General features: G+C 46.4%; 4 protein-coding genes and 2 long non-coding RNA genes across 7 annotated transcripts; 3 read left to right on the top strand and 3 right to left on the bottom strand.

The window, feature by feature from the left end:
* Positions 1-31,161: 31,161 nt before the first annotated feature.
* LOC123121791 (uncharacterized) lies at positions 31,162-36,862 on the bottom strand. Of its 2 annotated transcripts, XR_006459853.1 has the most exons (6): positions 36,455-36,862; positions 36,270-36,364; positions 32,964-33,170; positions 32,148-32,423; positions 32,005-32,063; positions 31,162-31,710 (listed from the first exon to the last, which is right to left on the bottom strand). It is a non-coding gene; the product is annotated as an uncharacterized lncRNA (long non-coding RNA). The 2 variants fall into 2 exon arrangements; XR_006459852.1 differs by having other exon boundaries at positions 32,148-33,170.
* A 618-nt stretch (positions 36,863-37,480) lies between these two features.
* Positions 37,481-39,829, bottom strand: LOC123121790 (uncharacterized). Its single transcript, XM_044541844.1, has 6 exons — positions 39,591-39,829; positions 39,422-39,481; positions 39,222-39,335; positions 39,033-39,103; positions 38,435-38,628; positions 37,481-37,847 (listed from the first exon to the last, which is right to left on the bottom strand). The coding sequence occupies exons 1-6, from the start codon at positions 39,773-39,775 to the stop codon at positions 37,734-37,736; spliced, it is 738 nt and encodes a 245-aa protein (XP_044397779.1). The 5' UTR covers positions 39,776-39,829; the 3' UTR covers positions 37,481-37,733.
* A 1,368-nt stretch (positions 39,830-41,197) lies between these two features.
* LOC123124944 (uncharacterized) lies at positions 41,198-43,652 on the bottom strand. The gene is made up of 3 exons (XM_044545492.1): positions 42,180-43,652; positions 41,888-42,094; positions 41,198-41,481 (listed from the first exon to the last, which is right to left on the bottom strand). Exons 1-2 carry the CDS (start codon positions 43,316-43,318, stop codon positions 41,914-41,916), a joined length of 1,320 nt encoding a protein of 439 aa, XP_044401427.1. The 5' UTR covers positions 43,319-43,652; the 3' UTR covers positions 41,198-41,481; positions 41,888-41,913.
* A 210-nt stretch (positions 43,653-43,862) lies between these two features.
* On the top strand, positions 43,863-47,926 carry LOC123124943 (uncharacterized). Its single transcript, XR_006461251.1, has 4 exons — positions 43,863-44,403; positions 46,529-46,635; positions 46,725-47,126; positions 47,437-47,926. It is a non-coding gene; the product is annotated as an uncharacterized lncRNA (long non-coding RNA).
* Positions 47,927-51,097: 3,171 nt separating this feature from the next.
* On the top strand, positions 51,098-52,715 carry LOC123121789 (E3 ubiquitin-protein ligase RING1). Its single transcript, XM_044541843.1, has one exon. It carries the CDS (start codon positions 51,302-51,304, stop codon positions 52,367-52,369), a length of 1,068 nt encoding a protein of 355 aa, XP_044397778.1. The 5' UTR covers positions 51,098-51,301; the 3' UTR covers positions 52,370-52,715.
* A 7,380-nt stretch (positions 52,716-60,095) lies between these two features.
* Positions 60,096-63,013, top strand: LOC123124942 (protein FAR1-RELATED SEQUENCE 11-like). Its single transcript, XM_044545491.1, has 4 exons — positions 60,096-60,148; positions 60,246-60,371; positions 60,452-62,658; positions 62,736-63,013. The coding sequence occupies exons 2-3, from the start codon at positions 60,363-60,365 to the stop codon at positions 61,097-61,099; spliced, it is 657 nt and encodes a 218-aa protein (XP_044401426.1). The 5' UTR covers positions 60,096-60,148; positions 60,246-60,362; the 3' UTR covers positions 61,100-62,658; positions 62,736-63,013.
* Positions 63,014-71,325: the final 8,312 nt, after the last annotated feature.

The raw sequence follows: 71,325 nt of genomic DNA, 5'->3' as shown, positions 1-71,325 counted from the left end.
GCATCTCCATAGCCCGTTGATTAGCCGCGTCAATGTGAGACTTTCTCCTTTTTTGTCTTCTCCACACAACCTCCATCATCATATTCTATTCCACCCATAGTGCTATGTCCATGGCTCGCGCTCATGTATTGCGTGAAAGTTGAAAAAGTTTGAGAATACTAAAGTATGAAACAATTGCTTGGCTTGTCATCGGGGTTGTGCATGATGAGAGCACTTTGTGTGATGAAGATGGAGCATGGCCAAACTATATGATTTTGTAGGGATGAGCTTTCTTTGGCTATGTTATTTTGAGAAAACATAATTGCTTGGTTAGTATGCTTGAAGTATTATTATTTTTATGTCAATATTAAACTTTTGTCTTGAATCTTTCAGATCTGAACATTCATGCCACAATAAATAAAATTACATTGAAAATATGTTAGGTAGCATTCCACATCAAAAATTCTGTTTTTCTCATTTACCTACTTGAGGACGAGCAGGAATTAAGATTGGGGATGCTGATACGTCTCCAACATATCTATAATTTTTTATCGTTCCATGCTAGTATATTATCTGTTTTGGATGTTTAATGGGCTTTAATATGCTCTTTTATATTATTTTTGGGACTAACCTATTAACCGGAGGCCCAATGCCAATTGTTGTTTTTTGCCTATTTCAGTGTTTCGCAGAAAAGGAATATCAAACGAAATCCAAACGGAACGAAACCTTCGCGAGGATCTTTCTTGGAACAAACGCAATCCAGGAGACTTGGAGTGGAAGTCAGAGACGCAACAAGGCGGCCACGAGGCAGGAGGGCATGCCCAGGGGGGTAGGCACGCCCCCCAACCTCGTGGGCCCCTCGTAGCTCCACCGACCTACTTCTTTTGCCTATATATACTCTTATACCCTGAAAACATCCAGAAGAGCCACGAAACCACTTTTCCACCACCGCAACCTTCTGTACCCGTGAGATCCCATCTTGGGGCCTTTTCTAGCGATCTACCGAAGGGGGATTCGATCACAGAGGGCTTCTACATCAACACCATAGCCTCTCCGATGATGTGTGAGTAGTTTACCATAGACCTTCGGGTCCACAGTTATTAGCTAGATGGCTTCTTCTCTCTCTTTGGTTCTCAATACAAAGTTCTCCTCGATGTTCTTGGAGATCTATTCGATGTAATACTTTTTGCGGTGTGTTTGCCGAGATCTGATGAATTGTGGATTTATGATCAAGATTATCTATGAACAATATTTGATTCTTTTCTGAATTCTTATATGCATGATTTGATATCTTTGCAAGTCTCTTCGAATTCTCGGTTTAGTTTGGCCTACTAGATTGATCTTTCTTGCAATGGGAGAAGTGCTTAGCTTTGGGTTCAATCTTGCGGTGTTTGTCGAATTGCGGGTTCCGGCAAAACCCTTAAGGTTCGAACTCTGGGGTGCGCATGAAGATCTCTCTCTCTCCCCCCAGCTCACTCACTCACCACGATCTCAAAGCTCAGCTCGTCGAACTCAAAGAACAAGGGACACAAGAGTTTATACTGGTTCGGGCCACCGATGTGTTTTAATACCCTACTCCAATGTGGTGTGCTGGATTGCCTTGTAGGCTGAGGACGAACAAGTACAAGGGAAGAACAGCCTCCTGAGGGGAGGTGTTCTTGAGCTCAGTGAGCTTGTGCGTGTGAGGGTGGAATGGATCTGATCCCAGGTTCCTCCTCCTCCTATGGTGGTGGCTAGTCCTATTTATAGAGGCCCCGGTCCTCTTCCCAAATATTAGGCGGGAAGGGATCCCACAACGGCCAATTTGAAGGGGGACAGCTAGTACAAGCTATCCTGACAAAAGGTGGTCTCCGCCTGCCAAAGGCTCTGGTGATGACGATGTCGTGGGCTCCGTGGTGACCTCCGTCCTGCAGTCCTGCTGGTCTTGGTCTTGTTGCGCCGATATGGAAACCGTTGCATGATGCCTCGGGACTCTTTGCCTGTGTGTGCTCCTTTAGCACCAAAGAGGAAACGAGTAATCTACGCCCGTTAGCTCCCGCCTGGCCTTGATCGTCATGGCTCACGTCATGGGAACCTCACGAGGTGCTCCTCGCGAGCCAGCCTAGTGAGGCGGCCCCTGAGGAGGTCTTGTGTCGTCTACCTCGCGAGGGTCTTGGGTGTTTGCTGGTGAAGATGGGCCATACCAGGCCGCTAGAGGAGCCACACCATGGGCCGCAGACAGGTAAGTTTGGGGACCCCTGTTCCCAGAACACCAACAGTAGCCCCCGGGCCCAAGGCGCGCTCGGACTTGGCTTCGAGGCGAAGCCAAGCGGCAAGTGTGGAGCGCCGTGGGCCCCAACCGCCCGTGACCTTGATTGACGCGTGGCGACTGACGGGACGTGGGCGTCTCCGCTTCCCCATGCTGCCTCGGCAACTGCCCGACATGACGAGTCCCTGGTGCATGCAGAAAAGCCATAATTATCTGCGATCGTGGGGGTCACCGGTTGGCCTTCTCCTGCTATAAATGGGGAGGGGGCGGAGCCCCCATCGCCCATCTCTTCCCATTCTGCTTGTTTCTTCTTCCTTGCTTCACTGCTAGCAGCGACATCCATGGCACCGATGAAGAGGTTATCTACCGCGGAGAAAGGAAAGGCTCGCCAAGAGGGGCTCGGCTCTCCTCCGCCCAAGAGGGGGCGCGGTCGCCCTCGTAAGCACGCCGCGACCCCTGCTGTGGTTCCCCGCGGGCGAGGGCGAGTCTCTTCTGGGTCCAGTGCCGCTCCGGGCGTCAGGAGCGGCGCTTCTCCTCCTGGTGGAAGCCGCTTGAGGTGCGGCGGCCTTGTTGATGAAGGGAGGCGCACCGCGGTTGCTAGGCCTCCCCGGCCGCGCTTCCACTCGGCGGAGGTGCTGCCGAAGTTCGTTGTGTGGTTGAAGAACCCGACCAGCACCTGGCTCCAGCTTCCATGCTTCATTGCCGGAGAGCTGGCGGCTTCAGTTTCCGGCGGCCTCTGGCTGCAGGCGGACGGCTGCTGCAGCAAGGCCCCGTGGGTCGCGGTGGAGATTTCTGTCGCAGGCAACATAGCCCTGGCCCGCGGCTAGCAGACGTTTGCCCGCGCGCGCGGCCTGGGCAGGCGGTGCACCCTCCACTTTAATTACGACGGTGCCGTGATCCTCTTCCTGAGGGTGTTCGGGGAAGACGGCCGCCGCGCTGGGTGCTGCCCAGAAGACAACGACGGTGGCGAAGTGCTCGGCCTTGGCGACGGCCGCGACAAGGATGAGGGCGAGCTCGCCCTTGGTGATGGCCGCAGCTCGTCCAGCAGCAGCGGCACCTCCTCCAGCGAAGGCTCCATCAGCGGCAGCTACGACCAGCTGCCTCGTCGCCGCGCTCGCTTCGAGGACGGTGGTGGGTCGTCCTGCCGTCGCGCCTCGGTGAAGCGCGACGAGGACTCTGGCTGAGTTGGAGGGAGCGCTGGGGACTAGTTGTCAGGAGTAGCCGGGGGTGTAGGGGCCATCGCGCCTGTTTTTCTTTCTTTTCTTCTTGCATCGCAAGAAACAAGTATGGGGCCCTGCGGGGGCGTATGATGAACCGTAACGCTTTTCCTGCGTTTTGCTATGCTTATCATTTCTGAGTTGTGCCGGGGCATCAGAGCTTTACATAGGTGTGTAAAGATAACTTAGCTTGGTGTGTCTGAAGTAGTTTCCACCTCGTGAGGCGCGCATCTCCAGCACCTGGTGAGACCTCATTGCTGCAGACTCGGGGGGGCATCGAGATACTGCAAAAAATTGTTAAGAAACCCTTATTCTTCCTTGCACAGGGCCCCAAGCGTAGCCGGTCATGACCCAGCGCTCCACATCGCGGTACCGATGGGGCACGGACTTAAGAGAGGGGGGTGCGCCAGTTTGCGAGCTCGAACGAGGGTTTCTCGCGAAGACCAGGGGAAGCGCTTACGCGCGCACCTGTCCAGCCCCCTCGCGAGGCATGCGAGGGAGAGTGCCGGTGAAAACAAAGAACCGAGGGAAGAAACAGAGAGAAAAAAGGAATCGAACCAAGCCAACGAGAAACACCAGAATGCGAATTTCCCTTAAAGAGGGGCAAGCCAACTACGGAAAGCAAATGAACAGCCGCGTCCGGCACCTAGTCTAGTCTTCTCACCAGCACGGAGCTAAGTGCTGCGACTAGGATGTGGGAGGGAGCCCCCGAGGCCCGAGGGCGGCACTCCGGAGACTCCGGGGCGTGTACAGCCCCACTCATTATTACGTGAGAGTGTCGCATTCATGGGTAGAACTTCCGGAGGTGCTGGATGTTCCAGGCGTTCTGGATGGGGACCCCGTCCTGCGTCTCCAGGCGCACGGCACCAGGCCTGGAGACGTGGGCAACCCTAAACGGGCCCTCCCACATGGGCGAGAGCTTATGCAGCCCTTCCCTGGAGAGCACCCGCCTTAGGATGAGGTCGCCCACCTCGAGCGTCCTGGAGCGGACGCTGCGGCAGTGATACTATCGCAGCGCCTGCTGGTATTTTGCCGCTCGGAGCGTGGCTTCACGGCGGCGTTCCTCCCCCAGCACAAGGTCCATCCCCCGCATGGCATCCTGCTGCGTCTCATCAAACGCCAGGACCCGCGTGGAGCGATGCTTGACCTCGTGAGGGAGAACCGCTTCTACTCCATAGACGAGGAAGAACGGGGTCTCGCATGTTGGCTTGGTGGCGGTGGTGCGGATGGACCACAACACAGACTGGAGCTCGTCGTGCCAGCCCCTGCCGCAGGCCTCGAGCTTCTTCTTGAAGGTCCTGGTCTTGAGGCCTCTCAGGACCTCCGCGTTGGCGCGTTCGGCTTGGCCATTGCTCCTGGGGTGCGCCACCGAAGCGTAGCAGATCTGCGTTCCAAGGTTAGCACAATATGTCTTGAAGAGATTGCTAGTGAACTGCGAGCCGTTGTCAGTGATGCTGCGGTTAGGGACCCCGAACCGGCTCACGAGGCCCTTGATGAACTTAACTGCGGACCCGGCCGGGATGGTGTGGACAGGCCACCTCTGCCCATTTGGTGAACTTGTCGATGGCGACGTAGAGGTAGTGGTAGCCCCCAGGCGCTCGAGGGAACGGACCTAGGATATCCAGCCCCCAGACCGTGAATGGCCACGAGAGCGGGATGGTCTAGAGGCCCTGAGCTGACTGATGGATCTGCTTGGCGTGGAATTAGCAGGCCTCGCAGGACCTCACCAGCTCGGTCGCGTCGTTGAGTGCCATAGGCCAGTAGAACCCGCTGCGGAACGCCTTATCGGCCAGGGTACGTGACGACGAGTGGTGCCCGCAGTCTCCGCCGTGTATGTCAGCTAGCAACTCATTCCCCTACTCCCTAGAGATGCATCACAAGGAAACATCATTTGGCCGCTTCCTGTATAGCTCACCGTCCTGGATGCAGTATGCTGTAGCCTGTTGAGCCACGCGCTCAGCGTCCTCCTCTTTCTCCGACAGCGTCCCTCGCGTCAGGTATTCCTTGAACTCCTCGGTCCAGAACCCCTCCCGAGGATCGAGCGCCAGGAGCAGGCGCGCTCCTGTGGTCGGGCCACAGGCGGGGGCTCCCGAGGCCGGTGGTTGAGGGAGTTCCTCCCAAGGCGACGCCAGCCCCGCAGATGGGGGTGCTGCTGATGTCTTGAAAAGCCACTCTTTGAAGGTGCCGGGCTCCTGGGGCAGACGCTTGGATGCCCTTCTGGCAATGTCGTCGGCTTCCTTGCTCGTGTCGCGAGGCACGTGCTGCAGCTCCAGGCCCAAGAACTGCTTCTCCATCTTGTGCACCTCCACGAGGTACGCCTCCATGTGCTCATCCTTCGGCTCGTACACCTTGTTGGAGAAGTTGACGAGGAGCTAGGAATCGCCCTTGATGGTGAGACGTTTTACCCCCAAGGCCATGGCGGCCTTGAGACCGGCGATCAACCCCTCGTACTCCACGATGTTGTTGGAGACCTTCTCGCCCCGCTGGAAGCAGAGCTGCACGGCGTAGTAGAGCTTGTCTTGCGTGGGCGAGATGAGCACGGCTCCAGCCCCCGCGCCTTCGCGTGCGAAGGCGCCGTCGAAATACATGACCCAACCATCTGGTGCTTCACTCCCCGGCGAGAGGGATCGGCCCTCGCTGACCTCGGGTTCTGGGGCGTCGGTCCATTCGGCCACAAAGTCGGCTAGGGCGGCCTCCTTGATGACCCTGGTTGTGCTGAACTCGACCTGAAATGCCTAAAGTTTGATGTTCCATTCGGCGACCCTTCCCGCGGTATTAGGGCTCCGAAGCACCCTCTCCAATGGGTAAGCTGAGACGACTTTAATCGGGTGGCCTTGGAAGTAATGGCGCAGCTTGCGTGAGGCCACCAGGAGCGCGAGCAGGAGCTTATGTGGCATAGGGTACCGTGTCCTCGCATCTCGCAGTACCGTGCTGACGAAGTACACTGGGTGCTCGACAAGGGCGGGAGCGCCGATGGAGCCTGCGTCTGCCAGAGGTTGGGGTGCTCCCCAAGGTGACGAGACCCCAGGAGCCTGGCCACCCATTGGGGTCTCTACAGGCCCGAGAACGTCGTCCTGCTGGACCTAATCATTCGTTGGTGCTGTTTCGGCCCTTGCGGCATCCTCTTGGTGCCGCATCGCCTCGGTTGGGGGTGCGGCATGGTGCGGCGGACTCTTGGCCTGGCGGTACCGCCACTAGCGCCGCACTGGCGGAGTAGGGAGTGGCGGCAAGGTAAAGCACCAGGGGCTCGAGGGGACGAGGCGCCACCATCACCGGAGGGCTAGTCAGGTATCTCTTGAGGTCTTGAAACACCAGGTCGGCCTCCGGGGTCCACTCGAACGGGCCCTTCTTCTTCATCAGCTTGAAGAACGGCAAGGCGTGCTCCCCCAGCTTGGAGATGAAGCGCCCTAGCGAGGTCACGCAGCCCGCAAGCTTCTGCATTTCCTTGAGAGTTTGTGGTGGGCTCATGTCTTCTATCGCCTTGACCTTATCCGGGTTAGCCTCGATCCCCTGTGGGACACGAGGAAGCCCAACAGTTTGTCGGACGGAACACGGAACATGCACTTCTCTGGGTCGAGCCGCAGGTCCACCTGGTGCAGGCTTGTGAAGGTCTCCTCCAGGTCCTGAATCAAAGTTCTCGCCTCCCGAGATTTTACCACGATGTCGTCGACATAGGCTTCAGCGTTTCTCCCAAGCTGCTGACCTAGGGCGATGTGCATCAGCCGTTGGAAGGTCGCCTCTGTGTTGCGCAGCCCGAACGGCATGCAAGTGTAGCAGTACACCCCGCATGGGGTCAGGAAAGTCGTCTTCTCCACATCCTCCACCGCCATCTTGATCTGGTGGTAGCCCGAGAACGCGTCCAGGAAACACAGCAGGTTGCACTCGGTGGTGGAGTCGACAATCTGGTAAATGCATGGAAGCGGGAACGGGTCTTGGGGACAGGCCTTGTTGAGGTTGGTGAAGTCGACACACATGCGCTCCTTCCCTCCTTTCTTTGGCACGACGACAGGGTTCGCCAGCCACTCCGGGTACCGGACCTCGCGAGTGACACCTGCTGGTTCCAGCTTGCGGGTTTCCTGGACGATGAAGGACTGCTTCTCCGCGGACTGCCGCGCCTTCTGCTTCACAGGGCGCACATTGGGGCACACCCTTAGGTGATGCTCGATCACCCCCCTCGGGACCCCTACCAGCTGCTTGGGTTCCCAGGCGAATACCTCCTTGTTCGCGCACAGGAACCTCACCAATGCCTCCTCTTGATCCGGGTCGAGGTTGGCGCCTATGGTGAAGGTGGCTCCTGAGGGTCCACCTTCCTCGAGCGGCACTTGCTTAGTTTCGGCCCGATCTTGAGTGAACAACTGCTTCTTCTTTGCTGGTGCGGCCTCCTTAGCTCTGGGGGTGGCCTCGTCGGCCGGGCGTGCTACCGCGGCGGCTTTGAGGGAAAGCTTGAGCACCACCAGAGCCTCCTTGGTGTCTCCAGCTACAGTGAGGACGCCCTTGCTCCCGGGCATCTTCATGAAGTTGTAGGCTGGATGAGTTGCCGCCATAAACTGAGTCCGGGCGGGGTACCCCAGGATGGCGTTGTATGGGAGGCCAATGCGAGCGATGTCGAAGTCGATCAGCTCGGTGCGATAGTTGTCGCGAGTGCCGAAGGTCACAGGAAGGCGGATCTACCCTAGGGGCTGGTGGAGCCGCCGACGACTCCGGAGAAGGGCTTGGTGGGACAAAGCCGTTCATGCTGCACATGAAGAAAGCCGAAAGCTTCCACGGAGAGCACATTAAGGCCGGCCCCGCCGTCGATGAGGGTCTTGGTGACGGCTATGTTGCAGATGGTGGGCGTGCAAAGCATTGGGAGCATGCCCGAGCTGGTGGTGGTGACGGGGTGATCCCCCGAGTCGAAGGTGAGGTCGTCCTTGGGCACCGCCCAACCTGGGGGAGCTCCTTGCTGCACGGAGGCGGCGCCGATCTGGCGGAAGAACTACTTGGTGTGACGGTCTGAGGGCGGTGCTTGTGAGCCACCAAGGAGGGATGCAACGGCGATGGGCGTCGGTGCCGCAAAGCGTGCGACGAAGAGGCCGCGCAGCTCCTCCCAAGATGCCACTGAGGATCCTGGGAGGGTGAGCAGCCAGGCGCGCGGTGCGCCAGCGAGGGCCATGGGAAACCAGTTGGCCATGACCTTGCCGTCGCCTCCAGCCTCCAGGACGGCCTCTTCGTATGCCAGCAAGGAAGGCCGACAGGTCCGCCGCGTCGTCGTAACGCAGCGGCATCTCCGGCTTGAACATGGGCGGTCACTGTACCCGCCGCAAGGCAGGGGTAAAAGCTCTGAGCCCCCTGGTGCCGTCGTGGGCGTCCGTCGTCCCAGTCGGGGGAGCAACGTCGGCCATGGGGACAAAGCGTGGAGGTGGTGGAGCGTGGATCGGTGGAAGGAAAGCTTCAGCGCACCCCTACCTGGCGCGCCAAATGTCGGATTGCGGGTTCCGGCAAAACCCTTAAGGTTCAAACTCTGGGCTGCGCACGAAGATCTCTCTCTCCCCCCAGCTCACTCACTCATCAGGATCTCAAAGCTCAGCTCGTCGAACTTGAAGAACAAGGGACACAAGAGTTTATACTAGTTCGGGCCACCGATGTGGTGTAATAGCTTACTCCAATGTGGTGTGGTGGATTGCCTTGTAGGCTGAGGATGAACAAGTACAAGGGAAGAACAGCCTCCTGAGGGGAGGTGTTCTTGAGCTCGGTGAGCTTGTGCGTGTGAGGGTGGAATGGATCTAATCCTAGGTTCCTCCTCCTCCTATGGTGCTGGCTAGTCCTATTTATAGAAGCCCCGGTCCTCTTCCCAAATATTAGGCGGGAAGGGATCCCACAACGGCCAATTTGAAGGGCGACAACTAGTACAAGCTATCCTGACAAAAGGTGGTCTCTGACTGCCAAAGGCTCTGGTGATGACGACGTCGTGGGCTCCGTGGTGACCCCCTTCCTGCCAGCCTGCTGGTCTTGGTCTTGTTGCACCGATATGGAAACATTTGCCTGATGCCTCGGGACTCTTCGTCCGTGCGTGCTCCTTTAGCACCAAAGAGGAAACAAGTACTCTGCGCCCGCTGGCGCCCGCCTGGCCTTGGTCGTCATGGATCATGTCACGGGAACCTCACGAGGTGCCCCTCGCCTTGATCTCTCCGCTCCTCGCGAGCCAGCCTAGTGAGGCGGCCCCTGAGGAGGTCTTGTGTCATCTGCCTCGCGAGGCTTGGCCCCTCGCGAGTGTCTTGAGTGTTTGCTGGTGAAGATGGGCCGTACCAGGCTGCTAGAGGAGCCACGCCGTGAGCTGCAGGCTGGCAAGTATGGGGACCCCCGTTCCCAGAATGCCGACAGTGTCCTTTCCCAGTGACAGTAGGGGCAGCAAGGCACGTATTGTATTGTTGCCATCGAGGATAAAAAGATGGGTTTATATCATATTGCTTGAGTTTATCCCTCTACATCATGTCATCTTGCCTAATGTGTTACTCTGTTCTTATGAACTTAATACTCTAGATGCATGCTGGATAGCGGTCGATGTGTGGAGTAATAGTAGTAGATGCAGAATCGTTTCGGTCTACTTGACACGAACGTGATGCCTATGTTCATGATCATGCCTAGATATTCTCATAACTATGCGCTTTTCTATCAATTGCTCGGCAGTAATTTGTTCACCCACCATAATATATGCTATCTTGAGAGAAGCCACTAGTGAAACCTATTGCCCCCGGGTCTATTTTACATCATATTAGTTTTCCATAAACTTGCCAATTTCTGTCTCCGTTTATTTTGCAATCTTTACTTTCCAATCTATACAACAAAAACACCAAAAATATTTATCTTATTATCTTTATCAGATCTCACTATTCAAGTGGCCGTGAAGGGATTGACCCTTTATCGCGTTGGTTGCAAGGTTCTTGATTGTTTGTGCAGGTACTAGGTGACTTGCGTGTAGTCTCCTACTGGATTGATACCTTGGTTCTCAAAAACTGAGGGAAATACTTACGCTACTTTGTTGCATCACCCTTTCCTCTTCAAGGGAAAACCAACATATGTTCAAGAGGTAGCAGGCACCGCACACGGCTAAGAACAATTGATGTTCTTTGGGGTGCCCTCCTACCCCCGTAAATAAAGGGGGAGGGGAGGAGTCCGGCCCTAGGGGCGCGCCCAAGTGGGGGGAAACCAACTAGGACTCCCAATCCTAGTCGCCCCCTCCCCCTTTCCTTTCTTTCGGAGGGGGAAAAGGGAAGGAGAAGGAGAGGGAGAGCGAAAGGGGGCCACGCCTCCTCCCCCTTGTCCAATTCGGACTCCATTGGGGGGGCGCGCCACCCCTTGCGAGCTCCCCTCTCTCTCCCCTATGGCCCATGTAGGCCCAATACTTCCCCGAGGGTTCCGGTAACCCCTCGGTACTCCGAACAATACCCGAACCACTCTGAAACCATTCCGGTGTCCGAATACCATCTTCCAATATATCAATCTTTACCTCTCGGCCATTTCGAGACTCCTCATCATGTATGTGATCTCATCCGGGACTCCGAACAATCTTCGGTCACCAAAACAGATAACTCATAATACAAATCGTCATCGAACGTTAAGCGTGCGGACCCTACGGGTTCGAGAACTATGTAGACATGACCGAGACACATCTCTGATCAATAACCAACAGCGGAACCTGGATGCTCATATTGGTTCCAACATATTCTACGTAGATCTTTATCGATCAAACCGCAATGACAACATACGTAATTCCCTTTGTCATCGGCATGTTACTTGCCTGAGATTCGATCGTCGGTATCATCATACCTAGTTCAATCTCATTGCTGGCAAGTCTCTTTACTCATTCTGTAATGCATCATCCGTAACTAACTCATTAGTCACAATGCTTGCAAGGCTTATCATGATGTGCATTACCGAGAGGGCCCAGACATACCTCTCCGATACTTGGAGTGACAAATCCTAATCTCGATCTATGCCAACCTGGCAAACACCTTCGGAGACACCTGTAGAGCATCTTTATAATCACCCAGTTACGTTGTGACGTTTGATAGCACACAAGGTGTTCCTCCGATATTCGGGAGTTGTATAATCTCATAGTCAGATGAATATGTATAAGTCATGAAGAAAGCAATAGCAATAAAACTTAACGATCATTATGCTAAGCTAACGGATGGGTCTTGTCCATCACATCATTCTCTAATGATGTGATCCCGTTCATCAAATGACAACACATGTCTATGGTTAGGAAACTTAACCATATTTGATTAATGAGCTAGTCAAGTAGAGGCATACTAGGGACACTCTGTTTTGTCTATGTATCCACACATGCATCAAGTTTCCGGTTAATGCAATTCTAGCATGAATAATAAACATTTATCATGATATAAGGAAATATAAATAACAACTATATTATTGCCTCTAGGGCATATTTCCTTTCACTCTCCCACTTGCACTAGAGTCAATAATCTAGATTACATAGTAATGATCTAACACCCATGCAGTCTTGGTGCTGATCATGTTTTGCTCGTGGAAGAGGTTTGGTCAATGGTCTGCAACATTCAGATCCGTATGTATTTTGCAAATCTCCATGTCTCCCTCCTTGACTTGATCGCGGATGGAGTTGAAGCGTCTCTTGATGTGTTTGGTTCTCTCATGAAATATGTATTCCTTCGCTAAGGCAATTGCTCCAGTATTGTCACAAAAGATTTTTATTGGACCCGATGCACTAGGTATTACACCTAGATTGGATATGAACTCCTTCATCCAGACTCCTTAATTTGCTACTTCCGAAGCAGCTATGTACTCCGCTTCACACGTAGATCCCGCCACGACGCTCTACTTGGAACTGCACCAACTGACAGCTCCACCATTCAATATAAATATCTATCCGGTTTGTGACTTAGAGTCATCCGGATCAGTGTCAAAACTAGCATCGATGTAATCATTTACGACAAGCTCTTTGTCACCTCCATAAACGAGAAATATATCCTTAGTCCTTTTCAGGTATTTCAGGATGTTCTTGACCGCTGTCCAGTGATCCACTCCTGGATTACTTTGGTACCTCCCTGCTAAACTTATAGCAAGGCACACATCAGGTCTGGTAAACAACATTGCATACCTAATAGAACCTATGGCTGAGGCACAGGGAATGACCTTCATTTTCTCTCTATCTTCTGCAGTGGTCGGGCATTGAGTCTGACTCAATTTCACACCTTGTAACACAGGCAAGAACGCTTTGTTTGACTGATCCATTTTGAACTTATTCAAAACTTTATCAAGGTATGTGCTTTGTGAAAGTCCAATTAAGCGTCTTGATCTATCTCTATAGATCTTGCTGCCCAATATATAAGCAGCTTCACCGAGGTCTTTCATTGAAAAATTCTTATTCAAGTATCCTTTTATGCTATCCAGAAATTCTATATCATTTCCAGTCAACAATATGTATCCACATATAATATTAGAAATTCTACAGAGCTCCCACTCACTTTCTTGTAAATACAGGCTTCTCCAAAAGTATGTATAAAACCATATGCTTTGATCACACTATCAAAGCGTATATTCCAACTCTGAGAGGCTTGCACCAGTCCATAAATGGATCGTTGGACTTGCACACTTTTTTAGCACCTTTAGTATCGACAAAACCTTCTGGTTGCATCATATACAACTCTTCTTTAAGAAATCCATTAAGGAATGCAGTTTTGATGTCCATTTGCCAAATTTCATAATCATAAAATGTGGCAATTGCTAACATGATTCGGACAGACTTAAGCATCGCTACGCGTGAGAAGGTCTCATCGTAGTCAACTCCTTGAACTTGTCAAAAACCTTTCACAACAAGTCGAGCTTTGAAGACAGTAACATTACTGCCGGCGTCAGTCTTCTTCTTGAAGATCCATTTATTTTCTATGGCTTGCCGATCATTGGGCAAGTCAACCAAAGTCCATACTTTGTTTTCATACATAGATCCCATCTCAGATTTCATGGCCTCAAGCCATTTTGCGGAATCTAGGCTCATCATCGCTTCCTCATAGTTCGTAGGTTCGTCATGGTCTAGTAACATGACTTCCAGAACAGGATTACCATACCACTCTGGCGCGGAACATACTCTGGTTGACCTACGAGGTTCGGTAGTAACTTGATCTGAAGTTTCATGATCATCATCATTAGCTTCCTCACTAATTGGTGTAGGCATCACTGGAACTGATTTCTGTGATGAACCACTTTCCAATTCGAGAGAAGGTACAACTACCTCATCAAGTTCTACTTTCCTCCCACTCACTTCTTTCAAGAGAAACTCCTTCTCTAGAAAGGATCCATTCTTAGCAACAAAAATATTGCCTTCGGATCTGTGATAGAAGGTGTACCCAACAGTTTCTTTTGGGTATCCTATTAAGATGCATTTCTCTGATTTGGGTTCGAGTTTATCAGGTTGAAGCTTTTTCACACAAGCATCGCAACCCCAAACTTTAAGAAACGACAGTTTAGGTTTCTTGCCAAACCATAGTTCATATGGTGTCGTCTCAACGGATTTAGATAGTGCCCTATTTAACGTGAATGCAGTCGTCTCTAAAGCATAACCCCAAAATGATAGTGGTAAATCGGTAAGAGACATCATAGATCGCACCATATCTAATAAAGTACGGTTACGACGTTCCGACACACCATTACGCTGTGGTGTTCCAGGTGGCGTGAGTTGCGAAACTATTCCACACTGTTTCAAATGAAGACCAAACTCGTAACTCAAATATTCGCCTCCGCGATTGGATCGTAGAAACTTTATTTTCTTGTTACGATGATTTTCCACTTGACTCTAAAATTCTTTGAACTTTTCAAATGTTTCAGACTTGTGTTTCATTAAGTAGATATACCCATATCTTCTCAAATCATCTGTGAAGGTCGGAAAATAACGATACCCGCCGCGAGCCTCAACACTCATCGGACCGCATACATCAGTATGTATTATTTCCAATAAGTCAGTGGCTCGCTCCATTGTTCCAGAGAATAGAGTCTTAGTCATCTTGCCAATGAGGCATGGTTCGCAAGCATCAAGTGATTCATAATCAAGTGATTCCAAAAGCCCATCAGCATGGAGTTTCTTCATGCACTTTACACCAATATGACCTAAACGGTAGTGCCACAAATAAGTTGCACTATCATTATTAACTTTGCATCTTTTGGCTTCAATATTATGAATATGTGTATCACTATGATTGAGATTCAACAAAAATAGACCACTCATCAAGGGTGCATGACCATAAAAGATATTACTCATATAAATAGAACAACCATTATTCTCTGATTTAAATGAATAACCGTCTCGCATCAAACAAGATCCAGATATAATGTTCATGCTCAACGCTGGCACCAAATAACAATTATTCAGGTCTAAAACTAATCCCGAAGGTAGATGTAGAGGTAGTGTGCCGACGGCGATCACATCGACCTTGGAACCATTACCGACGCGCATCGTCACCTCGTCCTTAGCCAATCTTCGTTTAATCTGTAGCCCCTGTATCGAGTTGCAAATATGAGCAACAGAACCCGTATCAAATACCCAGGCGCTACTACGAGCATTAGTAAGGTACACATCAATAACATGTATATCAAATATACCTTTCACTTTGCCATCCTTCTTATCCGCCAAATACTTGGGGCAGTTCCGCTTCCAGTGACCAATCCCTTTGCAGTAGAAGCACTCAGTTTCAGGCTTAGGTCCAGACTTGGGCTTCTTCCCGGGAGTAGCAACTTGCTTGCTATTCTTCTTGAAGTTCCCCTTCTTACCTTTGCCCTTTTTCTTGAAACTAGTGGTCTTGTTAACCATCAACACTTGATGCTCCTTCTTGATTTCTACCTTCGTAGCCTTAAGCATTGCAAAGAGCTCGGGAATTTTCTTTTCCATCCCTTGCATATTATAGTTCATCACGAAGCCTTTATAGCTTGGTGGCAGTGATTGAAGAACTCTGTCAATGACACTATCATCCGGAAGATTAACTCCCAGCTAAGTCAAGTGGTTATGATCCCAGACATTTTGAGTATATGTTCACTGACAGAACTGTTCTCCTCCACCTTGCAGCTATAGAACTTGTTGGAGACTTCATATCTCTCAACTCGGGCATTTGCTTGAAATATTAACTTCAACTCCTGGAATATCTCATATGCTCCATGACGTTCAAACGTCTTTGAAGTCCCAATTCTAAGCCGTAAAGCATGGGACACCGAAATATTGAGTAGTCATCAGATTTAGCTAGCCAGACGTTCATAACGTCCGGAGTTGCTCCTTCAGCAGGCCTTGCACCCAGCGGTGCTTCAAGGACGTAATTCTTCTGTGCAGCAATGACGATAATCCTCAAGTTACGGACCCAGTCCACGTAGTTGCTACCATCATCTTTCAACTTAGCTTTCTCTAGGAACGCATTAAAATTCAAGGGAATGGTAGCACGGGCCATTGATCTACAACAACATAGATATGCAAAAACTATCAGGACTAAGTTCACATAAAATTAAGTTCAATTAATCATATTACTAAAGAACTCCCACTTAGATTGACATCCCTCGAGTCATCTAAATGATCACGTGATCCATATCAACTAAACCATTTCCGATCATCACGTGAGATGGAGTAGTTTTCAATGGTGAACATCTCTATGTTGATCATATCTACTATATGATTCAGGTTCGACCTTTCGGTCTTAGTCTTCCGAGGCCATCACTACTGCAGGATGCTGCTAACGCGACCCTACGATCAGAGACCCTTCGACGAAACTGTGTGCGATGCAATAAACGCAAACGGTGGTGTAAAAGAACCGTCAAAAAGGTGCAAAACGTTTGTGATGGCGGATCAATCAAACACGATTCAGATTTTAGTTGCGTGTGCCATCCAGGGCATACGGTTCAGTCCAATGAACTGTTTGTGATGAGGCGGAACAAAAGAAACGGGCAGCCTGATAAAGGCGTGTGCGATATAGAGCATATGGTTCACTCGGATGAACTGTTTGTGATTAGGCAACACAAAAGAAACGGGCAGCCAGATGAAGGTGTGTGCGATATACAGCATATGGTTCACTTGGATGAACTGTTTGTGATTAGGCAACACAAAAGAAACGGTCAGCCAGATCAAGGTGTGTGTGATTGAGGGTATACGCTTTAGAAGGATTAACTGTTTGCGATTAGGCAACAGAATAGAAACGGGTAAGCCAGATCAAAGTGTCTGCGATTGATGGCATACACTTCACATGGATGAACTGGTTGCGATTAGCCACAACAAACTGAAATAGTAGATAGATCAACGTGTGTGCGCTAGACATGCACACCCATTCTAATTAAAAGAAGTGTGCACGATGATAATAACGAGTGCGCACGGTTGTTGGAACAAGACGTGTGCTAACATTGCCTATTGCGGTGCACCCTATGGTGCAAACGCCACGTACGCGGCCGAGAAGGCGTACGTGCCCACGTTACGCCTTCTGGGAATAGTGCCGCACTTATAACCGTCAGTAAATTTTGAGCATGCGTCCCGTCACAATTTTTTTTAGAAGAACAGGGAGGTCGCGTCCCGTCACATTCCAAATTGCAAACCTGTTCACACCGATCAAAACCTAAACGGTTTCCCACTTAGGAGTGTATTACTATGCGGTTATAAATACTACTACTCCAGGATGACTGCACATTCCTCCTCAACTCCTCATCCACAAAAAATCAAAAACAAACAAGTCATTCATCATCGTTCCATTGCGTCCGCCATGGCCAGTGTGGGTTCTGGGTCGAGAGATTGCCACCAGGGAGAGGCGAGACTGGAAGCGGAAGCACGAGAGATGTCTCACCTCGCCGCGAAAGCAGCCAACATGTCCCGCCGCACGGCCGTAGCAGCAGAGAGGTCCCGCCGCGCCGCTGAAGCAGCACAGAGGTCTCGATGCAGCAGACTGGTCCGGCCGCGCCACAGAAGCAGAAGAGATGTCCCGCCGCACCGTGAATGCAATAGAGATGTCCTCCCGCGCCGCGGCAGCCTGGGAAAATGTCTCGCGGGCAGGCAAGGACTCTTACAGGCGCATGCGTGCCCTCGTCCTTAGGCAGATGGATCAGATCTCCAGGTGGGCAAGGTTGCAGGATGACCTGAAAGCCTCGTTTGAACAGTCTACCAACATCATCCGGCAACTAAATGAGAGCAATGCGAAGCTCCGGGCCGAGCGCGACCTCCTGAGGGCGAAGATCGTTAGAAGTGCAGAGCAGCAGGAACAGACCACTGCCTTGTTGAAGAGGACCGGCGTCATCATCGGGAAACTTATGGACGAGAATGACATGATGCGCATCGAGCGCAGAAGGCTGGTGGAGGAATCCATGGATGCTCTCAAGCAGCATCTTGAGGACAAGAAAGAGCTCGTCGCCGCTCGCCGCGGAGACTAGTTCCCGCGGTCTGCAGCAATGCATCAAGAAAGTAGAGATCAGCGAGCCAGATCGTTGTCTTCCTTCTTCTTTTGCCCTTGTGTATTTCGGGCGTTGCCGCATGTGGCTTTTTTAATTATGTTTCTAAATATATAAGACAATTATTATCCACTGTCATCGTCCTTATATTCATCATGCTTGCTATAAGTCGCAGTCGATGCTATATAGGTCCAACGGATCCTACATCCAGATCCGTGGAAAATTTTCTTTTCAGATTTTCATTTTCTCTCTTAAATCTCAGTCCAGTGAGACATATAGCCACGCCGTAGAACAGGTGCTCGGGCGCCATTAATGGAGACGTTGGGAGGGAGGTGCGCGGCGCGTAGCGGTCAAAGGGCTCTCCTCCAAATGAGAACGTGCAGGGGTCTGATCGCACGCCTCCCGTACTCAAATAGCTACCCCGCACGGCACCTCCTAGCCAATAAAAAAAGGGGACGCGTGGCAGCACGTAATTGGTAAGTCGAACGCCCACGGTTTCAATAATACTTGTGTTTCCGATTTGTAACGTGACAACACTTGTTCCAAAATGACTATTTTGATTGTTAATGTGTGCGCCTTCGCAAATCTGACAGAAAAATTAACACAACATTTTGGTGCCATGTCATGAGACCATGCCAAGTTTCATGATTTTCAGGCGTGTTTAGGAATTACATGAATTAAAAAACCAAGTTTCTCAATCTTTCCGGCCGCGCCACGACGCCCAGATGTTTGAATTTCACTCCCATCTCTTGCATGGGACCTAGAAATTCACCCAAGGACACACATGTGATTTTTCAAACAACTTTGGTGCACTGGAGCCTGTGCTTGTAGTTCAAATTTGAATTATGCACATTAAATGTCCAGAAACTCAATTAATGTATAAAAAAGGCCAAACGAACCCGGAATAATTCCAAAATTTAGCATGATACTTCTATCTGGTCTAATCTGGCTGTGTAAAAAAATTAGGGCGGGAGAATGCAGTGTAGTATGTCGTTTCGCACACGGGGATGACACGTTCCCTCTCGGAACCACGAGCCTTCTTGAGGGAAGCTCCGGTTTGTAAGAAGCTTACACCAAAGCTTGTCCCAGTTCGGCCAAAAAAATTACCGTACCATGTTCATGCCATGTCATGACACCATGCCAAGTTTCATGATTTTCAGGCATGTTCGGAATTACAGGAATTAAAAAACCAAGTTTCTCAATCTTTCCGGCCAAGCCACGATGCCTAGATGTTTGAATTTCACTCACATCTCTTGCATGGGACCTAGAAATTCATCCAAAGACACACATGTGATTTTTCAAACAACTTTGGTACACTGGAGCCTGTGCTTGTAGTTCAAATTTGAATTTTGCACATTAAATGCCCAGAAACTCCATTAATGTATAAAAAAGGCCAAACGAACCCGGAATAATTCCAAAATTTAGCACGCTACTTCTATTTGGTCTAATCTGGATGTGTAAAAAAATTAAGGCGGGAGAAGGCAGTGTACGTATGTCGTTTCGCACACGGAGGTGACACGTTCCCTCTCGAAACCACGAACCTTCTTGAGGGAAGCTCCGGTTTGCAAGAAGCTTACACCAAAGCTTTTCCCAATTTGGCCAAAAAAATTACCGCAGCATGTTCGTGTCATGCCATGACACCATGCCAAGTTTCATGATTTTCAGGCGTGTTTTGGAATTACAGGAATTAAAAAACTAAGTTTATCAATCTTTCCGGCCGAGCCACGACGCCCAGATGTTTGAATTTCACTCCCATCTCTTGCATGGGACCTAGAAATTCACCCAAGGACACACATGTGATTTTTCAAACAACTTTGGTGCACTAGAGCCTGTGCTTGTAGTTCAAATTTAAATTATGCACATTAAATGCTCAGAAACTCAATTAATGTATAAAAAAGGCCAAACGAACCCGGAATAATTCTAAAATTTAGTACTGTACTTCTATTTGGTCTAATCTGGCTGTGTAAAAAAATTAAGGCGGGAGAAGGCAGTGTATGTATGTCGTTTCGCACACGGAGGTGACGCATTCCCTCTCGGAACCACGAGCCTTCTTGAGGGAAGCTCCGGTTTGCAAGAAGCTTACATCAAAGCTTTTCCCAATTCGGCCAAAAAAATTACCGCAGCATGTTCGTGCCATGTCATGACACCATGTCAAGTTTCATGATTTTCAGGCGTGTTTTGGAATTACAGGAATTAAAAAACTAAGTTTCTCAATCTTTCCGGCCGAGCCACGACGCCCAGATGTTTGAATTTCACTCCCATCTCTTGCATGGGACCTAGAAATTCACCCAAGGACACACATGTGATTTTTCAAACAACTTTGGTGCACTGGAGCACATGCTTGTAGTTCAAATTTGAATTATGCACATTAAATGCCTAGAAACTCAATTAGTGTATAAAAAAGGCCAAACGAACCCGGAATAATTCCAAAATTTAGCACGGTACTTCTATTTGGTCTAATCTGTCAGTGTAAAAAAATTAAGGCGGGAGAAGGCAGTGTACGTATGTCGTTTCACACACGGAGGTGACACGTTCCCTCTCGGAACCACGAGCCTTCTTGAGGGTAGCTCCGGTTTGCAAGAAGCTTACACCAAAGCGTGTCCCAATTCGTCCAAAGAAATTACCGCAACATGTTGGTGCCATGTCATGACACCATGTCAAATTTCATGATTTTCAGGCCTGTTTTGGAATTACAGGAATTAAAAAACCAAGTTTCTCAATCTTTCCGGCCGAGCCACGATGCCCAGATGTTTAAATTTCACTCCCATCTCTTGCATGGGACCTAGAAATTCACCCAAGGACACACATGTGATTTTTCAAACAACTTTGGTGCACTGGAGCACATGCTTGTAGTTCACATTTGAATTATGCACATTAAATGCGCAGACACTCAATTAATGTATAAAAAAGGCCAAACGAACATGTAATAATTCCAAATTTTAGCACGGTACTTCTATTTGGTCTAATCTGCCTGTGTAAAAAAATTAGGGCGGGAGAAGGCAGTGTACGTATGTCGTTTCGCACACGCTCCCTCTCGGAACGACGAGCCTTCTTGAGGGAAGCTCCGGTTTGCAAGAAGCTTACACCAAAGCTTGTCCCAATTCGGCCAAAGAAATAACTGCAGCATGTTGGTGCCATGTCATGACACCATGCCAAGTTTCATGATTTTCAGGCGTGTTTTGGATTTACAAGAATTAAAAAACCAAGTTTCTCAATCATTCCGGCCGAGCCACGACGCCCAAATGTTTGAATTTCACTCCCATCTCTTGCATGGCACATAGAAATTCACCCAAGGACACAAATGTGATTTTTCAAACAACTTTGTTGCACTGGAGCATGCGCTCGTAGTTCAAATTTGAATTATGCACATTAGATGCCCAGAAACTCAATTAATATATAAAAAAGGCCAAACGAACCCTGAATAATTCCAAAATTTAGCACGATACTTCTATCTGGTCTAATTTGACTGTGTAAAAAAATTAAGGCGGGAGAAGGCAGTGTAGTATGTCGTTTCGTACACGGAGGTGACACGTTCCTCTCGGAACCACGAGCCTTCTTGAGGGAAGCTCCGGTTTGTAAGAAGCTTACACCAAAGCTTGTCCCAGTTCGGCCAAAAAAATTACCGGAGCATGTTCGTGCCATGTCATGACACCATGCCAAGTTTCATGATTTTCTGGCATGTTTTGGAATTACAGGAATTAAAAAACCAAGTTTCTCAATCTTTCCGGCCAAGCCACGATGCCCAGATGTCTGAATTTCACTCCCATCTCTTGCATGGGACCTAGAAATTCACCCAAGGACACACATCTGATTTTTGAAACAACTTTGGTACACTGGAGCCTGTGCTTGTAGTTCAAATTTGAATTATGCACATTAAATGCCCAGAAACTCAATTAATGCATAAAAATGCCAAACGAACCCGGAATAATTCCAAATTTAAACACGACACTCATGTACTAGTTGCAAGTTCATTGTACGTAAATGTTCTAGCAATTCAAACACCATCCATTCCCTCCGTAACACCATTTTGTATTTCAAAACATAATGAAAAAAATCAGGTATACCACAAATATTTTACTAGAAAGAACCGTGTGGGATGCGATATAAAATATCTTGGCGCACCGTCTTGTCTGGCTTACGCAGGAAGCTTCGTTGTCTACAGTTCACCGCCCCTGCTTGAACCACACTTGCGCGCCAGTTTCTCGCGGCACCGAGCGAACTTTTTTTGCCACCGCGGAAATATCTATATCCCCACCCCCTCCCTCCTACCAAAAGCCACATTTCCACTGTTCCTCCTTGCTTTCCAAGTTCAAACCTTCACTGCTGCTTACTGGCAGCTCAGCCTCCTCACCGATGACCCTTCTTCTTGCAGCGTCGCCTCCTCGCCGGCGACCCTTCTTCTTACTGCACGGCCTCCTCGCCGCCGACCCTTCTTCTTGCTGTGTGGCCTCGTCGATATGGTCAGGTAATCCACACCCCACCCACACCATCCTCCTCCTTTCCCGTCCCACATGCCCCGACTGATGGAGCGACACCTTCCACCAAAATCACTGCCGCCCTCCTCCAATTAAGCCGCCCACAGCCATTTTACACGAAATATAACGTGGAGCTGAGTAGAATGCGGCCGCACGCGCGAACGAGCTCGCTATGGCTGCCATGTGTGTCGACCGCCAGATCTTGGAGGAGCACCTCGTCTTTGAGGCCACCGTCGACACCGCCACGCGGTTTTCTGCTTTAAAATACAGTTCGTGATGTTTTCTCGAGGTCACCGCCAGTGCCTTCTAGTGATTTGTGCTCTATAATGTTAATATGCAATCTGATGTTCAGTTAACAGTTTGGTCCTCTGAAATGTAATGTTCAGTTAACACTTTGGTCCAACAATTGCTACATTTCGTAGTACTATTCTCAAGCATTCTTTGTTTTGTTAACTGTCTTATCTTCTAGTACATGTTTCTATTCTGCAATGTCGTGCTTAGTTAACTATTTTGGTTCAGTTCTGCAATTTGATTTTCATTTATTGTGGGTACAATTTTGTATTGTTATGCATGTGACACCAATCGAATTTGGCTGTACTCAATACATATTCTACTGATAGTATGACAACTCTCAGTTAACCTGATCAAGATCTTCCTTATGTGTGTTGCAGGGGAACAATGGGAGACACTGTGGTTTACCATCGAGGTTTGTTCAAGCAGGGTCCTTTGGCTAATAGCACATTATTGTGAAGTTGCAGGAATCATTCCAATATTTAGGTTTCTTACAATTTGGTCTTGCACATGTAGGTCCTGTTGTCAGAGGCTTAGACCCACTGTTCGACCCATTTTGCATATGGGGAAATGAGATGTCCATGAATATCAGTCAAGTCAAGAAACCCGGAAAGATTGTTAGGATGAAGAAACTTGTGATGAATAACAACAAGATCTTTGTTTGCACAATGAAGAAGACATCAGTCAACTATAGGATGGTACCAACTCTTTTACCTTGTTTTTAACCCTTGTGCCATTTCAAAATTTACAACAGCGATTTATGCATAGCTTTGTTTTTAGTACTTTTCAAAGCAGTTCACCGATGATTACCTCTCAAACCACCTGCATGGTCAAGAGGACAGGAAGGTATTCATTCAACACCCACAGTACAATATTGAAGTCTTGCTAAAAAGGACGAAGGATGGGCGGGCAATTATCCATGGCCACTGGCCTAAAGTTGCAAGGACATTCAACATCACTGAGGGCTCAATATTTGCCTTCTGCTTCTGCAGTTTCCCAGATGAGATTCATCTGTCTATTTACCGTGTATGATGCTACTTTCCAAAGGTTTTTGATGCTGCATGTGAAACTTGGTGCTGTTGTGTAATGGCGTAAATGAGTGCCGAAGCTATCTGATGTAATTCGATTATGAAATCATGGTTGCTTTTATACGGATATGAAATATCTGGCGTGTTTTATAAGAAATATCAGTTTGATTAGTACATGGATTATCAATAATAGGCTTTACCCTGCTTGGGGTTTTCTATTGCAAACGGTTACTCAGACAGCACCGTGGGCAATGAACTCAAACAACGCGCACGGTTTCTAGAAAGTAGGCTGTTCGATCAACTAACAATCACACATGGCTTCCGGCGGCGAACTGGTTGTGTTAGGCCACCTTGCGCAAACGTTTCCACACAAAGAACTTGTGTGATATACATACCTACGGAAATGTTTTTCTAGGATTCACCGTGTGGGATGTACATACCTACGGAAATGATTTTCTGGGATTCACCGTGTGGGATGTACATACCTACGGAAATGATTTTCTGGGATTCACCGTGTGGGATGTACATACCTACGGAAATGATTTTCTCGGATTACCGTGTGGGATATACATACCTAAGGAAATGATTGGGTTTTGATGCCTCGCCCGATCGTACACTGCCCCAGCCTGGGTCCCAGGAGGGCTTATCCCCGATGATTTCTGGGTCGTGTGGGAAGGACACCCTATCGCACACACTCACTTGGCGACAGTTCCAAATGTCGTCGCGGAAAGGGGTTAAAACCGTTTGTTTAGCACGTCGTTGTACCAGTGCATGTCTGCACATGCTAGGCTCGTCAAGTTTAACCCGAGTATTCTGCACGTGCAAAACTGTCTTGCACCCGTTATATGTGAATGTAGAGCTTATCACACCCGATCATCACGTGGTGTCTCGGCACGACGAACTGTCGCAATGGTGCATACTCAGGGAGAACACTTATACCTTGAAATTTAGTGAGGGGTCATCTTATAATGCTACCACCGTACTAAGCAAAATAAGATGCATAAAAGATAAACATCACATGCAATCAAAATATGTGACATGATATGACCATCATCATCTTGTGCCTTTGATCTCCATCTCCAAAGCACCGTCACGATCTCCATCGTCACCGGCTTGACACCTTGATCTCCATCGTAGCGTCGTTGTCGTCTTGCCAACTATTGCTTCTACAACTATCGCTACCACATAGTGATAAAGTAAAGCAATTACTTGGTGATTGCATTTCATACAATAAAGCGACAACCATAAGGCTCCTGCCAGTTGCCGATAACTTTTACAAAACATGATCATCTCATACAATAACTTATATCACATCATGTCTTGACCATATCACATCACAACGTGCCCTGCAAAAACAAGTTAGACGTCCTATACTTTGTTGTTGCAAGTTTTACGTGGCTGCTACGGGCTTCTAGCAAGAACCGTTCTTACCTACGCATCAAAACCACAACGATTTTTTATCAAGTGTGCAGTTTTAACCTTCAACAAGGACCGGCCGTACTCAAATTTCATTCAACTAAAGTTGGAGAAACAGACATCCGCCAGCCACCTTTATGCAAAACAAGTTGCATGTCTGTCGGTGGAACCGGTCTCATGAACGTGGTCATGTAAGGTTGGTCCGGGCTGCTTCATCCAACAATACCGCCGAATCAAAATAAGACGTTGGTGGTAAGCAGTATGACTATTATCGTCCACAACTCTTTGTGTTCTACTCGTGCATATCATCTACGCATAGACCTGGCTCGGATGCCACTGTTGGGGAACGTAGCATGCAATTTCAAAAAAATCCTATGATCACGCAAGATCTATCTAGGAGATGCATAGCAACGAGAGGAGTGTGTCCACATACCCTCGTAGACCGAAAGAGGAAGCGTTAGGTTAACGCGGTTGATGTAGTCGAACGTCTTCGCGATCCAACCGATCAAGTACCGAACGTACGGCACCTTCGAGTTCAGCACACGTTCAACTCGATGGCGTCCCTCGAACTCTTGATCCAGCAAAGTGTCGAGGGAGAGTTTCGTCAGCATGACCGCGTGGTGACGGTGATGGTGATGTGATCCACGTAGGGCTTCGCCTAAGCACTACGACGCTATGACCGGAGGAGTAAACTGTGGAGGGGGGCACCTCACACGGCTAAGAACAATTGATGTTCTTTGGGGTGCCCCTGCCCCCGTATATAAAGGAGGAGGGGAGGAGGCCGGCCCTCGGGGCGCGCCCAAGTGGGGGAAACTGACTAGGACTCCCTATCCAAGTCGCCCCCCCCCCCTTTCCTTTCTTTCGGAGGGGAAAAGGGAAGGAGAGGGGGAGGAAGAGGGAAAGGGGGCCGCGCCCCCTCCCCCTTGTCCAATTCGGACTCCCTTGGAGGGGTCCACCCCTTGCGGGCTCCCGTCTCTCTCCCCTATGGCCCATGTAGGCCCAATACTTCCCCGGGGGGTTCCAGTAACCCCTCGGTACTTCGAAAAATACCCGAACCACTCCGAAACCATTCCGGTGTCCGAATACCATCTTCCAATATATCAATCTTTACCTCTCGGTCATTGCGAGACTCCTCGTCATGTCTGTGATCTCATCCGGGACTCCGAACAATCTTCGGTCACCAAAACACATAACTCATAATACAAATCGTCATCGAACGTTAAGCGTGCGGACCCTACGGGTTCGAGAACTATGTAGACATGACCGAGACACATCTCCGATCAATAACCAACAGCGGAACCTGGATGCTCATATTGGTTCCTACATATTATACGAAGATCTTTATCGGTCAAACCGCAATGAGAACATACGTAATTCCCTTTGTCATCGGTATGTTACTTGCCTGAGATTCGATCGTCGGTATCATCATACCTAGTTCAATCTCGTTACCGGCAAATCTCTTTACTCGTTCCGTAACGCATCATCCCGTAACTAACTCATTAGTCACATTGCTTGCAAGGCTTATCATGATGTGCATTACCGAGAGGGCCCAGAGATACCTCTCCGATACTCGGAGTGACAAATCCTAATCTCGATCTATGCCAACCCAACAAACACCTTCGGAGACACCTGTAGAGCATCTTTATAATCACCCAGTTACGTTGTGACGTTTGATAGCACACAAGGTGTTCCTCCGGTATTCGGGAGTTGCATAATCTCATAGTTAGATGAATATGTATAAGTCATGAAGAAAGCAATAGCAATAAAACTTAATGATCATTATGCTAAGCTAACGGATGGTTCTTGTCCATCACATCATTCTCTAATGATGTGATCCCGTTCATCAAATGACAACACATATCTATGGTTAGGAAACTTAACCATCTTTGATTAACGAGCTAGTCAAGTAGAGGCATTCTAGGGACACTCTGTTTTGTCTATGTATCCACACATGCATCAAGTTTTCGGTTAATGCAATTCTAGCATGAATAATAAAAATTTATCATGATATAAGGAAATATAAATAACAACTTTATTATTGCCTCTAGGGCATATTTCCTTTCAGGATCGCGGGTAACAGGAACAGGGAGACAGTCTTTACCTAGGTTCGGGCCCTCTTGATGGAGGTAAAACCCTACGTCCTGCTCTTGTTTATATTGACGAAGATGTATCGAGTACAGAGTTGATCTACAGGCTAGCAGAATGAGATTGTGTTGAAGTCCCCTCTACGGGCTAAACCCCTTGGCTTATATACACGCGAGGTAGGGCTCTAGGGTTAGAAGGTCGGTATCTAGGCGTGGAGGCGGCAGGAGAGATCTTGGAGTGTACGTCAAGTCTTTGGTAGATGCGGTCTTGATATCGCCTCCAACGTGCGGCTTCCGGAGTCCATCTTGGGGAGAATGAGGGCCCACTGTCCTGGCCCGAGGAAAATGGGCCGACTAGGTTAGCACCCCCTAGTCTAGGACACCGTCAGGGGCCATGTCAAAGCTTGCACTGTCATACTCGAGGCCGTGGCTTCACAAAATCTCTGGATTTGGCACTCTTTCTTCGGCACGGCCACACAACGATATCAACGCGCTCCAGCGCTCTCTTCTGTTTGCAAGTCTTGCAGAAGGCAACTGCCCGGAGGTCAATGTTGAGATCAATGGTGGCCACCACTAGAACAAAGGATACTACCTAGCTGATGGTATCTATCATCAGTGGACTACTCTTGTGAAGACAATCTACAACCCTGTAGGAGAGAAGAGGAAGATATTTGCCCAAGAGCAAGGGAGTGCTAGGAAGAATGTGGAGCGTGCCTTCGGTGTTCTTCAATCCCGATGGGGCATCGTTCGGTATCCTGCTAGAACTTGGAGCACTAAGAAGTTATGGGAGATGATGACTGCTTATGTGATCATACACAACATGATCATAGAGGATGGGCGTCCGGATGAAATCTAGGACCAAGGATTTCAATTTCAGGGTGACAATGTTGTGCCTGAGCATGAGCAGCGTTTCGTTATTAGATGCGTGATTGGCAAATTCACATTCAACTGCAAGATGCTTTGGTTGAGCATATGTGGGCTCACGGTAGCAACCAATAGATGTATCTGCTATCTCTTATTTCAAATGTATTTGTGACAATTTATTTTTTATCTGGCTTATAAACTACTTCCTCCGTCCCATAATATAAGAGCGTTTTTACACTATACTAGTGTCAAAAATGCTCTTATATCACTAGTGTCAAAGATGCTCTTATATTATGGCACGGAGGGAGTACGAGATATTTATTTGGTTGCCAAACCATGAGATATTTATATTTTGTTTGAATTATGTTAAATTGAGCCAAATTCTATGGATATGTCGCAAAAAGAGAAAATAATGGCCGCAAACCGGCCTCGAGGACGAAAATGGGTCCGCGTGTTGGGCGCATGGCCGACCCAAACACGGAAAGGGGCGGACGAGCCGACCCAAAAGGACGAAAAGCGGACAAAACGCGCGTCCATTTGGGTCTGCACGTTGGAGTTGCTCTAAGGTTGCTAGTAATAAGAAAGGATGGACATTCCTCTGGCGAGCACTCTCTCTAAGGATGGACATTCCTCAGGCCAGCAGTCTGAAGCCAACCAACAAGGCACAGGCCTACGTAGCACAGAGGTCTGCCATACAATTAGTACCATCCCTCGGAACACTGCACCTGAGTAGGTGCACCTGCCATACAATTGTGACTAGTAGAAAGCCCGTGCGTTGCCACATGCCTTTTCTATATAAGACTCGGTGAATTTTGTCCCCTTCCAACGACATTGCCTCGGAACTCTGGTAGATGTTACACCTTTTGTATTATCGTGTGCAACAAATATACAAAGAAAAACAATTATTTGTATGCATCTCATCTGGTTGTGTAAAACTTGATGAGGTTCTAGTTCAGTTCATCATAGTTACGTCAGTGGCTTTGTTAGTCAACATTTCAAAGTATCATCCGAAGACTTTAGTTTTATCTATGATCCACAAAAGTGAAAATATAAACATATAATAAATGAAAAACTCATATACAATATATATTCATTGGTCAGCTGCTATATGCGAGCATGTGACCTTTTTAACCAGAGTGATTGGCATCACACTTTTTAGTAGAGTAGTTCACATCTAAGTTTCAATAAAGTGTAGGCTCACCTGTAAATCATTTGTTGGTAACTATTATCAAGAAATGACTTGTTAGTGTATGTAATATTATTTGCTATAAAAAAAGTATGTCATATTTCTCTAATAGCAAATAATCGCCTTTACCTAAAAAAGCAAACAACATCTCCATTTTTTTCTTGATTAAAAAAGCTATTACTCTCTCACCCCATGACACATTGCTCACACTCACATCTCTTCCCCGGCCTACTCTCCCCGCCACGGCCTAGCCGCCGCATCTCTCCCCACCATGGCTTCTCACCACCTACGTATTTCCATGGAATAGTGGAATAACAAAGTGACGAAATAATTTAGAATGTGCGTTCAATATGCGACATATATTTTTTCATTCACCTAGCATCAACTAATTTTCTCTCTCATTCATGATTCATTTTCAACTTGGTAATCATCGTGTCTACTTAGCCGCCCTTTCATTGTAGGAATACAAAAGTGACATCTATCTCTTTACCCCCTCCATCCCCTCCACCTTCATTCTTGCCACCGTGCCCAAGGACGAGAACGTTTGACTCTCGGATGTAATTACACCCGAATTTAAAAAAATAGTTGTTTGTAAGAAAATCGAAAAACTCTGAAACTTTTTTGCGAACAAAGTACATTTGTTGTTGCACTCGTATAAAATCTTTCGCAAAGAAATGACTTCCATGTTGTTGTGGATGAAAAAACAAATTTGTCACTATACACGAGGTACTGTTCATGCTATTGTCAGAGAATATTTGTCATTTTTGTCAAAGAGTATTTCATTACAGAATATTTTTGTACAACAGAAACGACAACTCAAGTTTTTTTTAAATGATTGACTTTTCTGAATTGTTTAAAAATAAAATCAGGTATCAGGTATAGTTACCACCATGTTCCAAAGGGTATTTTCCCGTGCCCAATCACTATTTTCAAAATCTTGTACTTCCACAAATTATACACTTTTAACAATTCTTTTGATCTCTTTTTTTGGTGTTTAGTCAGTTGAGCATTCCCTCTTTTCATATTTTATTGTTCAATTTAGTAGTCGTTTTCATCAGCAACCCTTGCTCTAGTGTTATTGTCAGTTCAAAGTCCGTCGTCTCACCTTTCAAAAGTCCGTCATCTCACCAGACCATTGCGGACCCCTTTTTTCAACCGTTATTAGACTGCGACAAACATAACATTTCTCTAACAAGAAAAGAGTATTGGAAAATTAATAATGCCTCCGTTCGAAACTACGAGGTGTAATTTGCCATATAATTAATCAAATAATGTGCACGAGTAGTTTATATTACATAATATAGACATAGCTACTTCCTCCGTTCCTAAGTATAAGTCTTTTTAGAGATTTTAGTAAGGACTACGTAAGGATGTATATAGACATATTTTAAAGTATACATTCACTCATTTTGCTCCGTGTAGTCTGCATTGGAATCTCTAAAAAGACTTATATTTAGAAACGGAGGGAGTAGATTTCTATTCAAGCTCGCTTTCATATGATTATGTTTTGTAACCACCGACTAATTGTTTTAAGAAAAATTATAGGCAAAGTATAAATTTAGAAAAGCTAAGTACTCCCTCCGTTCCTAAATATAAGTCTTTTTAGACATTTCAAATGGGCTACAACATACGGATGTATGTAAACATGTTTTAGAGTGTAGATTCACTTATTTTGCTCCTCACTTGTTGGAATCTCTAGAAAAACTTATATTTAGGAACGGAGGGAGTACAACTTGTATTTTGAAAATGGGGGGAGTACAGTATATCCACGCAAATCAAACTTAGTACCCCCCCCCCCCTTCATGGTACACTTCATAAGCACCAATCAGATGTATGTCACACCTTCATCATAATTTATGAAATTTTGATCATAAATTACATGCATGATCCATAGTTATTAACTTACATATAAAATGAGTAAATTTTACCAAAAAGTTTGAAGTCACAAAATACTATTAACAGTTAAATCATATCGAAATAAATGCCTGCTCTATCACAAAAAATTCAAAATAACAAATAATAAGATACTTTAACATTGTTATCTATCTTGCTACTGCTGCTCATCTCACTCGAAAAGAGTATTCACAAATGATAATACTTCTGCTCATATCTCTTCTAAGCAACATGATCAATATTGTAATCAATGAGACATCCTTGGTGCTCAAAATGTGAAGTTCTCCTAATACTTCACTCCTTGTTTGCTTTAATGATTGGCACATAATCAAATCAAGGACTGCCAATCTCTTGGGCATATATCAGATCAAACAAGAGGGCATTCTACACAATTGTTTCCCTCTTACTGAAACTGAAGGTAATGGCCTTCGAGTGCTTTTTTGCACACTTTGTCTGCTACCAACATGTGCCTACAGTGGAAACATATTTGGGCCCCTTGTCTAGCTTGCAGCACCCGTTCCGCACCACCCACTTCGGCTTCTTCGGCTGCGAGGCTACTGGAAATATCTCGAGGAACGCCCGCACCTGGCTCCTTCAGTTCAATGGTAGTACTGTTTTTCATGAAAATACTTGTATTAAGATTGAGTTAATGCTGATCTTTGTTTGGCTTTGTGCTATTTTTTTGTCGAACCTTCATCCATAGCACAAGAAAGGTTGTAATTCTTAGCTAATGCCCTTCTCTAACTGAAAAGCTATGTATAAAATTGACTGGTCCTAAGGTACTCCTGTTATCATTCATCCCATCAAAACACGACTAAATTGCTCCAGCTAGTTTTATGATAATTACACATGAATAAGAAGGTGTAAATGTAATAAAATGGTATGAGCATAGATGGTATATATACCTCGTTGTGGTCATCGTCCTTCTTGAGGCGAGTGGATCCCATCCTTAGATTATGTCCATCTTCGATTAGTAGAGAAGCAATATCAATATCTCAATAAGCTTTTAGAATCTTTCAGACTTGATATTCAGTTAAGAGTGGCGTACATGGCTGAGACGACAACATGGGCGGCGTTCATCTCACCGTTTACTACATTACTTGAGCATTAGAGAAGCACTATCAATAGTCTCGATAAGCTTTTTCTGGATATTTTATACATAATAGTTCACAAAGAAGGGCATGGCCAAGGTGACATCACAGTCGGGTACATGTCCCTGACTATTACCACACTCCAGCTTTGTTTGTTTCTCTGACCATCAATGCCACATGAAGATAACCACAAGTGTCACATCTTCACTGTGACCACGAGGCAGTCCAGGAGCCTAACCAAAATATCCTCAAGCATGAGTACAAGCCATGACCGCTGCACTTTCTTATACCTCGTATTATTAAAACAAGAAAATTGTAGTTTTGTGCAGCTAGGATAGATAACATTGGTACTTTAGTACTTTCCAGTTAACATGAGAACTGCACAAATATATAGAACAGAAGAACCTTTGGCAGGAACAAAATAGGATAGCGGAAAATCAGTTGATAGGCAAATATTATATAGTTAAAACATAAACAAAGGTTTGCACCCACTAAAGGAAACAGAGTAGGACGGATGCGGTAGCACCATTTGATATGGATTGCCAATAGGTGATTTCAGAGTGCTAGGATCTGAACGCCATGTATAAAACATCTTCACAAAAGAAATTTGGAATAATAATAGCTTTCAGTCTGGAAACAAAAGGATTATAACCTTCAAACTGTAGCTAATACGGTACACATCTTGCTAGCAGGAGCAGGACCAAATTTCTAGCTAATATAAAACTATGCTGTAAAACTAATGATGGAATAAAAAACAGGTGTCAGGATGGTACCTTTATGCATCTTGCTCGCAAGTTCAGGATCATACTGTAACTCTTCGCAGAGATTTTGGAGGCTTTGTTAGGAGCAACAGCCAAATCAGTACTAAAGATTTTTGCAAGCCTATTTCTATATGCTTGAGATTCGATATCTGAGATGATTGCTTGTGCTTCATGCTTCCCTGATCCAAATATATTTCTCAGATCATTCAAAGGAAAAAGCTGCAATTTTTTATCACAAAAATATTTATGTTAAGATACTAACGTATAAGAACACTTCGATGGATAGTAATATAAATTTTGGAAGACAATGCATCATGTATTTAGAGTCACACAATCAACCCATCTTATGAACTCTTAAAATAATAGGGCAACTCACAACTCATGTCCCGTTGAAAAACAGATGACAATTTGTGGTGATAGACATCTGCACTATGGTAGCAACAATCAAAAGAATCGACCAGCCCTAAGAAAACATTTTATGCAAACATTGCAGGTGCTCGTAAGAAAATGTCATTAATCTTCACATACTCATCCAATTTAAACATGAACTGCAGCTCCATCTGAATTTTATTATCTTTGTAAGAGTCAATTGCAAGAAACTACCACATTTGCGGCTAGGTTTGCAGAAAACCACCAAGTCACTAATCCGATGCAAAAAACACCGTAAAATCTCTAATCTTATTGCAAAAAGCACTGATCGGGTGATTTGGTCCCTTTGATCGCTTTCTGACAAGTGGGGCCCGGCTGTCAAGAGCTGACTTGGCAAACAAATGTCATACACACCCCTGGATCTCAAAATAAAAAGCAATCAACCCCCTTGCTCTCAATCCCCTTGCTCTCGATCCTGCCGGCTCCCGTCGCCGTCGATGTCCTGAGCCGCCGTGCCCAGATGATGGCCTCGTCTGCGCGCAGCCGCCGCGACGTCATGCTCACTAGAGAAGGGCAGCAGCGGCACCCTCAGCTCGTGGCGACGGGAGTGCTCGGCCCCGTGGCTGCTCGACGTCGTGCAAGCAGCGGCAGCAGCTCGACGCCGCTCCTCCCTGGCTCGACGCCGTGCCCAAAGCAACAACTCAGAGCAGTTGGGGACGCCGTGCAGTGCACCACCACCAGGGGCTGGGCGTGGCTCTCTTGGACGGGGGCTCCACGACGGCATCCTCCTCCTCCTCGTGGTGGACGCGCCGCCGCTCTGCGCCGCGCAGAGCCCCATCTCGCAGCCCCCGTCGCCCGGCGCGCCCACCGCGTCCCCGCTCCTCCGCCCCGACGAGGACAAGGCGCCGGAGGCGTCCCCTCCCGCACCGAGACGTCGCCGCTCCCTTCCCCCGCCGTGGCCCCCTCCTCCACGCACTCGCCGACGCCGTCTCACCCATGCACTCCGCCGCCGCGCCCGCCCCCGCCCCTACCGCCGACAAGGAAGTAGACGACGACGACGCCGATTACAGCAACAAGAAGGGCCAGGCCCCAACAGGTTAGGGCGGCGCTGACGGGTTAGGTGAGGTGGCCGGAGCCGGAGCCGGCGCCGGAGGAACATCAGTCGCGCAGGGGAGATGAGTCACGAGCGCAAGGGAGCGGGAGGGATGGGTGGGGGTTCTGATTGCTTTTCTATTTTAGATCCAGGGACGTGTATGTTAATTTTTTGCCATGTCAGCACCTTACAATTGGGCCCCACTTGTCAGAAAGCGATCAAAGGGACCAAATCACCCGATCAGTGCTTTTTGCAATAAGATTAAAGATTTTACGGTGTTTTTTGCATCGGATTAGTGACTTGGTGGTTTTCTGCAAACCTAGCCGCAAATGTGGTAGTTTCTTGCAATTGACTCTCTTTGTAAACAGGCAGTCTTCATGCCTTAAACCTGTCCTTGAATGGATAAATTGAGTATACAGGCGTTTGCTTTTTATCATTATATATCGTAATCAACAATCATCTGAACGGTAAGGGTCAATATGGATATGATGGATGACACAGTGATATGACGGAGGTATTTTTTAGCTGTATCTCCTTCGTACCCTCCCCCCTCTCAATTCGCTCTCTCAAAAGCAGGAAGCGCAACAGAACAATTCACTCTCTCAATCTCTCCCTATCCCTGTCTCTCCCATTCTCTTTTCATTCTCAGTCTCAAAATTACTCTCAATCCAACTGAATCAGCAGCCTGCTCAGTAGCCGCAACCCTCATCTGTCCCTCCTCTCTCATTTCTACCAACAACAGAACCATCCGCAATCAGTAGCCACTCTGTAACACTAACAGCAAAGTTAGCTCAGCGACAACAGCTAGCACGAGTGGATCACACCCCATCGTCTCTGCCACCGTGGGGCTTGCCACCTCTCCTCATCTTCGCTTGTCGCGTCTCCCTCACCTGTCCCGCGAAAAACTGTGTGGCAGCCCCGCTACAAGGCTTGGCACACATCCCACACCCACCAAATCGGGCGGCCATTTGCGACCTCCACTTCCTCGTGCTCCAAAAATAACATTGGGCTCCAACTGAGCTTGAAATATTTAAAAATATGCTTGATTGGCTCAAACTGGCTCTCAAAACTATTAACATCCACATGGATTGTTGACATAGAATACAACATGTGATATCAATGTTAAAAGGGATATGCACGTACATAAGGCAGAAGGTTTACCTACCATGAACTTGAGTTATATCATGCTATTGTTCACTCGTATATGAGTGCATGTTTATTGAACTGATTAGTGTTCTACTTCATAGCATAGATGTTACTTCTACTGCTTCCACGAAATGGCACGAGATGATTGTGCCATTTCTCATTACTGGAATATATGCTGACTAACTGCTAGTGAGTAAGATGTATGTAACAGGTAGCAAACCCCCTAAAATGTACATTCCTTCTTCTTTATATCATCACACTACAAAAATATCACTGCAAAAAAGTATGTGACATATGAAATCTATGTAACAAATTGGATGGCGTCCGCAACTATTCTTGTAAGTTAGCAAGAAAGTATGTGACATATCATGTTATATATTTTCTTCAAGCCCACAGAACATGTTGTATATTGCCCCAAGTCTTCCGGTAGGAATATTGCCTATCTAAAAAGTGCCGAAAACCATCTTTGTTCTGTCAAAATAACTACTAATGACATGAATCAAGAGGTCATCAAAACCATGAATGAACGTCTCCGAAAATAAATTTTCATCAGATAGTACATCAGAAAATATTGCTTCCAAGTATAGAATGTGTTCTAGGTAGCATATGATTCTTCATGTTCATTAGGATGTCACAAATCAGCGGGGAAAAAAATTGTTGGATGAGAAAGGATAATGCACATTTTTTTAAACGCTCAAAAGATATCTCACCATGTGTTGGATGCTTCAGTGCAGTGCGGAGCTTGCACACGAGGAGAACATTATCGGCGGCCGTCCTCGATCTTGCTCGGCCATATAGGACAGGTCTGAGCAGAGCAATGACAAGAGATTAGACATGTACATCACCATGGCAACACAAATCAAGAGAAGAACATGAGGCCATGGCCGGCTCGCACCTGATCTAGATGCATCCGTCCAATGCTCAATCCTCAACCGCCGGCTTCCACATGGCCCCTGCGACGCTACCGCCGCTTGGCCGCAGCCCATGTGCCCAAGCGCTTCATGAGTCGCTGCTAGTCATGGCCGAGCGCGTGGCCAAGGCCGAGGCACACCGTGCTTGGGCTGCATCGGACGACCTCGACGAAGGCGAGCGAGGCGTGGCGTCGTGTCGTGCGTGCATGGTGCCGGAATCAGCGTCGGCATTGGGCGGGGCGGGGCGGGGCGAGGCGAGGTCCTGTGGCCGCGGCGACGGGGGTGAGTGGGGGCGTGGCGGCACATGGAGGGCCGGGCCGAAGCAGAGGAGCTGCCGTAGGGAGGGCAGCAGGCAGGGAAGGAAAGAGGCGAGGATAGGGGTGCGGAGGGGGAGGACGTGCTTAGGTTTCAGCGTGGGTCTGTTTGGTTTTCTCTCCAGCGGTTTATGTATTATGTGTGTGGGGACGTGGTGGGGAGGTGTGGAGGGGTGGTGGTGGTAGTGGGAGGTAAGACGGGAAAAAACCAGACGAAAAAAAGCATGACGAAAAAAGTCCGTAAAACGGAGACTACCAACTCCTCCGTTGGGAGTAGAGATTTTCATAAAATTGGTTATTTGTTTCCTAATTAATGTGATTGAGCAATTTTTTTTAAAATCAATTATTTGTTTTCTAGTTAATGTGATTGAGCGATTTAAGGTAAGGTTAATTAATTTGGATTTAATCTTTAGAGACTGATCGTGATTGATTCTACATTATTAAATAACTTGCGCCGGCATGGAAAGTTCTGATCCATTCAGATTTCTTTCGTTGTGTGAGAGGGTGACGCGAAAATAAACCAATGAAGTGAAGGAGGGGACGAAAAAACCCAGCGAAAGTGGGAGGTGGGACGAAAAAAACCCCGAAACAAAGACTATCAACTGCTCCATTAAGAGTAGAGATGTGTGCCCTCAGTGTACTATATAGAATACACTACTAGCTAGGCACGTAACCGCAGAATGTACTGGGTGGAAATATAGTGCACGCAGATACATATCCATTCTTCAGATGCAGTGTTCTTACTATTATCAGGATTACAGGGTGCTTCAGATCCGGGCACCAAGCACACCACCACCATTTCTTACTGTAACCATGGGGTCCTTCTAGTTCGTAGGGCACAACGAACATATTCACAAGTTGGCACTTAGAAAGAAGGAAAGAAAAAACAGCAACATATGTACAACAGGGGACACTTTGGGCAGTGTTTTCCTCCAATTTATGTGAACGGTCATTTCTGGGCGTCTGATCCAGCGTGGGATGCTGGGTTTGGCTTGAACTCCTCCTCGAGATTTTCGATGACAGGCTCCACCGCGGCGTCGATCTTGTCGCTGAGCGCTTCAATCTGCAACACTTGAGGGTCAGCAGGGAAATTTCGTAATGCATGGTACTAGGGACGGTAGAGAAGAAACAGTCTTTAACAGGATGGAAGGACAGTACAATTAGATTTTAGCTGCATGACTGCAGAATATATGAAATTGTGCTATCAAAAGCGTATTTGGAGAGAAACCATAGAAACAGTCTATTTTCACTACCAAATAAAGTAATCACATGCTTTCCCCATCCCAAAGTCTTCCAATGCTTCTATTTGCAGTAGCCGCAGAACTGCAGAAATGTTATTGAATAATTCCTTTGGTTCCTTACAAGCAACAGCTAACTTAAAGCCAGGAATAGACTGAATTGCTCGGAAATTGCTATTGTATAATTTCATACATGATACTCCTATGAGTAGCTTTCACTAAAATTCAATGTTCACACATGTATACTTGTTTTTTTTTTTTTTTTGAATGTGCATTCTTGTTTATTATCCTTCAAATGTATGTATACAATGTAAGCAAGAACATCATGTATATTTATTTATTATCCTTAAAATGTGTATATAACGTAAGCAAGGACATCATCAAGTAGGAACATGAATAAGTCACCACGAACCTTCTTAATCATGACTTCAGCCTTCTGTGCATCCTTATCGACTTCCTCCGCAATGTACTCAAGCTCCTCGGCCAACTTGTGCAGGGACCCATCCTCCGGTAGGGAATTGGCCACATTAGCAGCAAACTTCTCCGTCACCTCAGAGGCCCGCTCCAAAACGTCCAAAGCAGTTTCCACGTTTTCGATCGCCTTGTCTAATATTACAAATCAATGATTTCAGCAAGAGCTTGATTTCAAATGTCAATGCCAAAAAAATCTATTCATGAACTCATGGACTTTGCAAGATTATTATCAGGACTCTGAAAGTCTGAACCTTCTGTCGACTCAAGAATATGACTTTGCAGGATTAATATCAGGTGTAATCTAGCTTAGAACCCTAGCTACTTTGCAGAATTAGTTCGATCCCAAGAACTTGTATCCAGATTGGTGAGTTGGTATCTGAAATCCATCCCTCTTTCAGTACCTATCTATATCATTCTTGTGTTGCGAATCCATGGAGGTTCTGTCAATTAATTCGTAAGCTGTCTGCGGGATTGGTAGTTGTACTGCGTGGATCAAAATCGAGACGAAATAGCAGTATTGTAGTGTATGTATGTACCTTCGATCTGCCTGGCCCTCATGTAGAACGGCACGGCCGTGTAGACGACGCCTCCGAGCACCATCTGTACCCTGAGAAAAAGAGCATGGGAGAAGGGATGATCAGCCGCGAACTCGCGATTCATCTCACAGGAGCCGTACAGATTACAGAGGTAGTACAATATGTGGCACTGAGCCCGTAAATCCCCACCAGATAGGCAACATCGGCAGCGGCGAGAAGCCGAGGCGCCGGCGGCCCGCGGCGTCGACGGCGGCCGCGGCCTGGTCCGCCGGAACCACATCAGATTTCCCGAGGAAAACCCACCTATAAACAGAGATCAACCGAACCATCTTACACAAAATCCACGGGTTGACTTGAGCCCAGCGCGCAAAATAACCGAAGAGACGTACCCGGAGTCGATATCGCTCGGATCCGCGGCAGAGTCGTCGGCAGATGGCTTCTCGCTCGTGCTGCACCGGATGAGGAACATCGCACAAATCAGGAAAAAAGGGGCACCAAATCGCATCCCCGAATCAACCTTTGACTGAGAAGAATCAGAGAGAAAGAAGGCGGCCGTACCGTGGGTCTTCCTGGGCGGGCAGGGTGGCGGCGGTAGGCGGCAGGGCGAGCGTCGCCATGGATTGGAGGATCAAGCGGGTGGACGGAGGGGAAGAAAGGAACCAGAAGACGATGGATTTGCGCGTGAGAAATGTAGTGTGGTTGGTAGCTGCTGTGCTTAATCGTGTGAGGGTCCGAGTCAGCATTAAATTGCTAGCGTGGGACCAACACAACAGTGTGAGTAGAGACGAATCTTATCTTTTTTTGACGCGAAAATAAATCTTATCTATTGTACACGTGTTGTGATTAGTCCTTATCTACTACGTACACGTGTGTTGGGATTAGTTCTACTTCTACTATACTACAGTCTCCTTTGAATCAAAGCCCTACCGGGTGGGAGCTCCTGTTTAGCTTATGCGGAGTTTCTGCAAAATAATGCAAAAGTACCCGAAAAAAACACTAAATTACCAAGAAAAATAAAATTTGTTCAAAATAATCTGAGTTGTTTGTGACAAACATTGACGACTTTTTCGACTGCATGTAAAGTTTTGTGAAGAAAAAACATTTGTAATGCTTGGGACAAAGAAAAATCTATACTTAAAAAATACTATTATTATTTAAAACATTTTAAGCACTGGCTTTTTTTTCTTGGACCTTCACGAATGTCATTCTATCATGAAAATTTATTTGCCTAAAAAACAGTTTTTTTTCTTTTTTAAAGATAGTTTTTTTGAATTTTGCTGTTCATCCCGGGTCCATATGGACCTGAGAGTTGAATTATACTTTCGGTATAACGCGCGCTTGTGCCAAGCTCAACTATCCATGTGGCTCGGATATGGCGATGTTTCTTTGCATTGTTACCTTGTTGAAGATATTGCTTGGATATGCTCTGATTAATTCTTCAGGCCGAAAAACGACGACAGTGCTTGAGCGTTGCTCCCATTATGAACGCGGTGTCGTTGAAGAACCTCGTTATCCATGTGATGTCATGAAATGGTTGTTATGGATATGGTTGTCGTTGAAGAACCTCGTTATCCATGTGATGTCATGAAATTGTTGTTATGGATATGGTTATTGTTGTAGTTTGTCGATCGCGGATCTGGCCGCTTGGGGTTTTAATTTTATTTTCTTCACCTAGACATGACTTTAGTCTTATATGACTTTACTATTTGGCGTCGTGTTTTTATGTGTGTGCGCGTGTTGATGTTGGTTGTGTGCATCTTGTCTATGCAGGGAGCGGATGCATGTTCATTGTATTTGTATATCTTGATGCTCCATTAAAAGCCAATAAAATTCACCCTTATTAGAAAAAGTATCCATATGCTGCTCTATTGAGAAAATACTAGGCATTGAAGGAAAAAAAACAGGGGGAAAGCAACTGCTCCTGGCTCCCAAAAAAACGGCTACCGGTATTTTATTTATAGATATGAAAAATATTATTAAAAACATGTTCAGATAACTATGAAGATGTATAAACTTGAAGCAAGCGTTGTCTACTGAGTTAACATGAAAACTCATGGGTAAAATTAAGGTCTCTAGAAATGACGAGAGAATCCATTTCTAAGTGTATTGTTTCTAGGACAACATCCACTCTAATGAGCACATCCAAATGTATATGATCTTTCCTTACTTGTTACTTCAAAGTATCACAACATCTATGGTCATAAACTGTGGCAACCAATCTTATCTTAATTAACAAGCTTACTCAGTTCCTGTCTTTCCAAGAAAATAGAAGTTTCAAAACATTCCAACTGCGACATACAAAGATATACTGATTTGTGCGAGGACAGGCCAGTAAGAGATCTCCTTCAATGAATTGCTAGCTACAGAGTACAAATAAGGCACCTCCAAGACTCTGTAATTAAAATAAACCTTAAAAACCAGCAAACCATCTTGGAGCTTCGGATTGAACCTGGAAAAACAGAAAAGAGTAGTATTTCGTATCAAATCCGCAGGTTATGAAATGCATACAAATTCCAAAATCATTTGTGGTTTCGCACAACAGGATTTAGGTCAAGCCTAGCATAAATTAATTACTCATGAAATAGCCCAGTAGGTTCTCCTGTTTGCCGAACTCTGAAGCTTCTTATAAGCTCTTCAAGTCAAGTTGATTTAGAGATGCGTAAGTAGAAATGTAAAAACATTATATGATAGATTTCTTCTACACAAAGGGGACGGTACGTATAGACATATAGAAGAGCTAAGGCAAGTGTGCAATGACAAACGGCATGGATAGAAGTGGTGAAAGAACCGATAGGTACTAGTGTGTGGAGAAATGAATTTCAAGATCCTAATGGGCGGTCGGTGTTTACCCTTACCTCTTGCCATGGTTCTCTCAGCGGTGCTAAGCACAGAGGGGCTGGTTCTTCTTCACAACAGCACGAACACGCTTGGTCTTAGCCTTTTTGCCAACGTCCCCTATATACGGGAACCTGATATCAGATTCGTGTGCGTGTATTTTCTCTCGCAGATCACTCAGATATGAAGGAATGGCAGCATATTCATGAAGCATCAGCCCCCTTGTCCTACAGCAAGAAAGAAAGATAACATTAGGCAATCATGTTGCACAGTGGTTGGGACAGTGGAAGTTAGGGTACCGGTGATGCTTACCATTGAAGATTATGACAGTATGTCATAAGATGATCTGGGAGCGTGAAAGGCCGCACGGATGGACGAACCATCTCATTCGAATAATGCACCCTCGTGTACATCGTTGTCTGCTCGGAAGAACCACCGCCCAGAGAATGCAACACAACGGGATCCTTGTTTGATACATATGAGTAAACGGAGTTGCGGCTGATGCAAGGGAGGTTCGTGGCGGAGATCGACAGGCAGCGGTCTTTCCCTAGGAACACGGCCTCGTCGCCAAGGCCGTTCACCGGAATGAGCTCCCCGCCATGCAGGTTCACCTGAAACAGCGTGACGGTGAAGTGTCGCCACCACTCCATCTCAGGGCGAATGGCATGGCCCCTTCGATGATGCTGCACGGCCAGCAGCATGCGCCCGCCGGACTCCACGAGGAAGTAGGAGGATCTGAATATGTGGACCAACTCGTGCGGGACATGAGCGACGACTGCCCCGCATGGATTTGGCGGGTAGAGCTGAACGAGCTGCTCTGACGCCGGTGTGGTGCCGTACAGCCGGCCTTGGAAGGGCAGGGTGTTGTGGAGCGTGATGTCTCGATGGTTCACCGCCCAGCTAGGGCGGCCTTGGCGCGCACTCATAACCATCTTTGCGCTGGTTAACCATGCCACGACGGCGATCGATGTGTCGGCGCGGCAGACAGCGGCGCCCATCGACAGCAGCGAGGTGAAGTTGTTGATCTCAGTGTGGAATATGGTGGCAAGGGGAGGGAGCTCGACAGTGACGCGCGTGAAGGGGTGGAGCACGCGCACCACGGAGCTGTCCTTGTCCAGCGTGACGATGAGGCCGTCAGTGACGCCGACAATCTTTTGGCGGTGGAGCTCCGGCAGGCGGACGGCGAGGCGCTGGCCGGTGGATGTGTGGAAGAAGGTGATCTTGCACGCGGCTGTCACCGGCACCCCGTCGACGTCGCAGAGCGCGACCCATCCGCGCGGGCTGAAGCGCCTGTCCAACAGGGTCGCGTCTCGTGGGCTGGCCGTTGACGATCGCCACGGCGAGCACACGGCGCGGAATCTGATGTATTCTGTCACGTCCTCTGCGAGCAGCCGCAGGGAGATGAGGTCGGCGATGTCCCCGGGGAGGGACGCCCAGCCGCTCGTCGTCATGGAGGTCAGCGGTCAGCCGTCGCTTGCGGCTGCCGGCGGGAAGCATGCGGAAGGATCCCCTTTTACGGTTATCTCCTAAGCGCGCCATTGATATCGCCAGTGGGAAGAATTGGCGCCGAGATATAAGGAGGCGGACACAAACAGAGGAGAGAGGACCTTATTTATTGTCCCGCTCCAGGTGATTCCACTTCTTCAATCGTATATATGGCGCTACGAAATCGGAATCTGTGTTCGTTTCTGGCCCCAACTCGGATACTTCAATGGAAGAGGCAAGTCTGAACAGGAACGAGATAAGCGGCAATTTGTGGATTCGAAGAAGGCTTTCTTTCCCGGATATCAGCTTCTTCAGTGGAAAGAAAGAAGAACTACTCCCTCCGTCGGTAAACTTTTTCCGACACTACACTAATATATAAATATAAAAAAAGATTTACATTAGGAAAACGCTTGGGAACGGCGCACTGGCCGAACCATTGCGCCGGACGCGTGCAACGCGTTGGATGAATAGGTAAGATGCGGTCCGATTTTCTACAGGAGAGGACTAGAATGCCACATGCCCCACACATTAACCACACACAGCCTTATCGCTTTATCCCTTCGTCCTCTTCCTACTTTTTCCCCAATTCACTCCACCGAATCTCTCCAGTCGCATGGACCACCGCTCTAAGCCAAGCCATGGTAGCCACAAGAAGGAATGTTAGCTTCAGTTTTAGCGCCGCCGCTGCAGGTGCAAGGCTTGCCCGCGGGGCATGCCGATGCTGCGACTAACCTGTCGCATCCGGCGAGGCGACCATGCGGGCTGCGCTGCGGGGCATCCCGATGTTGCGGCCAACCCGTCGTATCCGGCGACGGCGACCACGCGAGTTGCGATGCAGCGGGGGCAAATTGCTGCATCCTAGTATGGCAGTGCTGGAACCGGCGTCCAGTTTTGCTACAACCGGCAAAGAGAATACTGCGGCCGTGGCGTGCTGCGTCCGGCAGCACCAGATGCTGGGACCGGCTATGAGGAATGCTACATCCATGGTTTGGAGATGCTGGAACCGACGACTCACGGTGATTCAATCAGCCGACCGACGGCGGAGGCGGCGGTAATTTTGCTGGAACCATGGATTTTTTTTGCTGGAACTAGCCCCATTTTTTGCTACCACCGTCTGGTTGTTTTTACTGTAAATAATGCCCAGCTTGGAGCTACATAAAGACCACCGTCCATTTTTTGCTACATCCGTCTTTGTTTTTGTTGGAACCAATGTCCATTGTTGCTACATCCGTCTTGGGTTTACCAGAACTAGCGTCTAATTATTTTGCTACCACCATTTGATTTTTGTTGGAACCAACATCCTTTTTTTGCTTCCATCATCTTTGGAATTTGCTGGAGCCAGTGTTCTGTTTTGCTACAACCGTCCTTCAGATTTGCTGGAACCAGTGTCGGTGAATCAAATGGGCTTTTTGGTTTGTGATTGACGAAGGCGAGCAAACCGGCGGCGAGCATCGACGGCGAGCAACAGGGGCAGCCGACCTGGCCACCTACATGAGGGAGGGAACGCGTGCTGCGCGACACGATGGGAGAGTGGGCGGCCGCCATGGTTTCTTTTTATGTGATCTTTTAGGATGCTGATGCAAGAGTGAAAAAGACAATGAAAAGACGCCATCGAACGACTACGCGTGAGGCTATCCAAGGGCTGCGCGTCGACCGGCCGAACTTGGGCCGGTCGACCGGCGCCTATCACTGCCCTTTACATTATGAGACGGAAGAAGTAATGAACTAAACAGAAAGAACATACTTTTCTTTACTTTGTATATATAGATATAAATGATGAATCGGACGCTCCTCTGGATCTTCTATCTTTTTTTAGGCGATCTGGATCTTCTATCTTTTCTTTGAGGGGATCTGGATCTATCTAGCCTTTCATCGGTGAAACAACGAGTCTGTCAAGTTTAGTGTGTCAAACTAACACTACTAGAAAAATGTTTATATATAGAAGTTTAATAGTAGTGTTTGTTTGAGCCCCCACGTTACAGATAATTTGCAATAGTGCCGGTTACAAAGCGCGCTACTATATAGCTTAGTAGTAGCGTTGGTTAGCATGGGCCGCGCTGCTGTTACGTGGGCTGCAGGGCCAAAAGGAAAGCCCACTTAGCTGTAGCGTGGCCTGTCCATCAACGCTACAGCTAGTGGGCTTAGCAGTAGCGTCGGCCCGTATGCAGCGCTACTACTATACCACAAGAAAACCCCGCGTGCCCCCGCCCACACCCCTCACTTCCAATCGATACCGGCCCGACGCCGCCGCGGTTAGGGTTCCGCCCGACGCCGCCACCGCGTGCCACCTCCCGTCGCCGCAGGTAATGCTCCTCCCCCCTCTCGCCGCCCGATCTGTCGCCGGCCGCCTACCCACTCCCCCTGCTACCCCCCCCCCCCCAAATCCGCTGCCGCCCCCACTCCGCCCGGCTCGGGTCCTCACTGTCCGATGACGAGAGAGACGTTGAGAGCCCCGCTGCTCTAGTGTAGTATAGTGTAGGCTACCGATGCTCACTGTAGTTCAAGAGGAACCCTAACCGCGAAAGACAACGATGAGGCCGATGGTTTAGAAGTTTGTTGACCGATGCTCTGCTTTGGTTGTGGTTTTTGTGTTCCTCACAGTAGTTGTTTTTTGATGCTATATTGAAGTTGGTGTACCACTGTTTTTTGATTGGGTTAATTCTAGCATCTCTAGATCCTACTGTTAGTATCACATATAAACCTGAATATATTCAGTTTGGCTTGGGTTGAGATATCTTGTGGTTCAGTTTAGGTTAGGTGGCATAACACATTTGTAGATGAAGAAACTCTAGATTGTTATATGTTATATTGTTATATGTTATATTCCGAAAATTTCTCCATCTATGCGGAATCTTGTTATATGTTATATTGTCCTCTATATGATTTGAAATTGTCCATCTATGTTATGCAGAATCTAATAAGTTTTGAAATTTTGTTTTTTTATATGCACAAGATAAACAACAAAGATTGAAAACAGTAGCATGGAAGTTCTTTTTATATGTAATGTCTCACACTGCAGTTCTCGTTAGCCTTTGTGACTAGATATTCTGTTAATTTCTCACACTACGGAAGCATGTGCATGCTGTTAATTTTAGTTACTAAACCTAAATATTTCGTTTTCCGGTTAAAATCGATGCATTGAGAACTTTATGTTACTGTTTTTCTTTCTTGTGAAGTGGATCGTTCATCCTTGCTCATACTGTGCAAGTCAAGGTGCGCCAGCAGCCTTGCAACTAGCACGCTGTTCGGCATCTACTTCCAACCGAGTTTTCTTCATGCGACGGTAACAAATGATATGAAACTTGTAACAACTATTTTGTTTTTAGTGTTATTGGCATTAATGGATTGTGTCATTTTGCTTTTTTGACACAGATCGTCCCATGCAATGTGAGGTTGAAATTCAATAAGCTGACCGGAGACACTGTGACCTTTGAGGCTCCGGGGGACCCTACACTATGGAGGTCGAGAAAGGACGCAATATGTCGCAGATTGGAGGAGATGGATGGGCCCGTTTCCTCGCCCACATGGGTATTACTGGGGGTGAGTTGATTAGCTTCTCCTTTAGAGCAGAAAGACCCAAGCTGGCTGTCATTTATGTCAACACGGAGGAAGATGATGAGGACCCACTTGATGAAGCCATCTATGCTCAAAGAATGAGGCTGAGCGAGGAGGAGGTGTGCAACCTTTGGGACATAATTCTGCCCACGTGCTAACTTTGTCGGGGTGCCATTTGTGACCCGCCTGACAAGTACCATGGTTGATCGGCTTGTCATGGTATGTTATACTTACTGTAGTAATTTGATGATATGCTTTATTGTTATACTTACAAATGCAAATTATCCGATGATATGCTTAGTGAATCCGATGATATGCTTAGTGTAGAGTCCAATGATATGCTGTGTGGAAGCTAGCCGGTGATATGCTTTAGTGTAGAGTCCGATGACATGCTTATTAGTGTAGAATCCATGAAACTGTTAATAGTGTAGATAATCCATACTTATTAGTAGAATTCATGCTTAGTAGAAATATATTTGCAAGAATATGTGCGAGGCTACTTATTAATTGATATGTTTTTCTTATTCAGAAATTGCCAAAGAGCCTATCTGTGAGTTGTGGTATCGAGCCTAATGAAGAAGGCTCAGCTGGAATATGCCTTACTGCAAGGGGCCCGTCACCACCTGTGCGTACGGTGTGGACACGGGCGGTCGCACACACTTAAGCTCAGTTGGGTGGAAGAGCTTCCTTGTTGGCAAGAATCTTCGTGTTGGACAGGCCATCCTAATTATTATCAAGAATACCCACCGCCAAGGCTTGAGGATGATGGTCGTCGTCGATATCATCTAGAACTATATATGTGTGTGGTTGTATGACTATCTAGTATTGCTTATCATATACTCCCTCTGTTCGGAATTACTTGTCGCAGAAATAGATGTATCTAGACGTATTTTAATTCTAGATACATCCATTTTCGCGACAAATAATTCCGAACAGAGGGAGTATGCTACTGTATGAACCATATATGTGTGTGAGGATGCATGTTGACTATATATGAGTACCTATAATGCTTAATGATATTGTATGACTACGGCATGACTATAAATGAGCATCTGGTATTGTGGTTAATGATATTATTATCTAGTATATGTGAAATTGCAGTTGAAACTGGTACTGTTCTGCACCAATAGAAAGCAGGAAAAATGTTGAAAGATACGGCAGCAGCGCGGGGACAGGAAAAACGCTATAGCTACTTAATAGTAGCACGCGACAGAACTAGTCGTAGCGCTAGTTTAGACCGCGCTACTACTACCAATTAGCTGTAACGCCGTAGTAGTAGCACGGCCACCCGCGCTACTGTTAGCATTAAAACCCGCGCCACTACTAGGGTTTTTTCTAGTAGTGTAAGGCTCCGTATGTTTGGGATTTTACTTATGCTTTTGCAACTTTTTCACTTTGATAAAATAAACTACAAAAGCTCCTAGAAAGGGCCTTTTTACTTCGGCTTTTGGCTTATGAATCAATATTGTTATATGATGGTATAAGCCAAAAGCCGAAGTAAAAAACACATATTTATGAGTTATTTTTTTCAAAGTGAAAAAGTTGCAATAGAAGAAGCAAAAGCCCAAATAAACAGCACCTAAAGAGTGACTGTGCTTTTCTTCCCGTGTAGTGAATGTTCTTTAATGAAGAGAATTGAAGCTAACTACTTTTCCTCCGTTTCTTTTTACTCCGCATATAAGTTTTATCCTAAGTCAAATTTCATAAGTTTGACCAAAATTACAGAAAAAGTATGAGGCGTGCAACGTGCTACATGTCGGCCGTCTGGTATTTTAAATAGATTGGCCGGGTCGCGAGTCGTCCGATGTGTGACGCGTGTGATCATTTGTTTCCCTCAATGCAACAAGGTCGAACCTTGTTGCAACCTTGTTGCAATTGCAATAAAACCCTTGTTGCATAAGCATGCGTTGGCGCGTCGGCGCGGGCCTGCGATGGCGCATCATCGCGAGCAGAGGAGGCGGAGATGCGCATCGACTGGCTGGAGCGGGGAAGCGGGGCAGGGGATGAGGTGGAGCTGTGGTTGCTCGCCCTCTCCTGAATCTTCAGTCTGCCAACTTTTACAGGAAGACTATTTCCTCGTAAGCGTCAGGGGATGAAAAGGATTATAGTAATCCCGTAAAAAATTGGGTTTTGGGGAGCTGTTGAAGCCTTTTTTGCCTCAAATTCTTGTAGATGATAGGCTTTTTTAATAGGAAAATGCTTCATGCCAGCGCGTCGGCCGAAGCTTCGGCTGGTCGCGTCGCGCACGTTCGTTTACGACCGATACAACGCCCCGCGTTGCAAGTTTGACCAGTCGCCCATGCAACCTCGTCAGCCCACGTGTGTCTAGGCCCACCACACCCTTTCTTCTTCATCTCGCTCCTTTCTTTCTCTTTCATGCGGACAAGCACGGGAGGCGACCACTGCCACCACACTCCGATCGCACTGCATGGCAAAATGTTGCAACCAATAAGCAGCGGAGCTGGAATGGCACCCCCGTAGAGTTGCAACCGTGAGCCGAAGAAGTTGGGAGCCCACCGAACGTCTTTTTTTGCTGCAACCATCCGCGACATTTGCTGGAACCGGCTTCGAGATTTGCTACAACTGGCACCTTGAATTTCTAGAACCGGGCCACCATGTTTGCTGGAAGCATTGTCGTAGTGCTGCGTTTTTGCTTCAACCAGACGCGATATTTGTTGAAACCGGCACACAAAATTGCTAGAACGGGCTTTTAGTCTTCTTTTTCAATGGTGACCATGGCGACCACGGCGGGGTGACGATGTTTGCTTTTTATTTTTGCTGCAATCACACATCACAGAGCTGCGACCGGCGTAGTGCCGTGCTGGAACGGTGGTTTTTCATATCTAAGTCCCGTGCTACAAGCTACCATCGCTTCAACCGTTTGTGGGAAAAGCTTCAACCGGCTGTGGAAAAGCTTCATCCGAAGCTTCAAAGTGGCATGAGGAAAAATCTTCCACCGCGGAAAAAAAGCTTCAGTGGTGGAAAAAGCTTCAACCGGCGGGAGGAAAAGCTACAAGCGGCAATTGACGAAAAAGCTTCCACATGTGAAAAAGCTTCAACCAGGGTAATGCCGATGGTACGAGCGCGACGGGGGCGAGCGCTGCGGCCGGCAGCACGGTGGTGCCGTGACGGACGCGCTACGGCGACGGGGTGGCGGGGATAGGTTCTCCAACTAAGAGATGCCTGATCGTCTTTTTGCGTTGTTTTTGCTACGAGGGGCGACGACGTCCCGTTGGAGCCGGGTGACGAGGTGGAGGGCGGCCAACTGTAATCTGCCCGGGGCGAGGCGTGACTTGCTGCGAGGTCTGCAGCTGGCGGGGGCGGCCAGAGGTGTGGGAAACGACACAGAGAGGGAGGATTTTCGAGGGATCTTGCAGTGGAAGACGGAGATGACGAGGGGCACGGGCCAGCTGGCAAATCGGGCGTCACGGGGCGCTAAATCGTAGGGATGCGGTGCACCGGTGCCTATCAATGCCCTTTTTTATACGAAAAGCTATTGGAGTTTCTCTAAAAGCAGACTACAGTCTACATGATTGCTCTTACAATATTGCCCATGTTAGTATAACTATCTTGCCACAGCGAACATAGCGATCTTCTCCGTTGGGAACCAGCACTGCACAGCAAGACCGCACCCGAACCATTAGGCCTTGTATAATGAAAGATGTTTAGGGAGATGCTTAGAAAAATAAACTAAATTTTTCTGAAGCACCGGTGCCTATTTCTAAGCGTCTATCCTGTACAAATAAGCACCGATGCTTAAGGAAAGACTGGTTTATTTCTCTAAGCACCTCCCCTAAGCACCTTGCATTGTACAAGGCCTTAGCAAATCCATTCGCCTCTCTCGCAGCTATATCTCGACCGTTGAGTCACGAATAGACGGTTAGGATACCGCGCCAGGAAGCTGTGACGTGCTACAGGCATCGGGCAGCATGGAGTCCAGACGTACATGCACGACCGAGTATTTTGTTCCACATATTTTACAACCGTTCTTGACTTTGCGTACACCAATTCCAACCCCAGTGCTGCGATACGCGCACAAAGGGCCGCCGCGACAAAATCACCCACCACACCGGCACGTGGGCCAGAATCACTACGTCGGTCTCCTCGGCCCACCTGTCAGCGACAGACACCGCTTTATGCCTGTGCGCTTCAAGTGTTCCCACTCGCTGTCTGTGCTCTCCAGCTCCACCCCAAGTTGAACTGAACCGGTGCCAAACTTCACCAAACCCAACGACGACCAATCCACTCCACGTCTCCATCTCCACACACACCACTGCCCGCCCGCCCGCGCACGCGGGCCATTTCATCTCCCCCGCCCCGCCGATGCGCGCCGCCGATCCCGCGCAGCAGCCGCCGCCGCCGCCGATCGATCCGCGCTCCGCGGTGGCCTAGCCATGTCCCCCCACACGTCGTGGAGCCCCCCGCTCCCGGGCGTCGTCACGCTCAACTGCACGGACAGCGCGTACGAGTGCCTCCCGCTCTGCCCCGGCGCCGACTGCCCCGACTACGCCGCGCCCCCGCCGCCGCCGCTCCCGCTCGCCCCGGTCGCCGTCGACCGCCGCCTGCCCGTACGCCTCCTCCTCACCGTCTCCCTCCTCTCCGCCTTCCTCTTCCTCTCGCTCGGGCTCGCCACGCTCCTCCTCTACCGCCGCCGCCGCGCCCTGCGCCGCCGCCGCCGGGCTGCCACCGCCCAGCTGCCTCAAAGCGAGGGGTTCGGCGACGGCGGGGACGAGGAGGGAGGCGGAGGCGGAGGAGGGGTGGTGCACCACGTCTGGTACATCCGCACGGTGGGGCTCGACGAGGCCACCATCGCGTCCATAGCCACCAAGGAGTACCGCGGCGTGGGGGCCGGCGGGGACTGCGCGGTTTGCCTCGGCGAGTTCAGCGACGGCGAGCTCGTCCGCCTCCTCCCGCGCTGCTCGCACCCGTTCCACGCGCCCTGCATCGACACCTGGCTCCGCGCCCACGTCAGCTGCCCGATTTGCCGTTCCGTCGTCGTCGTGCCATCCAGCCTCCCGGCTGCGGCGACTGATGCCGAGGCAGAGGGCGGCGAAGTGGAAGAGCACCAGGTGTTTGACGAAATGTCCCCGTCGGAACCACTGCCCGAGGGTTCCGAGGATTCCGATGCCTCGTCGGACACTCAAAGTGAGGACACCGAAGTTGTAGCAGAGGAGAATGGAAGTGTGACGCCCAAGCCAATACGGCGCTCTGCCTCCATGGACTCGCCGCTGTTCCTTGTGGTTGTGCCTGAAGGTCAGGGTGGTGCTCTGCCGGCTAATCGCAAATTGCCGACTGGTCGACAGATGAGCATCTTCAAGGCGAAGGAGAAGGAGGCAGCAGGGACATCTTCATCCTCTTGTCAAGCAGGCGGGTTCAGGATTGGCAGGTCCATGTCAAGCAGTGGTCGGGGATTGTTCTTCTCACGGAATGGGCGCTCCACTGGCAACGTGCTGCCACTTTGAGTTGGTGTAATGTTACTGTCAAGAGGATACAGCCTCAGCAAAGCCGGGAGCTGGTAGTGTATCAGTGTCTGTTGATAGGAAGTGTATACCGGATACCTGCAGTGGCTCGGAGAGAAAGTCTCATTCTCATCTGAAATCTGTGAGTTGACCAGAGTAATTATTGTGTGATAAGTATTTCTCGAGTGGATGTGCTCGTGTTAACTTGCATGCCTAAGTTTCCTTTATCACAATGTCCACTTCAAGCTCTGCTCAAGTGAATTTTGGGGAAGAAGCTGAAGGTTGGCTTCTTCATGTAATATTTATGTATAGCAATCTTGCAAAGAGTGGACCAGTGCCTGCTTCAATATTTATTGTTTCCAGAAGGGGGTGGTGCAAATATAAGAATTCGTCCTTTGGGGAGGAGGGGCTGCCCTCATTCTGTATATGTAACAGTGGATATCATTGAGCACATACCAAATAAGACCTTGCACTAGTAACTGAATGTCTTAAGAAATAACTACTTTGCATCATTGTTATTTGGGTGTCTAGTGAACTAATGTATACCAGCTTTCTGTGCGAGTTCTTCATGTTGGCAGGATATGCGTGAACTTGAAAACACAAGGCTGTTGTTTGCTCCTGTGGTCAAGGAGGGAAGGTGCACCAGATTGAGGTACCTGATTTCTCTTGTCAGCCCTTTCACTTTTATGTGTTGGTATTACTTGTTTTTTGCTCGAAAACTTGCCAAAAAGTGTGAAATTATTTATTAGAAGAACACTTATCATGCTGATGCTAATAGTAGACTGCAAGAGGAAACCATATGAAGCAGCCCTTGCTGATGCTACTGAAATGGCAAGAAATACCTCGAATGCATTACTTTGTAGTTTGGGGAAGCAACCCTTGCTGATGCTATTGGTAGGCATGTATTCAGCGTGGAACAGTGGAGATGATCGAGCTCGTATAAAATAAGAACTACGTCCATGTTTATTATTTCCAAAAGGGGATGGTGCGAATGTAATAAAATCAAGAATCCGTAGTTTGGGGAGACTAACACTTGCTGAAATAGGCAGTGTTCAGCATGGAACAGTGGAGATGATCGAGCTTGTATAAAATAAGACCACGCCAATGTTTTATTGTTTCCAAAAGCGGATGGTGCTAATGTAATAAAATCAAGAAACTATAGTTTGTGGAGACCAACACCTGCTGATGGTTGGATAAGGGGGGACCAACACTTGCATTGGTAGGCATGTGCTTGGCATGGAACAATGTAGATCATCGAGCTTGTATCATACAAGAACCTGCACTAGTAATTAAACATTTGGACATTCGGTAGGCTGTAGGCTTATTTATCATATGGTTGTTTCGGTGTGAACTACTTTTGTTGGCAGCATATACATGGACTCAAAAATGCAATACTCCCTCCATTTCTAAATAGATGGCTTATAAATTCAGTTAAAAAGTTAACTATTTCTAAGTTTGACCAAATGTATGGAAGAAACTATTAATAACTACTCCCTCCGTTTCTAAATATAGGTCTTTCTAGAGATCTCAACAAGTGACTACATACGGAGCAAAATGAATGAATCTACACTTCAAAATATGTCTACATACATCCGTATGTGGTAGTCCATTTGAAATCTCTAAAAAGACTTATATTTAGAAACGGAGGGAGTACAATATTTAATAAATACACTATGAAATATCTGACGGTGGATATATTGATATTGATTTGGTATTCTTTATACAGGATAGCTGCAGTGGCTCGGAGAGAAAATCCCATTCCCATCTGAAATCTGTGAGTTGACCAGAGTAATTATTGCATGATAAGTATTTCTTGAGTGGATGTGCTCGTGTTAACTTGCATGCTCAAGTTTCCTTTATCACAATGTCAACTTCAAGCTATGGTCAAGTGAATTTTGGGGAAGAAGCTGAAGGTTGGCTTCTTCATGTAATATTTATGTAGCAATCTTGCAAAGAGTGGACCAGTGCCTGCTTCAATGTTTATTGTTTCCAGAAGGGGGTGGTGCAAATATAAGAATTTGTCCTTTGGGGAGGAGGGGCTGCCCTTATTCAGTCTGTAACAGTGGATATCATTGAGCACATACCAAATACTCCCTCCGTCCCAAAATTCTTGTCTTAGATTTGTCTAAATACGGATGTATCAAGTCACGTTTTAGTATTAGATACATCCGTATCTAGACAAATCTAAGACAAGAATTTTGGGACGGAGGGAGTAAGACCTTGCACTAGTAACTGAGTATCTTAAGAAATAACAACTACTCCCTCCGTGTCAAAATATAAGACGTTTTTTGACACTGATACAGAGGGAGTACTTTGCATCATTGCTATTTGGATGTCTAGTGAACTAATGTATACCAGCTTTTGTGTGCGAGTTCTTCTTGTTAGCAGGATATGCATGAACTTGAAAAAACAATGCTGTTGTTTCCTCCTGTGGTTAAGGAGGGAAGGTGCACCAGATTGAGGTACCTGATTTCTCTTGTCAGCCCTTTCACTTTTATGTGTTGATATTGCTTGTTTTTTGCTCAAACACGTGCCAGGAAGTGTGATTCTTTTTTTTATTAGAAGAAGAACACCAAGAAATTGGAAAAGCTTACAAGGTGAAACCTCCTAAGCAAGGGAACCAAAATCCTGAGCTAGCCAAGAGCATAAAAGCTAAAAAAAGACATGTTGGTATTTCTTTGAACTTGTGAAAACCTCCGTACAGTTTATTAAGTCCATATGCATTTTAAATATAATGTGTATTGAATACTATTGCAACATTTTGTCCTATTGCTTACGACCATGTTTTTTATCCAACACCTGCTGTTGCGCGCGCGCGGGGGGGGGGGGGGGGGTCAATAATCTGTAGTTTGGGGAAGCAACCCTTGCTGATGCTATTGGTAGGCATATGTTCAGCATGTAACGGTGGAGATGATCGAGCTCGTATAAAATAAGAACTACGTCCATGTTTATTATTTCCAAAAGGGGATGGTGCGAATGTAATAAAATCAACAATCTGTAGTTTGGGGAGACCAACACTTGCTGATGCTTTGGGGGGATCAACAATCTGTAGTTTGGGGAAGCAACACTTGCCGATGCTATTGGTAGGCATGTGTTCAGCATGGAACAGTGGAGATGATCGAGCTTGTATAAAATAAGACTACGCCAATGTTTTATTATTTCCAAAAGGGGATGGTGCTAATGTAATAAAATCAAGAAACTGTAGTTTGTGTAGGCCAACACCTGCTGATGCTTGGATAGGTGGGGGGAGGGGACCAACACTTGCTGATGATATTGGTAGGCATGTGCTTGTCATGGAACAATGTATATCATCGAGCTCGTATCATACAAGAACTTGCACTATAGTAATAAAACATTTGGACATTCATTAGGCTGTAGGCTTATCTATCATATGGTTGTTTCGGTGTGAACTACTTCTGTTGGCAGCATATACATGAATTTGAAAATGCAATACTCCCTCCAGCCCTAAATAGATGGCATATACTCCCTCCGTCCGGAAATACTTGTCGGAGGAATGAATGTATCTAGATGTATTTTAGTTCTAGATACATCCATTTTTATGCATTTCTCCGAGAAGAATTTCTGGACGGAGGGAGTACTATATATTCAGTTAAAAAGTCAGCTATTTCTAAGTTTGATCAAATATATAGAGGAAACTGTTAACAACTACTCCCTCCGTAAACTAATATAAGAGTGTTTAGATAACTACTTTAGTGATCTAAATGCTCTTATATTAGTTTACAGAGGGAGTACAATATTGAATAGATACATAATGAAGATATATCTGACGGTGGATATATTGATATTGGTTTGGTATTTTTTATCTTCATATTTTTGTATATATGCTTGATCAAACTTAGAAAGCATTGACTTTTTGACTCAGTTTATGTGCCACCTATTTGGGGACGGAGGGAGTACTGTTGTGTGCTCCTGTGGTTAAGGAGGAAAGATGCACCAGATTGAGAGACATCACTTCTCTTTTGTGTTGGTATTTCTTTGAACATGTGAAAACTTCCCTATAGTTTACAAAGTTCATGTACATGGTAACATAATGCATATTGGATAACTATTAAAACATTTAGGGCTTTTTTGGATAGGGTTGATTTAATCCAAATTAGAACTAAGTAACAACTAACAAAAAATGTCTATGCAATCCACCTCATCTGAAGACCCCCTTGGGCACCTAATAGTAAGCATCCCTAAGATTCGCAATGGTTTAGTCTTTTTAGTTTATGACTAGTTGGATATATGCCATTCAATGTTACTTTGATTAAAACTCGAATTTGGTTGCTAATAAATTCATATTTTGCTAAGGTATGGAAAAAAATTTAGAAAGTAATGAATGGACAAAACCATTGACTAGAATTACTGTAAGCTATAATTGAACTTGATGGTTTTATTTCCTTGGCTGAACTAAAATTTGTACTTGTGCCATTTATTTTTCCGTTAGAGCCAACTCATGTGTGCCATTTTCTCTAAACAATCCTAATAACGGAAAATGCTAATTAAACTAGTTCCATGCGGCCACGCCCTTCTTCAACTACCAGGGACAATCCTTACTCTGTTATCAAGTTTTTAATGGTTTCTGGAATAAATATGGAAATAAGCAAACATAACACGAGACCTCCAATTTCTGTTTTTTTTATTACAACCATTTTTGTGCTGATGAAGGTGCTAGGTGCGTGTTTATTTTCTATATCTATGCTCTTTTTCCTAGCAGTAATCTCTCTCCTGTTGAAGTGGTGTAGCCAGCAATCTGGCAAGGTATGGTTTGTGCCATACCTAAAATTTGCCATGTATACCTAGTATATATAGTACATGTTTGAAGATTTGAGCTGAGCTGCATATAATAGGTACCTCCGCCACACCTTAAAATTGTTCCTGCCTCCGCCAGGCCTACTGGTCATCGCATTATATGGTAGGTGCACAGTAAGGAACAAGTTTCCACATGCTTAAACGAGTTGAAAACATGCTATTCCCTCTGATCCAAATTAATTAAAGTTGTACTAAAGCTGCGTCAATTATTTTGGATTGGAGCGAGTATTTTTTTCTTCTTGAATTTGGTAGGTAAAATATATTTAGTGTCATCTTGATTATGACAAAGCATGAGTCTGCTGCATCAAAAGTCTTCTCTATGTCTTTGCTCTCCAAGCTATATTGCACATTTACACCAGAGAACTTGTGAATATCAATGGTGAAATAAATATGCCCATCTGTTCACCTCAGTATCTGTAACTTTATCAGTTATACAGAACTCAAGAATTCATAATTATCTTCTCGAAATTACACATTATAGTTCACTTGCATTGCGTGCACCTCAACATTCATACATATTGTTTGAGAAAGCAGGCTAAGCTCTGGTTATCAAACATCTAAGGATATTTTGTAAAAAGAAAACTACAACACTTGAGATTTTACCATGTGCTCCGTTTACTATTAAATCTCACTATATTGAAGCCTCAGCAATAAATTTCAGAGTTATGATTCACCATTCATGTACCTAAAAGTTCCTTTCTTGATAGACGTAGCAAAACACATCATTGTTGTTCTGGAGCTAAAGCACAGAGGAAGTTGTCTTGCATGATAAAATATCACACCAACCGACAGTGGATTTTAGATTTTAAGTTGTCTTTTTTTTGTGATGCTGCTGCTGGTTCATCTTTTGTTCCCATTGGCAACTTGCCAACTTCTGGAAAAATCTGCTTATGCTTTACTTTATGCCCCCTTATTCATCCTCTTTCTCCATCATTGTCTCCCCTTTTCCAATCCTAGTCTCTTTCTTCAAGTGGAATTATTTATTAAGAGCCCAGACAAATGAAATTGCGTATCTGTTAAGTTGTCTATTTGTTGTTTGCTTTTATTTGATGGGGGTCGCAGCTGCTGATCTCCAGTTGTCCACAGGCTACACTTTGGTTGATGGTAACCTATGCACTTTTAAACTGTAACATGTGTACATTTCGGTTGGCATGGGTCGTGCTTGTACCTCATATTTCAATGTTTTTAATTGCATTAGTGTTCTCACCTTTCTCTTCCAACATGTTTTGATATGTATGATCCCTTTTCATTACATGAAAGTCGAGATAAAAAGGTTTCCATGCATGTATAACTCAAATACCCAATACACAGTAGATCTGATAGAGGCAAAGCCATGGAAGCTGTTGTTGCTGTGTATCCTTCAGTGATTTGTGAACGTGGCGTTTGCTTCCTCTAGTGATTCCTTTCAGGCTTGAGTTTATTCTCAAAGATCAATAGAGTGGTGGAATATGCAAGTCAAGCATATCTCATCCAATGTCTTAAGGTAAACCGCTATCATTCTTGTTTTGATTAGGAGCTTTAGTGATGAGGCTGTGAGCTTAGAAGTGTTGGATAAACTGGTAGTTACGTGCGAAAAGTTTCCAACAGCCTGAAGACATGGTTACATGTAGTTGTTTTTCCAAATGTTTTCAGATGTAAAATCATTGCATATTTATCTTATGAGTAGTCAGTTTGAAAAGAAAGCCGTGAGGCTTGCTCCGGTGCACCCCCCTAACTCAATTTCCTAGGGGTATTCTTGAACCCCGCCATCTATTTTTTCTCCGGTCCGCCGCTGCCCATATCCAAGCCCCGTAGCCCATATCCAAGCCCCGTATAACCCGTATGACCCATACGTATGTATACGGTGACATCCCGAAAAAAAGGATGACACGACCCCACGACCAGGTAGGACCTACCGACGGCCGATCCATCAATCACGCAGCTTCATCATTCACGCAGCTCCTCCATCATTCTGGTGAGGTTTTGTAGGAATATCGGCGGCAGCGATCTTATCGCCGGCGATCTCGTCCGAGAGCGCGCGCGGCACCGTCGTCAACCTCCAGCGCTCGCAGGTACCGCACCCCGTTTCCCCACGTTTGTCTCGCTCGCGGCAGCATCAAACGAACTGCCGCTGTTTTCGTCGTAGTGGTTAACCTAGCGGGGCGGGCAACCTAGCTTTCTGACGGTCCAGGCCATCGCAGATCTTGTTCTGGTAGTGCTGCTCGTCGTGATATACACAATGATCACGCGTGCTAAAGTGGGTTTCTTCTTTCTAGGGTTAACCTAGCGTCAGTTGCCGTCGGTTGTGTGCACGACGGCTCCGTTATTTGATGCAGCGGCTTACCTAGGTATCCGGCGATCTAAAGTAATCACGACTGGTGCCGTGGGCTAGGAATCCGGCGGCGCATGTTATCCTTGGTAGCGCTGCTTCTCGCGATCCAAAGTGATCACGTACTGGATTCGTGGGACGTACCTTAACGCCGCTCGGTGTGGAGAGGGGGGAGGATCCATGGGCGATCAGAGGTCGTTGGCGTCGGTTGTGTGCACGATCTGAACGCCCTCGGTTGGGGCGCTCTCCGGTTGGTGTAGTTTATTTAACATCTGTGATCGTGCGCTAGGTGTTGTATATGTCAGCATTGATAATGTTTGCACATGTGATGATACATATTAATTGTTGTAGGAAATGGCGGACGATGAGTTAACTGATATGATGTATGACATGGAGTTTGGAGAACTGATGAAAGACTGGATAGAAGATTGGTCAGATGATGAAAATTCAGATCGTGGAGATAGGTCAGAGAATGGGAACGTATTGGAAGATCTTAATGTGAGTGGCATTATCATGTTGTAATTTTTTGGTGGCATCCGACAATATTATATTTTGAAAATTTATAGATGGATGAACATGATGATGGTCAGGAAAACAATGAGCATGATGATGGTGAGGAAAACAACTCGGAGATCTCGAATGAAGATTACATTAGTCAGGTATGGAAGTGGAATTTTTTGTTGGCATGCATGCAAATTGAATTAATCCTGGAATATTATATGATAAGTACTTATGTATTTGTGTTATATTTTTCAGCTCATTTCCGAATGTCATAATGCGTACGACTATTACGGTGAATCCGACGCGGAGACAGGCCTTGATGTCGAATCATTAGCTGCACCTGATTCTGGGGAGTCGCAATCGTCGGTCATCATGAGTGAGGTATGTATGTAATCAATGTTGTATGGAAGTAATGTTATACCATAGAAAACTGTTTTCATGGCTATGTTATGATTGTGTAGGTGATAGAAGTTGAGGGGAAAAAGAATGTCCAAGATACTGCTAGTGCAGATGATAAGAGGGATATGTTCATGCAGATAATACAAATGACTTTTACGTCTCACGAGCCTGCGTATGATTTCTACAACAGCTATGCTAGAGATAATGGTTTCAGCATTAGAAAGAATAGGGTCAGGTATAGCAAAACCGAGTCACGTCACATGCGTTATAGGCGGTTTGTTTGTTCCAGACAAGGAAAACGTGACAGCAGGTTGCTAATCGAGGAAGGACACAGTCGTAGGCTCAGACCCGAGACACGCTGCCACTGCGAAGCGCACCTGACCGTGAAGCTTGACCAAAAGCGTGGGGTTTGGTATGTTGATAGTTTTGAGGACAAGCATAGCCATATCTTGGCAGGACCGGACGAGGTACCTTTTCTTTGGTCCCACAGAAAAATCAAAGAGTACCAGAGAGCTGAGATACTGTCCATGGGAGCTGCAGGGATTAGAATTCACGACATGATGGATTCCTTCATCAGCAAACATGTATGGTATGGCGGTGTTGGTTTTACCAGGCGTGAAATATACAACCTTTGCGCCAGGGAGAAGAGGAAGCTGCTTTCAAAAGGTGATGCTGCCACAGTCATAGGCATCATGGTCAGTAGGAAATAGAGGGATCCTAGCTTCTTTTTCGAGTACAAGCTAGACAAGGAAGGACATATGAATAGGATGTTCTGGTGTGACTCCCAGTCTCGTCATGACTATGAGGACTTCGGCGACGTGCTTGTATTTGACAGCACGTACAAGATGAACCGGTATGGTATGCCATTCATACCCTTTGTTGGTCTTAACAATCACCGGAAGACCACTGTTTTTGCTTGTGCCATAGTTTCGGACGAGACCGAAGAGACATATGTGTGGCTGCTGGAGACTTTTTTGAGGTCCATGTGTCAAAAGATGCCGAAGAGTGTTATCACGGACGCCGACGCTGCGATGATCAAGGCAATTCGCCAAGTCTTGCCAGACGTGTGGCACCGTATATGTACGTGGCCCATAGAAAAAAAAAATGAAGATTCACCTCAGTCACAAGTCCTTGAAGGAGTTCCGAACTCTTCTGTACTACAACACGTCCACGACCACGTTTGAGGAGAGATGGCACGCGTTTTTCAAAAGATGGCAGCCGGAAAAAACAGTAACATGGTTGAGACGGATGTATAAGAAGAGGAGTCTGTGGGCCGCGGCTTACCTAACAGAGGGTTTTTGGCTTGGCATGAAAAGCAACCAGAGGAGTGAAAGTCTAAACTCATGCCTTCACCTCCACCTAGACGGTGAAATGACCCTGGTGGATATGATTTTGCACTATGAGAACACCGTTGTACGTATCCGTGAGAATGAGGCACGAGATGATTGCACGGCCTCACAGAGTTTACCGGTGCCAGTTACTAGCTCGAGGGAACTTGAGATAGCTGCTTCTCACGTCTTCACTCCAGCAAACTTCTATATGTTGCAAGCTGATCTTAGGAAAATTGGTGGCATGGAGATTGTAGAAATAAAGCTCGGAGACGGATCACAGCAGTACATCGTGGCCTGGAAGAATAACCGGAAGAGCCGTTTTTGGGTGGAGTACACTCCAGTAAATTCCGCAGAAACTATAAGGTGCAGCTGCAGAAGAATGATTCGAAAGGGTCTACCTTGCAAGCACATATTCCATGTACTGAAGTACTTGAATATATCTGAAATACCAAAGTGTTTAGTTCTTGTGCGGTTCACGAAAGACGCAAGGTTGGGACTGCCCGCCAGGCGCACAAGCGATCTGTTGGGATTTGGATGGACTGGAGCAGCCGAAAGAATGAAATATAGCCAGGTCAGTGTGTTGGCTTCAGAAGCTATGCATGCAGCATGCAAACACCCAACTTTGTGGGATCAGTTACAGGAGAGTTTGAAGACCGTGATAGCTAAGAGCCATGAGTATGATCAGCTAAAGGAAAATTTGAGTAAGAAAACGGCTGATCTTAGTACTTGTGCAATTGAATATGTAGATGATGGTGAAGGAAACATAGTTGAAGTTCATGATCCTATTAAAGTATCAACGAAAGGTGCAACTAAGGTAGATGAGAACCGCCCTATGTCGAAAAATGGTAGGCCACTTTCGTACGACGAGATCGGAATCAGGTGCGGCGCATGCAAATTGCTAGGGCACACTAAACGCAACAAGAAATGCTAAATAAGAAGTAAGTTTTTGTATGCATTGTAGGTTATAATTGTTTTTAACTTGTCATTCATTAACTTTTCCCGTTATCGTGTGCAGAAGCGTGGTGGGCGAAGAAGAGTAGAACAGTTGCTAAAGTTATGTTAGGATGAATCCAGTGATCTAATAGTGAGGTGTTTACAATGTGTTACTGCATACATGATACATGATATATACTATTGCAAGAGGCCAGTACCTTGAGATAGTGCTTGTAGCATATATGGACTAAACAGGAGGCGGTCACTAAGGACTTTAATCATGGAAAATGGATAGCATTTTAGCCATTGTAATGATGGCATCTTTTATGTTGTCCACTGTAGTTATATTATATTAGAAAACTAGACGGTACCCGGCATGTTGTTGCGGGAATGTTTTGCAATATATTCATAGAGAAATGGTTACGTGTAACATGTATATGTTGTTGCGGGAATATTTTGTTTGCATGTTGTGGTGGACCTTTCTCCATACATGTTGAATGCGAGGTGGCAAACTTGCATGTTAAGAGAAATAGGTTAGTGGTGGCTAGTTGTTTAGATATAGAAGATGTAATTATGTGTGGTAATAATTAATTTTTTTCACTCCTTTGGTTCACCACCATTTAGATATAGAAGATACCAGCTCACTTTGGTCTATAGTATAGACTTCGTACAAAAACCCACCATTTTCCCCCCATAAAGAAAATAAAAACCCACCATTTTATGGCTTGTAGTGTAACTCGGGCCGCTTGTCGCGATGACGTGGAGGGGGGTGACGGATGCCGTTAGACGGCGCGACACACGGCCGCTCCCGTTGCCGAGCCCATTTAACAATTTTTATTTTGATTACAGCCTGTTTAAATGGCCGCGCTGGCCACCTGGTCGGGGCACTAGTAGAAAACTGGGCTTTGGTCACAGGGCAATATTCACATTAGTCCCGGTTCAGTCACGAACCGGGACTAATGTGAGCATTGGTCCCGGTTCGTGCGACCAGTGGCCTGCCGGATCTCGTGGGGGCAGTGGTCCCGGTTCGTCCGGCCCCTTTGATCCCGGTTGGTGGGACAAACCGGGACCAATGGGCCTCGCTCCTGGCCCACCACCATTGGTCCCGGTTGGTGGCTTGAACCGGGACCAGAGGCTCACCCTTTAGTCCCGGTTCATACCACAAACCGGGACTAAAGGGTTGGTCCTAGTAGCGGTCAGAGTTTAGTCCCACCTCGCCAACCGAAGGGCGCTCACACCGGTTTATAAGCCCGTCCCTCTCTGCCTTGTTGAGCTCCTCTCAAAGTGAAAATAGATGCCCTTATACAGGGTATTTGACCTAAATTCAGAGTAAATTTCTTTGAATTTCATAGAAATTTATTATGAATTTAGGTTGAATTTTCTCTATAGGCGCATCTATGTTTATTTTTTATAGTAAATAAAATAAATAAACCTTAATAAAATAAATAAAAATAAATAAACCTTAATAAAATAAAATAAAATAAACTATAGTAAATAAAATAAATAAACCTTAATAAAATAAATAAAAATAGCAGCAGTAAAATAAATAAAAATAGCAGCAGTAAAATAAATATAAATAAAATAAATAAAGTAAAATACATAAGTAATTAGAAACAAAATAGAATAAAATAAATAAGTTTTTTGTTGTAAGTAGAAACAAAACAAAATAAATAAAGCAAAAGAGAAAACAAAAAACAGGGAAAAAATTATGCCACCTACTGGGCCACCACGGCCTGAATACGACTTGAAACCCATCATGGGCCAGGATTTAGGCCCGCAGAAGGCCTAGTAGGCCCCACATGCAAAGAGAACGGTTAGGCCCGAAAGCCTGCAGTTGAGAGGAGCTCGAGAGGGTGGGCGCAATAGCGCTTATAAACCACTCTCGAGCTCTCTCAACTAGCAAGGTGGGACTAAACTTTTGATGCGGGGCAGCACAAGGCCTTTGGTCCCGGTTGGTGCCACCAACCGGGACTAAAGGGGGGCATGCGTACCGGTTCGTGGCACCAACCGGGACCAATGCCCCCCCTTTAGTCCCGGTTGGTGCCACGAACCGGGACCAATGAGTTGCCTATATATACCCCATCGCCACAGCAGAGCACTCCACAGTGCTCTGTTTTTCTGGCCGGCGAGGGGAGGGCATTTGGGTGCTCTACCTCACCTCCTATGCACATGAGGTGTTCGATGAAATGTCTGAGCCACACTAGTTAATCTTTCTCCTCTCGAAACTCGACCTCCGAGCTCCATTTTCCCCGAGATTTGTCTAGGTTTAGCGGTCCGTCACGTCCCGTCCCCGTCTTCACCGCCGTCGATCGCTCGCGCCGATCTCGTCGCCAGCACCACCGTGGTGAGCCTCTTGTTCTTATCTTCTTTCTGAAAGAAAAAAAATCTTACTTTAGATAGATACTTGTCTAATTTTGTTACTTTTATTATTCCTTCTTATTACATAGTGCGATGGTTTTGGTATCCACCCCCGTCGGCCCTCGTCCTGTCTATGATTCGGATGTGGTATATATTATCTTTTTATAACTATTTGGTTCATTTATTGTTTATGACAAATATGCCGACCAACGTGACATAGATTTTATTTATCTAGGAGGTGGTTGAACCGGAAATTCCAACCGACCCTATTGTCGAGAGGTTAAATTTAGTTGAAGAAGAAAACAATTACTTGAAGGAAAAAATTAAAAAAAATTGAGGAGGAGAAGATGATATTGGAGTTGCATGTTGCGGATGTCGTCGATGATCACAAGATCAAGATGGATGCAATGCGCTTGAAGATTAGAAAGATTAGAAAATATGCCATTCATACCGAGGCTTGGTATCATTATGCCGTTGGATCAATTGTTACCTTGGTTGCGATTATGATCGCATTTGTTTTCGCATTGAAATGTTTTACATAGTTTCAATGTATGGTTTAATTAATTAGATGCTCTGGAGAGCTATATATATGTTGTTAGATGAGAACTATGTATGTACTTTGGTTTTAATGTGATGATGAACTTCTATTAATTTGGTCACTTAATTATCTATTCATGATGTTCTGTAATGGTTTTCGACACACTTAATTATATATAATGCACACAGATGAACTGGCAATGGATGTACGGTGACAGACACACCTCCGAGTATATTAAGGGCGTGCATGATTTTCTCGAAGTGGCTGAGGCAAACAAGTAGAATGGTTTAATGTGTTGTCCATGCCCTACATGTGGAAATACGAAGTCTTACTCTGACCGGAAAATCCTTCACACCCACCTGTTTGACAAGGGTTTCATGCCACACTATAATGTTTGGACGAGGCACAGAGAAATAGGGGTTATGATGGAAGACGGCGAAGAAGAAGAGGACGATGACAACTATGTGCCCCCTGAATACGGTGATGCTGCAACGGGGGAAGCTACTGAAGATCAAGAGGAACCAGACGATGTGCCCAATGATGCTGCAAGGGGGGGGGGGAAGCTGCTGAAGATCAAGAGGAACCAGTGCCTGATGATGATGATCTCCGCCGGGTCATTGTCGATGCAAGGACGCAATGCGAAAGTCAAAAGGAGAAGCTGAAGTTCGATCGCATGTTAGAGGATCACAAAAAAGGGTTGTACCCCAATTGCGAAGATGGCAACACAAAGCTCGGTACCATACTGGAATTGCTGCAGTGGAAAGCAGAGAATGCTGTGCCTGACAAAGGATTTGAGAAGCTATTGAAAATATTGAAGAAGAAGATTCCAAAGGATAACGAATTGCCCGACAGTACATACGCAGCAAATAAGGTCGTATGCCCTCTAGGATTGGAGGTGCAGAAGATACATGCATGCCCTAATGACTACATCCTCTACCGCGGTGCGTACAAGGATCTGAACGCATGCCCGGTATGCGGTGCATTGCGGTATAAGATCAGACGAGATGACCCTCGTGATGTTGATGGCCAGCCCCCCAGGAAGAGGGTTCCTGCGAAGGTGATGTGGTATGCTCCTATAATACCACGGTTGAAACGTCTGTTCAGAAACGAAGAGCATGCCAAGTTGATGCGATGGCACAGTGAGGACCGTAAGAAAGACGGAAAGTTGAGAGCACCCGCTGACGGGTCGCAGTGGAGAAAAATTGAGAGAAAGTACTGGGCTGAGTTTGCAGCTGACCCAAGGAACGTATGGTTTGGTTTAAGCGCGGATGGCATTAATCCTTTCGGGGAGCAGAGCAGCAATCACAGCACCTGGCCCGTGACTCTATGTATGTATAACCTTCCTCCTTGGATGTGCATGAAGCGGAAGTTCATTATGATGCCAGTTCTCATCCAAGGCCCTAAGCAACCTGGCAACGACATTGATGTGTACCTAAGGGCATTAGTTGAAGAACTTTTACAGCTGTGGAATGAAAACGGTGTACGTACGTGGGATGAGCACAAACAGGAGGAATTTAACCTGCACGCGTTGCTGTTTGTAACCATCAACGATTGGCCCGCTCTCAGTAACCTTCCAGGACAGACAAACAAGGGATACCACGCATGCACACACTGTTTAGATGACACTGAAAGTATATACCTGGACAAATGCAGGAAGAATGTGTACCTGGGCCATCGTCGATTTCTTCCGACCAACCATCAATGTTAAAAGAAAGGCAAGCATTTCAAAGGCGAGGCAGATCACCGGAAGAAGCCCGCCATGCGTACCGATGATCACGTACTTGCTATGGTCAATTATTTACACGTAATCTTTGAAAAGGGTCCCGACAGACTAGCTGTTCCGAATGACGCTGAGGGACACGCACCCATGTGGAAGAAGAAATCTATATTTTGGGACCTACCCTACTGGAAAGAGCTAGAGGTCCGCTCTTCAATCGACGTGATGCACGTGATGAAGAACCTTTGCGTGAACCTGCTAGGCTTCTTGGGCGTGTATGGGAAGACAAAAGATACACCTGAGGCACGGGAGGACCTACAACGTTTGCAGGACAAAGACGGCATGCCTCCGAAGCAGTATGAAGGTCCTGCCAGCTACGCTCTTACGAAAGAAGAGAAAGAAATCTTCTTTGAATGCCTGCTCAGTATGAAGGTCCCGACTGGCTTCTCGTCGAATATAAAGGGAATAATAAATATGCCAGAGAAAAAGTTCCAGAACCTAAAGTCTCATGACTGCCACGTGATTATGACGCAACTGCTTCCGGTTGCATTGAGGGGGCTTCTACCGGAAAACGTCCGATTAGCCATTGTGAAGCTATGTGCATTCCTCAATGCAATCCCTCAGAAGGTGATCGATCCAGAAATCATACCAAGGCTAAGGAGTGATGTGGCGCAATGTCTTGTCAGTTTCGAGCTGGTGTTCCCGCCATCCTTCTTCAATATCATGACGCATGTCCTAGTTCATCTAGTCGACGAGATTGTCATTCTGGGGCCCGTATTTCTACACAATATGTTCCCCTTTGAGAGGTTCATGGGAGTCCTAAAGAAATATGTCCGTAACCGCGTTAGGCCAGAAGGAAGCATCTCCATGGGCCATCCAACAGAGGATGTCATTGGGTTTTGTGTTGACTTCATTCCTGGCCTTAAGAAGATAGGTCTCCCTAAATCGCGGTATGAGGGGAGACTGACTGGAAAAGGCACGCTTGGAGGGGACTCAATAATATGCAGGGACGGATATTCTTGGTCTCAAGCACACTACACAGTTCTACAGAACTCTACCTTGGTGACCCCGTATGTCGATGAACACAAGAACAGTCTGCGCTCCAAACACCCGGAGCAGTGTGACGACTGGATTACATGTGAACACATCAGGACTTTCAGCAGTTGGTTGGAAACACGTCTCAGAGGTGACACCACTGTTTGTGATGAGTTGTACTCGTTGTCCAGGGGACCATCTTCGACTGTATTGACTTACAAAGGATACGAGATAAATGGGAATACATTTTACACGATCGCCCAAGATGAAAAGAGCACCAACCAAAACAGCGGTGTCCGCTTTGATGCAGCAACCGAGAGGGGAAAGGACACATATTATGGTTACATAATGGAAATATGGGAACTTGACTACAGACATGATTTTAAGGTCCCTTTGTTTAAGTGCAAATGGGTCAATCTGTCAGGAGGCGGGGTACAGGTAGACCCACAGTACGGAATGACAACAGTGGATCTGAACAATCTTGGGTACACTGACGAACCATTCGTCCTAGCCAATGATGTGGCACATGTTATCTATGTGAAGGACATGTCTACCAGACCGAGAAAAAGAAAAGATAAGGAAGCGAATACATCATACGATGAGCCAAAGCGCCACATAGTTCTTTCAGGAAAAAGGGACATTGTGGGAGTGGAGGGCAAGACAGACATGTCTGAAGATTATGAAAAGTTTCATGAAATTCCTCCCTTCAAAGTCAAGGCTGACCCAAGCATCCTGATAAACGATGAAGATTATCCATGGTTACGGCGCAATAGGCAAATGACACAAGCGAAGAAAAAGTGAAGACTTTCTCCCGCAACTATTATGATGATACCATGCCAACTTTGTAACAGACGAGTATGATACCATTGTCTGTTTTATACACAAAGTGCATCTAGTTTTTGCCGTAACCCTCTCAACTTTCTTGCACATGCTATGTGGATGAAATGATGATACCATGCCAACTTTCAACCTTTTCAGAGTTCATTTGAAATGCTTTTCAATTTTAGGGTCTTATAGCTCAAAATAATTAGTAAATGCATGAAAAATAACAAATGAAGTCAGAAAGGGTTGAAAATTGATGATGTGGCTTTGAATGGTGCATTTTGAACACACAAAAAGTCAGGAGTTCAAATAAGTTTAAAAAATGAAATCCCTTTGTAACAGACGAGTTTCCGTATGAAATCCTGATACTTCGAAAGAGATTGTCCGTTTCGTACACGAAGTGCATCCAGTTTTTGTCGTAACCCTCTCAACTTTCTTGCACATGCTATGTGGATGAAATGATGATACCATGCCAACTTTCAACCTTTTCAGAGTTCATTTGAAATGCTTTTCAATTTTAGGGTCTTATAGCTCAAAATAATCAGTAAATGCATGAAAAATGGTGCATGAAAAATAACAAAAAAATAAATAAGTAATTAGAAACAAAATAATATAAACTTTAATAAAAAATATAAGTAGAAACAAAATAAAATAAACTTTAATAACATAAATAAAATTTATGAAACTAAAATTATCAAAGTATTTTCTGTTCAAAACATTATAAGCAACCTCTAGTATTATTGAAACTAAAATTATATAAAATTGATGCAACTAAAATTATCGAAGTATTTTCTGTTCAAAATCATTGAAAGCAAAAATAATTTTCATAAAGAACTTTTTTTGTTAGAAACTTTAATAGCAAAAAGAATTATCATAAAGTAAAATAAATAAGTAATTAGAAACAAAATAAAATAAAATAAATAAGTTTTTTGTTGTAAGTAGAAACAAAACAAAATAAATAAAGCAAAAAAGAAAAAAAAACAGGCAAAAAATAAAAATTATGCCACCTACTGGGCCACCACGGCCTGAATACGACTAGAAACCCATCCATGGGCCAGGATTCAGGCCGGCAGAAGGCCCAGTAGGCCCACGGGCATGTACAGAGAGGTTAGGCCCGTAAGCCTGCTTTAGAGAGGAGCTCGATAGCTCAGGCGCACCGCACCTTATAAATAGGTGCGGCTCTCTCTCAGCTAGCGATGTGGGACTAAACTCCCACCATCACGCCGCTGTGCAAGGCCATTGGTCCCGGTTGGTGGCACGAACCGGGACCAATGCCACCCTTTGGTCCAGTTTCGTGGCACCAACCGGGACCAATGCCCCCCTTTAGTCCCGGTTGGTGCCACCAACCGGGACCAAAGGCTGCCGCTTCCCGCCCTTTGGGCTGCTGAAAAGAGGCCTTTGGTCCCGGTTGGTGGCACCAACCGGGACTAAAGGGGGGCATTGGTCCCGGTTGGTGCCACGAACCGGGACCAATGCTCTCAGTATATAAGAAAGCACTTAGCGTTTTTCAGATTCATCTCTGCATCAGTTCCCCCGCCCCGACGCCGCCGCCAGGCTGCCCGAGCTCGCCCCGTCAACGCCGTCGCCGCCCTCTGCTGCCTCGTCGACGCGCAGCCGCCCCTTCCCCAAGCACGCCACCGGCGGCCCGCCTCGACCACGCCGCGCGCCCCTGCCCCGACCACGTCGTCGTCGCCCCAGCTGCCCCGACCACGCCGCCGTCGCCTCTGCCTCGCCCTGCCCCGACCACGCCGCCATCGCCTCTGCCCCTGCCCCGACCACGCCGCCGTCGCCTCTACCCCGACGCGCGCCGTGCCTCTGCCCCTACCCCGACCACGCCGCACCTCTCATCCTTTGGTCAGGGCCGACACTGCCCCCTTCCTCCCTTGTTTTTTCTGCACATATATATGATGTTTTTTTCCTGATTATATGTATATGTATGAGTATATGTATGTGTGTATATCTGTTTATATGTCCTTTTTTTAGATCTTTTTTTTGCATTTTTATAAAAATGTATATATGTATGTATATATGTTCTCTGTGTATATATATGTTCATGTATATATGCAAAAGATAGATTTTTAGAAAAGTTAGGATTTTTTCTGTTCATAGATTTATTTGGTGATATTAATTATTGTAGAATATGCAAATGTTTGTATATTCATATGAACAATGCATTAGGCAAAACCTTTACTTTTTTTCGAA

This window comes from Triticum aestivum, chromosome 5D, assembly GCF_018294505.1.
Source record: "Triticum aestivum cultivar Chinese Spring chromosome 5D, IWGSC CS RefSeq v2.1, whole genome shotgun sequence".
NCBI classification, from domain to species: Eukaryota; Viridiplantae; Streptophyta; class Magnoliopsida; order Poales; family Poaceae; genus Triticum; species Triticum aestivum.
The sequence above is the reverse complement of the archived record's forward strand: the minus strand, read 5'-3'. Positions and strand labels throughout refer to the sequence as shown.

Excerpts from the sequence above, each read along its gene's own strand:
- LOC123121790 (XM_044541844.1), bottom strand. The coding sequence starts at position 39,775 with ATGCTGACTCGGACCCTCACACGATTAAGCACAGCAGCTACCAACCAC. Across the intron at positions 38,629-39,032 it reads GAGGGCCAGGCAGATCGAAG|ACAAGGCGATCGAAAACGTG; the intron begins GTACATACATAC and ends TTGTAATATTAG. Across the intron at positions 37,848-38,434 it reads CTGAAGTCATGATTAAGAAG|ATTGAAGCGCTCAGCGACAA; the intron begins GTTCGTGGTGAC and ends CAAGTGTTGCAG.
- LOC123124944 (XM_044545492.1), bottom strand. The coding sequence starts at position 43,318 with ATGACGACGAGCGGCTGGGCGTCCCTCCCCGGGGACATCGCCGACCTC. Across the intron at positions 42,095-42,179 it reads TACTGTCATAATCTTCAATG|GACAAGGGGGCTGATGCTTC; the intron begins GTAAGCATCACC and ends TTCTTGCTGTAG.
- LOC123121789 (XM_044541843.1), top strand. The coding sequence starts at position 51,302 with ATGTCCCCCCACACGTCGTGGAGCCCCCCGCTCCCGGGCGTCGTCACG.